General features: G+C 35.3%; 2 protein-coding genes across 26 annotated transcripts; both read left to right on the plus strand.

Moving 5' to 3' along the window:
- The first annotated feature begins 609 nt into the window (after nucleotides 1–609).
- LOC125866375 (protein SCARECROW) lies at nucleotides 610–5,116 on the plus strand. Its single transcript, XM_049546746.1, has 2 exons — nucleotides 610–3,039; nucleotides 4,433–5,116. The coding sequence occupies exons 1-2, from the start codon at nucleotides 1,040–1,042 to the stop codon at nucleotides 4,908–4,910; spliced, it is 2,478 nt and encodes an 825-aa protein (XP_049402703.1). The 5' UTR covers nucleotides 610–1,039; the 3' UTR covers nucleotides 4,911–5,116.
- Nucleotides 5,117–32,773: 27,657 nt separating this feature from the next.
- LOC125866376 (probable galacturonosyltransferase 7) lies at nucleotides 32,774–50,714 on the plus strand. 25 transcript variants are annotated; one of them, XM_049546755.1, is made up of 12 exons: nucleotides 32,774–33,190; nucleotides 33,633–33,664; nucleotides 33,750–33,806; nucleotides 34,015–34,074; nucleotides 38,723–38,771; nucleotides 39,509–39,555; nucleotides 39,681–39,795; nucleotides 39,832–39,903; nucleotides 39,940–40,267; nucleotides 40,942–41,299; nucleotides 41,391–41,924; nucleotides 49,778–50,714. In XM_049546755.1, exons 1-12 carry the CDS (start codon nucleotides 33,058–33,060, stop codon nucleotides 50,039–50,041), a joined length of 2,049 nt encoding a protein of 682 aa, XP_049402712.1. In that variant the 5' UTR covers nucleotides 32,774–33,057; the 3' UTR covers nucleotides 50,042–50,714. The 25 variants fall into 25 exon arrangements, with proteins under 25 accessions (XP_049402712.1, XP_049402718.1, XP_049402719.1 ...); XM_049546761.1 differs by having other exon boundaries at nucleotides 39,868–39,903; XM_049546762.1 differs by having other exon boundaries at nucleotides 39,681–39,759.
- Nucleotides 50,715–52,335: the final 1,621 nt, after the last annotated feature.

Consider the following 52,335-nt stretch of genomic DNA (forward strand, 5'->3'; position numbering starts at 1 on the left):
TTATCCACCCACCCGATATTTATTAAATATCATATTAACGGGTAAGATTGTGCCACGTATTCCTATTTAGTCTTCCGTTAGAATGAAGGGCATATATGCTCTAATTTTTTAACGACATGAACACCAATTTTCCAAAAAATATGACGGAGGATATCTGAATATTATTTATGATAATTTAGAGATATATTTATCCTTTTTCCCTATATTTTATCCCAAATTTGCTATTCTATATATCTTACAATGACCCTAAAGTTAAAAATTCATGTGGACCGGACATGTAAGTTGATGAAGAAGTAATAAGTAGCTAAAGTCAAACGGACGAAGACGACCCACTAATCGAGATGAGAAAGAAAGCAAAGAAGAAGAAAACAAAAGTTTCCATCATTTAAGCCAACACCTACCCTTAACTTGCCAGGGAAAGGTACCTATCTCCACTGAACCACTGCTCAGAAAAACTTGAAAACCCCTCGTGGACCCAACACTTTCTATCAACTCTCTTCATTCCATAACTATAAAATATTTTTTTTAAAAAAACTATACTATACTATATTCACAATATCAACATTGCAATATACATAGAAAAATCTAGTGTCATAGCACTAATAGCCGCAATAATAATTGAAAAGCAATGTTGGGGAAAAAGAGGAAAAGATAGCTCATGGATTACAATTTTTTTTTTTTAATATGATATGATTAATAAGTTTTCAACAACTTCGGTACTTTATGTCGTCAATAAATTTCATTTTTCTTAGCCTCTTTCTCATTGGCAATACTGAAATTGCATATAAATCCAAAATGCAACCAGTCAAGTGTTTATAAACAAGTATAGTAGAGTTGCCCTAGGTGAAGGACGTGTTGTGTTGCATTATGGTCTTTGATTGAGAAAAATTAAACCACAGAATCCCAATGCTTGCTGTCTAAATCCTTTCACCGCTATATGTTTGTATTCTGGTAACTGATTTTATTAACCCGGATCCCTCTCACAGTATATGATGGAGATGAAACATTTAATAGAGTTTGAGAATTTATTTCATATATCATGGCGAAGGCTTTACCTGTGAGTGGTGAGAACTGCACCGGTGTAAACGTTGTTGGTGATAGTAGTGGTGAGAAACTGCAGGCTACTACAAGCAAGGAGCTTTTTCACTGTGAAAACGGAAAAATGGTTAGGAAGAGAGCGGCGTCTGACATGGAGATCCAGACCGGCGCCGGTGAAGAGCATAGATATCTACGCCGGCCTGCTATAATAGGCGGGTCTCACTCTCAGGTTGGTGATTTAAGGGTTTGTGGCAATAGTAATTTTGGTCATGGTATGAACAGTAATACGACGACGATGACGACGACCCAGGTTTCTAACTACTCCACTATGCAAATGTTACCTTCTTCCACGAACTTGTGCGGTGTGACGTCAAGAGGAGGGCCTGGGATTGATACTGGATTTTCTAATTCAACCCCAAACCTAACTTACACAGACGCCATAACATCGCATCATCAGCCACCACAAGGTACTCAAACCCAGAACAACAACAGCAACAATCAATCCCCATCTGTTTGTGTTTTCTCCGGTTTGCCCCTTTTTCCTCCGGATAGAAACCGACAAAACAGCGGTTTACTACTGCAGCAACCTCCTGCTGCTGCAGCAGCTGTTGTATCTTCACCTCTTACAACTGGAAGAATCGATTCCATGGAGGATAGCACGTCGGCAACGGCATGGATTGACAGTATTATAAAGGATTTAATCAACAGCTCCGCTCAAGTATCGGTGCCCCAACTCATCCAGAATGTAAGGGAGATAATCCACCCTTGCAATCCGTATCTCGCATCCCTGCTGGAGTACCGGCTTCGCTCTCTCACTAGTAATAATAATGGTGGTGCTGATCAAAATGACCCCATGGAGTGCTGGAGAAGAAAAGAATCGCTGCCGCCACAGCTCGCTGGTTTACAACAGGCCCAAAATAATGCCAATTTATTACAGCACAATATTTTATCCCTTCCTGATTCCTCAAATAATCAATACTTAAACTGGGAAATAGCTAACGCTCCGGTGGCGCCTTCTCTGAACCAGCACCAGCAGCTTGGCGGCAATAATCCTACTGCAACAGATCTTTCATTTGTTACACTTTCTCCTCAAGTGCAGCAACAGCAACAACAAGAATCTCCTCATTCTCGTTCTCATTCTCAGCAACAGGCAGCAGTAGACTTAGAGCAACAACAGAAGCAGCAGCAATCTTCTAGTTCTCTATCTCCAACGTCTGTAGCTGACAATAGTGCCAAAACAAAAACTTCAACACCAGCTCCACCAGTCCCGATCAACACATACCGAGAAAAAAAGGAAGAAGAGCGACAACAGAAGAGGGATGAAGAAGGATTACACCTTCTGACCTTGCTATTGCAGTGTGCAGAAGCCGTATCCGCTGATAATTTAGAAGAGGCAAATAAAATGCTATTAGAAGTATCCGAACTCTCCACGCCGTTTGGCACATCTGCACAGCGTGTTGCTGCATATTTCTCAGAGGCCATGTCAGCAAGGCTGTTGAATTCATGCTTAGGAATATACGCAGCCCTACCAATGACTAGCGTCCCCATGCTTTACACACAGAAAATGGCATCCGCTTTCCAGGTGTTTAACGGAATCAGCCCCTTCATTAAATTCTCACATTTCACCGCCAATCAAGCTATACAAGAAGCTTTCGAGAGAGAAGACCGGGTACACATAATCGACCTTGATATAATGCAAGGTCTTCAATGGCCCGGTCTTTTCCACATCTTGGCTTCCAGGCCCGGTGGACCTCCTTTTGTTCGGCTCACCGGGCTTGGAACATCCATGGATGCTCTTGAAGCAACCGGCAAACGACTATCCGATTTTGCCGAGAGATTAGGCCTTCCTTTCGAGTTTTTACCAGTTGCTGATAAAGTTGGAAACTTAGACCCTGAGAAATTGAATGTGAGCAAGAGAGAAGCTGTAGCGGTTCATTGGTTGCAACATTCCCTTTACGATGTTACTGGCAGCGACTCTAATACACTCTCCCTCTTGCAAAGGTACACAATTTCTATGTTTGGATTTTTTTTTTTGAATTCAAATTTTATTCTTTTTTTAGTACTTTATAAATATACTTTTGTAGCTCCAAAAAAAATGGCTTTTAAGATATTTGAAATCACCAAATTCAAAAATACTGTTGCTGCTATTTTCCATGCGTTTTCATTCCATGTCGTCTAGTCAAATACGTATACCTTCAGTTATCACTTTCCATGACTAACTATCTGCACTTGAAATTAAAGAACCAACATGCAGCTTTAACGTAAGGAAAAAAGAATCTCTTCATGATATGAATATTGTGTTGTAGATGATACAATTGCTAATAACAATATTGTAAAAAAAAATATGTGATATATATTTAATTAATTACAAATAAAATGATTCGTACTAGTATAGATATTTATCTTTCCTTTATTACACGGCGCTTCTCTTTGACCAGCGGTGATTCTCTTTTTCAGTAAACCTGAAAAAAGGAGGAGAAAAAGGCCAATCACTTTTTGAAGCAAAAGCTGTCTTCTCTTTGAATTACTGAGTCCTTCCTGCCTAATTAATTTTCCGTGAATTCTCTTCTTTTTAAAAAAGAAGTTCAAATATGTCAAATTTCTGGGGAGCACGCCCCAAAAGGATAGAAAGGCTAGAGAGAAAAACTAGTTTCCAGTTGGTGTGAATTTTGTAATATAAAAGTAAATAATGTTAAAGGGTGAAATAAGAAGAAAAGAAAATTCTCTTGATATACATAATATCATAGTATTAGTTAATGTCTAATATCTTTTCGGTTCATTTTTATTTTCCTTCATGTTTTATTATTAGCATTATTTATTCTCCTAAATAATTTTTTTCAAAACCTAATACTTCCTTCCTCTTTTATTAATTGATCACTTTTCATTTTACATGATAACTAAAAATATTAATTAAAATGGTTAATTTTACTAATTTATCTTTTATCTATATTGATGAACATCAAGATAGAATATGAAAAATACGTTTAATAGTATAGGAATAGAAATAATTGAAATAGATAGAAAGTAACTTGTCTTTCTCAAAAAAAGATAGAAAGTAACTTGTGAACTCTAGGAAAAATAAAATTTTGGAACTTTTAAATTTTTTTAGGCTTCCATATTACCTATAGAGATAAAATGAGAATTTTAATTAATTTATTTGATTTAGTAAGTGAACAAATAATTTGGGACATTATTTTTAGTAAGGTGATCAGTTAATATAAAACGAAGGGTACAATCAGTGTCTTTCAAGGGGAGTCCAAAATTCAAAATGGACAAGTATCATGAATAGAGAAATATGAAGTATTTGTTGTAATTTTACCTCATCACTTGTGCTCTACATCCTACCACTGTATCTGTATCTGTATGTAAGTTTGATTAATTTGCTTTACTTCAGGTTGGCTCCGAAGGTGGTGACGGTTGTGGAGCAGGATCTGAGCCACGCGGGTTCATTCCTGGGGAGGTTTGTAGAGGCAATACATTACTACTCAGCTCTATTTGACTCACTGGGCGCATGCTACGGGGAGGAGAGTGAAGAAAGGCATGTGGTGGAGCAACAACTATTGTCTAAGGAGATACGTAATGTACTAGCAGTAGGAGGTCCATCAAGGAGCGGGGACGCGAAATTCAACAACTGGAGAGAGAAGCTTCAACAGTCTGGATTTCGATGCTTGTCTCTTGCAGGTAATGCTGCTGCACAAGCTACTCTTTTACTCGGAATGTTCCCGTCTCATGGATACACTTTGGTTGAGGATAATGGAACTCTTAAGCTTGGATGGAAAGATCTTTGCTTGTTTACTGCTTCTGCATGGAGGCCTAATTCATTGCATGCTGCACCAGGTTCTCGTCACTTCTCTCGTCCTAATATGGATTAGAAGGTCTTTATGCAGTCAAGTCAGTAAATTTCGAATATTGAATGATTAAAAAAAATGGAATGCACGGTCCGAAAATGCGTCTGATATCTTTCTTCCCTTCATTTGGTAATGTTGTTTACACGATCATCTTTTCTTGTCATGTATGTCTACATCGCAAAGGTGGTTTTGTTAACTCCCTTTTCTTTAACTAGTCATTAATTTTTGTTGCTTCTTTTTCTCTAATTTATTCTTCAATGCATCTGATAATGTTGTCCCATTCTATTTATATGGCTCATTGAAACATCAAAAAAAATTATGAGAATTCTTGAAAAGTTCAACATGTCTGAAGCATATAAAGGCTCTCGGAGTACTTGTTCAATAAATCTTTATGAAAATTGAAACAATCAGGATGAATGTGGTACCATCTTTTTAAAGAAAATTTGCTAAAGGATTGTTACAAAAACTATCCGATTTATCGCACTTTTATAAGGAAGCTTGAAGCTAAATTCGTCATAATAACTGTAAGAACTTCCAAAGGCAATATAATATTTTTAAAAATAAATTGAAATAAAGGATTTTGAGAAGATAAAATTTTATCTTGGATTATAAATTGAGCATTTGATAAATGAAATATTTATATAAATTGAAAAGATTCTAAAACGATGTTTACCTGAATGAACTATGTTGAGCACCTAATGGTTATAAGAATGCTTGATATAACTAAAAGTTCATTCCGGCCTAAAATAAATGATGAAGATCTCCTTAGTAATGACTAATGAGACTCCATATCTTGTGCAATTGGAACATTAATGTACTTGTTAATAATGCCATATCAGATGGAATTTTTGCAGTAATAGATTATTTGGGAGTTGGTTAGAGTTATATATGTATTAATAATGTACTTTAGGAATGAATTACGAGTGAATCGATGTATTATTTTATGTGTATATTACTTATGGATGAATTAATTATTCATTTACTAGTTATTTCATATTCTATCTTATATATACATAAATCTTACATATAATACATATAGATTTCTTCATTATGTATATATGTATTAGTTATACAGGCTCTTGCATTGTCAATCAAATGTTATATTAATTTTATACACAAATAACTTATTTTCTATTGGAAAAATTACGCGGTTAAGCAAACTTATACTACTTAATTACTCATCATAGCTATAGTTTGCTATAATTACCACTCGCGACTAACATTATACATTAATTACGCGGGTTGACTTCGAGTTTGTATAATTAACCACGTTTGTATATGTATAATTCGCCAGAATATACAAATACATAAGTATAATATACATATACAATTCATCTCTCTCCCACTCTCTACCCTCTCTCGCTCGCCTCTCTCCTCCCTCTCCCAATCTCGCTCGCCTTTCTCGTATCTCTCCCATTCTTGCTTGCCATATATAAAAATGCATATGTATAATATACAATTATCTAACCGATATACATATACAATTCACCTCTCTCCACTCTCTGCCCTCTCTCGCTCGCTGTAACACCTCACTAATTGAAAGAACTACAAAGAGCTAGAATTATAAAGAGTCATTTTCAGAAAGAATGAAAATCTGGAAATTTGACAAAATTAAGTTAAGTTTGAGTTTTGGGTCAACTTCAAATGACTATAACTCCCAGCTCAGGATGAGTTAGGTGTGCTACAAGATACCGTAGGAAAAATCTTTGAATTATCTTTCCAACGCCGCCAAGTTTTCTCAATTCCAAGTTAGTATGAATGAGATATGCCCATTCGAAGTTGGGCTGTCTAGATAAGAAAAGTCAAAACCGAATTTTGGAAGGGTATTTTGGTCTTTTCCTTACCCAATTGTTTTATTTCGTTTTTAGCAGTTTAATTGGAGTCTAAACTAAACTTGGTTAGTTTACGCTTTTGAAAACTAAGTTAGGGTTTTGAGAGAAGAGAAAAAAAGAGGAGAAGAAGCAAGGAAATTGCCAAATCTCGAAGCTAAGAAATGTGGTTTTCGTCAAGGGGTGATCCCTACGAGGTATGTGAGATCATATAGCGTTGAGTTAGTTCACTCACGCTCCAATCATGATTCAATTCAGCGAAGTTGTGTTGTTTTGAAAGCAAATATTATGAGTTCTTGATAATAATTCGTTTGAAATCTTATGGGTTATTGTTGTTGAAGTTTCTTGAGATTGATTCATGAATTTAAGTGTGATTTCGAGTAGAATCTTTCGTATATATAGATGATATGGTCGATTCTAAGTGTTTGGGGAAAGAACCAATTGAATTTAGAGGGTTTAGAGTTGAAAAACGAAAAATAAATTTCATCAAAAATCTGGGGAAGGGGTTGGGGTGTCGCACCTCTCAGCGCGCCCCAAAAGCAGTCTCTGAAATTTGACCTCTGGGGCGCAGCGCTAGCCAGAGCGCCCCAAGTCAGCCTCTAAAATTTCAGGGCTGGCGACCCGCGCCTCTCAAAGCGCCAGGAACGCCAGTTCTTCCACCTTTTTCCACTTCTTTCCGTATTAGTTCCCTAGCAATGTACCTATGTTTTCTAGTTGATTTCTACACTCTAAGGTACATCTAAACATCATGAAATCATCCATAAACATGAGATCATAAACCTTGAATCCATAATTCAATTCAAGGAAAGTTAAGAGTCAAGTTAAGAAGTTAAGAGTTGAGTCAAGAGAAGTTCATAGAGTCTTCCAAAAGTTACAAACGTTTTAACTTTGTTTTAAGACTTAAGTTTTGAATTGAGTAAAGAGTAAAAGTAAAGTTCCTTTCTTCAAAGATTAGACGAGGACTAAGTATTCCCAAGAGTTAAAATGTTTTCACATTTGAACAAGAAAGGAAACATCGATTTCTAAGAGTCTTTGAGCTAGTTTTTGAGTAATTATCTCAAATCACATAAAAAGTTTTGTTTTAAAACATATGAGCTGAGTATATTTTGGGAGTAGTATTGAGCACCGATATGGGGACACGAGTTCATAATAACTCAAGTCTCCATAAACAATGTAGCCATCATGGGTAGAAATGATTATACTTTTTAGATGATTCCTTAGTGTTTTTTAGCATAGACTAGTGAATCCGCTTAGTTGAGGCGTTCTATATGACGGCAAAGTATATGACAATTCTGACAGCGTGAGCGAGATGTTGTATCATCACTTAGGTTTATAGTGGTGGTTGTCGGTTAGAGAAACTCCCACAATATTATATTACTTTATATGTAAACTGAGTTGTTATTGCATTTCTTTAACAAATTGATCTGCTATCTAGGGGTGTGCAAAAACCGAAACGACCGATAAATCGAACTGAAAAAATGTTATTGGGTTAACAGTTATTTAATGGTTTTATAAAAAAAAATTATTGGGTTATTAGTTCGATATTGATTTTTTAATATTAGATTATTGGATTAACCGATAACCCATTAATAATATAATAATTTACTATTTTAATTTGTAGTCATACATTAGTATCAAACAAAAAAGATTAATATAATCATTATATTAAACTTTAACTATAAGGGGTCGTTTGGTGTGAAGGATAGTACCAAATAGTCTCGGGATTAAATTATAGTACCGCTTATTTTGTTGTTTGGTTGGCAAGTTCGGGATAACTTATCCCGGGATTAATAATTAGTACCGGGATAAGTTATCCCTCTCCTTGGGTGGTATAGTAATCCCGGGATAACTTATCCCGGGATAAAATAGGTAAATGACAAAAATGTCTCTTTCAACCCTTTTGTTCTATCACTTTTTACATTAATGAGGGACATTTTTGTAAACAAATAAATTATTCTTAAACTTTATTATTTTGAATACAAACCAAACACTCAATAAAAAATAATCTCAACACAACTTATTCCATCATAACTAATCCCAACATAACTTATCCCAACATAACTTATCCCATCATAACTCATTTTCAAACCAAACGACCCCTAAGGATCCTACACAATTAACATTACTTAATTAACTCTGCTCTTTGCATTTATTCTTTAGATTTTAGTATTACTTTAGTCTTTTAGGCAACGACTAGGGTTGTGAATTATGAGTATTTGCTATACTTTTACTACACTAAATTTTTGCACTCAATGAGTAATTAGATTTCTCTCTTTCTTATTTCGCGTTAAATTGTTAGACAAGTCATATATTTGTTTTGAAATCATTTTCTTATTGGTTAAATCGAAAATCAAATTGTTAAAGACTAAAAACGATAAACTGAAAATCGATAACAAATATCTTATTGGTTTGGTTATCGGTTTAGCATATCTAAAAATCGAAAACCGATAAATTGAATCGATAATACTTAAAATCGAACCAAATCGACCGATACACACCTCTATTGCTATCTACTGTTTTAAATGCTTTGTATAAACTGCACCCTTATTGTTGTTTTTACTTTGCATTTGAGTTGAGTATTCATGAGTTGAGTAAAGCCAATGTAATTGTTCCTTTCTTTTCAAGCTTATGTCATGTTTAGTTTTCCCTCGCATACTCGTACATTCAATGTACTAACGTCATTTGGTCTGCATCGTTTTATGATGTAGACACAGGTAACCAGGATCAGGATCAAGTGCCTCGTTGTCCAGTTGAGCACTCAGAGTCAGTTGGTGAGCTTCCTTGCTATTTAGAGGACCCCTTTATCATTTGATTTAGTACTTTAGTTGTTAGGATGATTGAGGGTCTTGTGCCGACATCCCTCTTTGTTTTAAAGGCTTCATAGGCAGTAGTTGATGTTAGTTCTTGAGTCTTTCCATTCATGTTTTGATGATTGAGACTTGAGTGCCATTTTGGCTAGTGAATGTTCTTTATACATTCTAAGTTTTATTGAGATTTCAATTGGCTTTTAAAGTATTTTATCATGAGTATGTCTTCCGCAGAGTAGTAGGTCAGGTCAAGGGTTCGCTTGAGGCCAACAATGGTTCTCGAGTGCTAGTCCCTCCCAGAATGTAGGCTCGGGGAGTGACACTTGCATCTCTCCTCCCTCTCCCAATCTTGCTTGCCATATATACAAATACATATGTATAATATACAATTATCTAACCGATACACATATACAATTCACCTCTCTCCCACTCATTGCCCTCTATCGCTTGCCTCTTTCCTTTCTCTCCCAGTCTCGCTCGCCTCTCTCCTCCCTATAACATGTAACTACGAATTGTAATTATCAAACTATAACTATGAAGAGTAATTAAGCTTTTTTTGAGTGGCTATATGTGAAAATTCCTCTTTTCTATTTGTCTACAATTGTCGTTATATGAAAATTAATACATAAATAACTTATTTCTTATCTAACTATCAAACAATCACTAAGTATATTAGAAAAATTCAATTCCTCTCCGGCAAAAGTAATTAGAAAAATGTTAATCATATAGTTACCTTCAAGTACCATTGATATAAGTTAATTTATTGTAAAGCAATTCACAAATGATTGATTATGTTATTGTGGGTTATTTGTTTGGTCCATATAAAATTTGTTCCAAACTATCTATTTATAAGTACTTTCATGACATTAAACACAATTAAATATTAGGGAAACTTACATAAATATACTATAATAAAAAATATTTACGTAATAACATTTTTTTCACTTGATCACTTTTAATATATTTATAATACAATTTTAATACATATTACAAAGAACAATTTATTATTCACATATAATACAAGTTTTATTGATGGATAAAATATTTATTACACATTTAATACACTTATAATACAATGTGCCAATTTTTTATCAAACAACCATAATATATTTTTTAAAAAACAGTTGTAATACATATATATTGCATACATAATTCACTTTTAATACATATTGCAGATTTAACATAGTATTGTTATATATTACTATAAATGGTAATAAATAAAAAGTATTGCTAAAATCAGTAATTATTTATTAAAAGGCACTCATCCAAATAATTTTTCCTAATTATAACTGCTACAAATTATCCAGAAATAATACTCATTCTTAAATATAACTGAGTACTCATATAGTTGAGGGTAGCGACTCAACACATTTTGAAAACGTGTAATACTTCTTTGAAAAGAATATTCCAAAAATATTGTATAAACAAGATGGTACTTATATTTCTAGAGGGAAAGATACATTAGAAGAAAAAAAGATATGGAGCAATAAATTTGTGTCATTTCAAGTTTTTTTTTTACTAATAATTTTTAACATGTGTTTTTTACCAATAATTTTCAACATATTTTAACAAATCACTCTCAGAAACGGATGATTTACATTCACGTCAAGTTGCCGACTTCAACTCCATTCCGACTTCGTCTCCGTCTTGCGCTATTGCTAAATTGATAAGTAGCAGACATTTTAGTGATAATAATATAAGTTCTGCTTGTGCTTGTGCTTCCACTTCCACTTATGGTGAGATTGCCGATTCTGTTGTAGCAAAATTAGATACTTTAGTCGGGGCTCAAAGAGACTCGGACACCCGGTGCAAATCAAAAAAAAAAAAAAATTAGATACTTTGCAATCCCAAACTACACAAGGCTACTATCATTTGGCTCCATGACCTTGGAGATAATAGCTCAAACTTGACCCGCGCTTTGCCAGCATGAATTGTGTTGGTGTTAAATGGATCTGTCCAACTGCCCCTCTCTCACCAGTAGAGTTGTTGAAAGACTCACCTTCCACTGCTTGGTATAATATTACAAAACCTTTCTGAAGATGCACTTGTTAAGGAATTGGATAAGATAGCAGAATATATGGCCAGTATTCTTGTTGGCAAGCCCTTCCGACATCAAACTTGGGATAAGAGACTTCAACATGGTTGCAAGTGTCGCTCTGTATTCTGCAAATTGCTATGCACGTGGGAGTTTCGGAAATGGCAAGGACTACCTTGTCAAATTAAGCGCAATAGTTGGATATAGTGGCTGACTACCCTGTTCAAAGCTTCTGGAGGGGACAGAAAAGGCTGCAGGTCCTTCTCGATCATTGCCCATTTTCCTTTCCATGCCAAAGATGATGGTCTCGTTCCAGATAGATATACTAAGGAGACTCGTCAGAAGTTGAAAGAATTCGGATTTCAGGATCTGACTGTTAAACTCTACAATCACTCTGGGCACTTCCCATATGTGGGGCTACAGCAAGCACAGACCATTTGGAAATGGATAACTGATAAGATGGAGATTGGCTCCATATGGGTAATACGGAATTTAGAGGAAACACCAGAAGATGAAACATATGTAGAAGAAGATTTCCTACCATAACTTTCCATTTTTAGCAATTTCTTGATGGGAGGCATGGTTCGCGTGGAAACCTTTTTTGGGTTGAAATTGAATGTTGTTAGGAGTTGAAGTCAAGAACTCCCTCCGTTTAAATTTATTTTACCTACTTTCTTTTTTAGTTCAACAAAGAAAGAATTATCCTTTTTTTTAGTAACTCTTTAATTTAAAAAAAAATTAAAAAAATATGTATATATTATAAAAAATTCTTCAAGTGACAATTCACATATTTGTTTACTAAAGCATTGACAACATTAATAATTGAGAAGGTGATATATAGATTTGAATGTGTTGCTTTTGAGGATATCATGAAAAAGTTTTTCATCGAGAGAAGTAAATGTGTCAGTACTTTTTTTTCTTAATTAAGATTGTCATATTTATAGTTTTTTAGTAAGGTTTTTAATGAGATAAATTTCAGACATATTACAAAATATGTATATTCTTTTCTTTTTAGATATTTTTTCTAAAAATATTTTAATAAGATACATTATTTGTGAATATTAAAAAGAAAATATTATAAATTCAATGAAGTTAGAAGTTTCTTTCTTAATTATTTTTACAAACTCATGTACCAATTGAATAAGGCAACATAATGTATAAACAAGATCCTTAACTATGACCTTTTGTAACACCTCGCTATTTGAAAGAACTAGAAAGAGCTAGAATTAGAAAGAGTCGTTTTTGGAAAGAATGAAAAACTGGAAAATTGGTTATGTTAAGTTTGAGTTTTTGGTCAACTTCAAACGATCATAAATCCTAGCTCAGGATGAGTTAGGTGTGCTTCCAGGTACCGTAGGAAAGATCTTGGAATTGTCTTTCCAACGCCTCTGAGTTTGCTCAATTCCGAGTTTGTATGACTGAGATATGCTTATTTGAAGTTGGGTTATCTAGATAAGGAAAGTCTAATCCAGATTTTTGAAGGGTATTGTGGTCTTTTCACCACCCCATGATTAAATTTCGTTTTTTGGTAATTAGTTGGGGTCTCAACTGAATTGCTTCAGTGAACGCTTTACAATATTGAGTTAAGGTTTTTAGAGAAGAGAAAATAAGAGGAGAAAATAGGAGAAGGAGAAAGAATCGTCAAATTCTCGAAGGTAAGATCGTGGTTTTCGTCAAGGGGTGATCCCTATGAGGTATGTGAGATCACATAGCATTGGGTTAGTTCACCACGCGCCAATCATGATTCAATTCAGCGAAGTTGTGTTGTTTTGAAAGCAAATAGTATGAGTTCTTGATGATAATTCGTTTGAAATCTGGTGGGTTCTTGTTGTTGAAGTTTCTTGAGATTGATTCATGAATTTAGGTTTGATTTTGAGTAGAATGTTTCATATATTGAGAGGATATAGTCGATTCTAAGTGTTTGGGGAAAGAACCAATTGAATTTAGAGGGTTTAGAGTTGAAAAACGAAAAAGAAATTTCGTCAAAAATCTGGGAAGGGGATTGGGTGCTGCGCCTCTCAGCACTCCCCAAAAGCAGTCTCTGAAATTTGACCTCTGGGGCGCCACACCAGCCAGAGCCCCTCAAGTCAGCCTCTGAAATTTCAGGGCTGGCCTCCGCACCTCTCAGAGCGCCACAGACGCTAGTTCTTCCACATTTTCCCATTTCTTTCCGTTCTAGTTCCCTAACAATGTACCTATGTTTTCTAGTTGATTTCTACACTCTAAGGTACGTCTAAACATCATTAAATCATCCATAAACACAAGATCATGAACCTTGAATACATAATTCAATTCAAGGAAAGTTAAGAGTCAAGTCAAGAAGTTAAGAGTTGAGTCAAGAGAAGTTCACAGAGTCTTTCAAAAGTATTTTACAAATGTTTTAACTTTGTTTTAAGACTTAAGCTTTGAGTTGAGTAAAGAGTAAGAGTAAAGTCATTTCTTCAAAGATTATACGGGAAATAAGTATTCCCAAGAGTTAAAATATTTTCACATTTGAACAAGAAAGGAAACATCGATTTCCAAGAGAGACTTTGAGCTAATTTTTGAGTAATTATCTCAAATCACAGAAAGAGTTTTGTTTTAAAACATGTGAGCTGAGTATATTTTGGGAGTAGTATTGAGCACCGATATGGGAACGCGAGTTCATAATAACTCAAGTCTCCATCAACCATGTAGCCATCATGGGTAGAAAAGATCATAATTTTTAGATGATTCCTTAGTGCTTTTTAGCATAGACTAGTGGATTCACTTAGTTGAGACATTCTATATGACGGCAAAGTATATGACAGTTCTAGCAGCGTGGGCGAGACGATGTATCATCACTTAGGCTCATAGTGGTGGCTGTCGGTTAGAGAAACTCCCACAGTATTATATTACTTTATAAGTAAACTGAGTTGTTATTGTATTTCTTTAATACATTGAGTTGTCATCCACTGTTTTAAATGCTTTGTATAAACTGCACCTTTATTATTTTTTACTTTGCATTTGAGTTGAGTATCCATGAGTTAAGTAAAGCCAAGGTAAGTGTTCCTTTCAAATTCTTTTCAAGCTTGTGACATGTTGAGTTTTCCCCTCGCATACTCGTACATTCAATGTACTGACGCCATTTGTCCTGCATCGTTTTATGATGCAGACTCAGGTAACCAGGATCATCATTCAGCGCCTCGTTGATCCAGTTGAGCACTCAGAGTCAGTTGGTGAGCCTCATTGCTATCCGTAGGACCTCTTTATCATTTGATTTAGTACTTTAGTTGTTAGGATGATCGGGGGTCTTGTCCCAACATCCCTTTTTGTTTTAGAGGCTTCATAAACGAGTAGTTATAGTTCTTTAGTCTTTCCGTTTTCAGTTGTATACATTATGACTTGAGTTGCCATCTCGGCTAAGTTTAATACCTCTTTAAGTTATTGTATGAGTTATATCTTGAGACTATTTTCTTGTTGTTAAGTCTTCCGCTATAAGTTAAGCTAGGCCAAGGGTTCGCTTGGGGCCAGCAATGGTTCTCGAGTGCCAGTCCCGCCCAAGGTGTAGGCTCGGGGCGTGACACCTTTAACTTTGGGTTTGCACAAGTAGACACTTAAAATTGTATAAAATTGAACAAATAGACACATTCGTCCTACATGACACCCTACATGACAATTCTGTATCCTACGTGTATTATGCCATGTAAGACACGTGCGTCTACTTGTTCAATTTTATACAAATTCAAGTGTGTATTTATGCACACTCAAAGTTGGAGGACATAATTATCCGTTGAAGTCAAGTTAAGGATCATGATTATATATCAATAATTAGCTCATTAAACTTTGTGATGATATTTTGTACTGTATAGATAGGATGTCATAGACTTATGAAAGACACAATGGAGAACAGAGAAATAAAATCTTTATACTTCTCTCTCAATTTGTATATTCTCTTTTGGAGCTTTACGTTATAATTACAATATTTATATAAAATAAAAATAATAAAAAATAATAAAAAATATATATATATATTATTATTATTATTTTAAGAATGAGCCCTTTCACGTAGTTTCTTGATCGCCTCAAGGAGGGACTTGCTAGTGTAACCTTTTCTCTTGGTGTATGTGAAAAAGAGTGACAAACTCATTTTTGTTCGGTTATAGATTGGTCCAAAGAACGAGAGTCGGCTTCCAACATTAAGTTCGTTGTTTCTCTGTAGCTCAGTGGTAGAGCGGTTGGCTGTTAACCGATTGGTCGTGACACGTTGCATAAATATGATAAACATTTATTCGTATTTTGTGTTATTATCAAATTAAATTATTTTAATTAAGCGATTTAATAAAATAAAATTCATATCAACTAATTATAATTAAATGAAATAAATATATTTACAAACACAAGAGTCATGCATTTAAATCGTCTAGCTAGTTTACACACATAATCGAAGTATACACAACTTATATACTTTGGTTATATATGTTGTGTGTATATATATATATATAACGTATATACTATTTATATATTGTGTATATAGTTTTTAAACTAGATGTACAAGTTAGCAATATATGATAACTATCACTAATAAAAAAAAATGGGACATGGATCTCTAGATGTGCTTAAACGCAAACCTACTTTTGCAGGGACAAAATTAGACTAACATGATCACAGCCATGTGAAAAAAAGGAAGTTCATCATTTTATTCTTCGAATTAATAATTAACCTTTTGATAATTTGAGAAATGATAGCAACTAGGCAATTTCATAATGTGATTTACTATACTTTATTTAAATCATGAAGAAATTGGAAAAGTGAAAAGAAAAACGAAAAAAAAAAAAAGGAAAAGGAAAAGGAAAACCCTACAAAAAGAAAAAGAAAAAGAAAAAGGAGAAAAGGTTATTTATATTTAATTAAATTTGGTTTTATACATTTAGCATATTGATATAATTAGTATAATTAGTTGAATAAAATCAATTCAAACAGAATCAAGAACACTACAATTATAGGTCCTATGAATTTCAGTTGGTTGACATTTTCAAACATTAATAAGACGGTTGAACAATATTTGGTTGAAGTTGATAAAAGAATTAAAATAAAATATTTGTTAACACATAAGATTAGTGTGGAAGTAAAGCTTAATGTACAAACAATCCTAAAATAGAGATTTCAAGTATCTTGCAGTCCTATTATCTAAGGAAATAAAGGAGATTGATAATGATGCCATACACTGTAATAATGTTGGATTGATAAAATGAATATTTGTTATAAAATATTATAGTATGGATATCTACTGCATCAAAAAGTTACTTTCACCCATTATCTCTATTACTTTCCTCCATTATGAAAATAACCATAACCTCCATAACCTCCACCTTTATAACCATTATTCTTGTAACCTTTCACTTCCATAACCTCCCCCCATTATATTCATGTTTATGACTATCATTTTGTATGCTTCTATGTTACACTATAAATAGAGGCATAAATGTTCATATTGTATACACTTGAAGACAGAGGCGGATCTAGGATTTGGAGGTAGTGAGTGTCACGTCGTCCAAGTAAGATAAACGGGTCGGTTCCTCCATTTTTAGATTATAATTTGGGTTATTTATCTTTTTCAATTAAACAAATTGATCAAACATGTATGTTACTTCTTAATAATATTTTCTTTTAGATATTCTGAGGTTAGAGATTACTAAACAATTCAATTTTTTATTTTAAGGAATTAGAGGCCTTATTCTCTAAAACTTTGCGGTAAAAAGGATTTTCCACATTAAAAATTTGAACTTTTATAAGTTGTTGAAATATGGTAGAGAAAGAATAAAAATTATAGTTTCAATCCCGTCATCTTACCTAGCAAGAAAGTCGATGAAGATCGAAAGAACCTATAAATTAAAAGAACTCTAACATAATAATATTCATCTTTTTTAAAACTTAAAAAAGATACTATTTAAATATAATCTTAGTAATATTTATGTGACATTTATAATTCAGTTGTCATTAATTGATAAAGAATACACATGTAATACTCACATCAAGAGATTAATAATTAGTGAAAGAGAAAGTATAACAAATTAAGAATTAGTTAAAGCAAAAAGGAGTCGATTTGAATTATTAAAGAATAGCATATAAATAAGAACCAATGGAAGAAAAAAATAAATACTAAAACCCTTCCCACATTAATAGGGAAAAAAAAGATCTGAAAAGCTCTTCGAGAAAGGCAAAAAAATTAATGCCCAAAGCAAGGTTCGAACCCGCATTGCGAGTGTGGTAGACCATATCTTCTGCCAGCAACACCTTTCACATCTTTATTTACTGGGTGGCAAAGTTAATAAATATTGATATCTTATATGTATATACATATATATACAAAGTTTTAACCGAAATCTCTGGGTGCCGTGGCACCCCCATCGTTACACGTAGATCCGCCCCTGCTTGAAGATTTGGTGAACACTTGAAAGAAGGTTATCTTATATTGTTCCTCTTGTCTTATATTTTTCTTGTCTTCATCTTTATATTATTCTTTTATTCTTAAGTTTTACAACACGTTATCAACACGAATGTTCTATCATTACAGGATTGAAACAAAGTAAACAAAAGAAGGTAAAATAATTGTGTTTATTTTTCTCGGGAACAAGGTAATTAAATTATTGTGGAATCTATTCTATATTTTATTTGTGAACAAGGTGAATGATTAATATTGTTGTTATTGTGCATTTTTTTCACTTATGACTATATATACTTTCTTTTGTATGTGAAACTTATTTTATATTTTACTTATGATTATGCTCACTGTTTTGGTTATTACATAAGCTTTTAATTTATTTTGTTTTGTGAGTGAAATATTTTGGGTTCACATGGAAATTGAAAAAAGGGTGGTGGTAGTAGGCAATTTTACTTTAGTGTAATTGGAATTATTATTTTCTTAGTGTGCAATTGATTCTTTGATTTATAACGGTAATTCACTACCTTAAAAATTATGCACCAAACATAATATAATATAATGTTATATGTAACTCTCTGTTTTGACAAGTTTAAAATATTAGTACATACTTTGTTGAGAATATTTTTATTGTGTTTTTTTTTTTCTATATTTTATTATGCATGTTAATCACAAAGTGACAATTTGCTCTATATTTTATTGTGCATGTTAATCACAAAGTGACAATATTTTTTTAAGGCTCAATGGTGAGTCCTATTATATTTGGCTTATTATGTCATTGATTGAGGGTAAGACGAAGGATTCAAGTCCTATTGCACCAAGAGGGCAATACATCAGGTGAGAGTCCTGATGCATCAAGATAATAAAATGTTGGGTTGGGTCCCAACAAATAATGACCTAAAATGTCTTCTTATGGGTAAGACGTTGGGTTCAAGTCCCAACGTAAAATAATGACGATGTAATGATGACTGAGCAAATTGATATGCTCTTGATAAAAGTCATGAAATTTGTCCAATTGATTTGTTTCATTCTCTTATGTGAATGTGGTAGTAGGACATAATGTGTCTGAAAATGACAAGTGGTTAAATGTATGAATATGAGTGTGGTAAAATGTTAATGGTCATCATTGTGGTAATTAAAAGGAAGAACATTATGAGTTCTTAAGATGGTTCTTCAAATATGAAGGTAATTTTTCTCCATCAAAGTGGTATGAAAAGTTATTGGGCACATTATTGTTGATGCAACCCAATTTGAAAGTTCTGTAAATCCTCCATCAAAATAAAGAAATACAAAGTGGTAATACATTTAGTACTTTTAAAGTGATGTTAAGGTGGGCCAATAAATTTGATAATGTCAAAGTATGATTAATAGAAAACTTATGGAGCATGTACAAATGATTATGGTCATTTCTTGAAGAGAATGTGACTTATGTTTGTATGGTTAAAGACATGTTCATGTATGGTTGGATAAATGTCACATAGAGGTCTCACCTCCATGTGAGGTTTGAGATATTGAAAAAAAATATTTTGACATAAATGGTCATTTTGGTCATATACTTTGAGTACATCACAAATATTGTGGTATGTTCTATCATGAACTACTGTAGGACAAAAGAAAGAAATAATTCTTTCCTATAAAGGTTGTGGCCATGACCAAAATAAATATTATTGTGTGGCAACACAAATTTGTCATTGGTTGTCAATAAATAAGCCTTGCAGTAATAATTTTAACCATGACAATAATAATAATCTTCTCCTTGAAGGAGATGGCCACCATAAGAATGATGTTGTGAAATTTGTGGTAGTACACAAAATTAATTGAAAGTTTCGAAAGAACTAATTTGTTACTATCTAGAAAATGAAATATTTCATAATATTGAGGTTGTAGTAAGTCTCAAAAGAAACTTTTTAAGTTTCGAAGGAATTGAAAAGAAAAATTATTATATTGAGACTTTAAATTATTGAAAGATTAAATATCTTCAAATTACTACAATCAAAGCGGGTTATGAATATTTACATAAAAGGTTACCCGTCTTTCTATTGTTTGTTGTATAAAGATATGGGCATGATGAAGGAATCACATGAAAAAGTAAACTAGAAGTTTACTAGAATAAATATCAGTTAGCATAACCTGTTGACCATTCTGGTTCAGATGTGATGCAAAAAAAATTGAGAATTCACGTGATTATGTTTGAAGAAATAAAAGATTCTTCAAGAATTCTCTTGTGTTGCTTGTTCTCATGATAAAATGATCATTGTACCAGCTAAGGTTGAGATTGTATCCCCTGAAATTAATTGGAACATATAAAAAGGTGAATATGGGCCTGTTCACCTGCAATGCAGATCGCTTACTATTATGATTTTATAGATGCATCTATGGTATGGTCACATGTGCATTTGTATCAACTTACAAATTGATTTTTGTAAGGTTGTTTGCTCGAATTGTTAAATTAAGAGCACAGTTCCAAATTATAAAATTATGTTGATAATGTTGGTTGGTTTAGCAGAAATTGTATGCCTCCAATTATAGCTAGAGCAATGATTATGAGAACAAATCTCTCAAATAAAATTTGGTATGAGATGAGTTTATTTAACATGTATGCATCAAGCTAGCAAAGTTCTCCCATCACAATTGGTTTAGGGTCAGGAACCAAATAATTTCCATCTAAAAATTTGATGTGTGCACATATGATTTTATTGCTCCACCATGCACAAAGATGGATCTCCAAGTGAGGTTGGGGGTAAATGTTAGATTTTCTAACATTAAGGGGAGATATGATTAGCAGCTGGAAATTATGTGTGGGGTGAATTATCTAGATCCTCGTTAAAAAAATGTGAACTTGAAATTCAAGATATAATTTATTTGCAAAATGTTGCAAATAATTTGCCAAATATATTTGCTGACCCAATATTTTAATAAAGCTGCAAATGCTCCAATAAATAGTCTTTGAAAGACAGAGTCTATGGTACGCCAGAAGTGTGATAGACCAATCGATTCCAAACGTAAAACTTCTTGAGGAAGGATAGGAGCAAATTATCAAAATGGTCATGATAATGAGGTAAGTGCTTTGAAAGAGCACTATGACATAACACTTCATAAAACTTTGGCAAAGGTTCAGGTACCTAAAAATGATGAAAAATGAAGAGATCTCGATAAGTATTGTCGTATTGGAATCGAGTCAAATGACCGTCGACAGTATCTTTGATATGAAGTAGCACTCAATGCTATAAGTGGTTACGAGGATCTTAAATTTGAATATGTCAGATAATGTGGATAGATAAATGATTGGCCAAATAAAACGCATTATTCAAGTATATTTTGTTTCACTTAGAAAAGTGATGTTTTTGAACTTGTAGTTCATATATCAAAATATATGTCAGTGAGGTACAAATGAATCATTGTGCGAAAGTATAACCGTAAAATATAAAGTACGGTTTGTGCCTCAGGGCATAAAGGGTTTTCGCAGAAGTCCTGACATTATTAAATGGATATATGTTCTCCAGTGGTGGATGCAATGAGACTTATTTCAGTATGACAATAGATGAAATACTTGAATATGTATAACGACTGATTATCTTTCTAACTAGACGATGACAGTTATATGAAAATTCTTGAATGATTTAAAAGGTCTTAAAACAATTTCATTGAATACCCAATGGTTCTTAGATTGCTTAACACATAGCAAGAATCTTTTCAATCTCATGAAAATGATTAAAAATGTCATGTATTAGTGCAATTGGTGCACTTACAGATTGTTGTTTATGGAAATGATAGAAGATTATTTGAAAAAAATAAAAAAAAATAATTTTAAATATATATATATATATATATATATATATATATATAAAGTTATGTGAGGGATTTTCATATTATCATTCAAGTTATGCCAAGAAACTAACAAAGCAAGTGACTCAACACATAGAAGATGTGTGATTTTCTTTGAGAAGAAAAGACGAGCTTCAATAAAATTGAATTGATCAATCTCTAAGTAAAAAATGATTTGATTATGTAGATGCAGAATATTTATTTGATCTGCATAAAGCTCGATCGCAAATGAGCTATTTGTTTACATATAGAGGCACAACAATATCTTGGCATTCATAGAATCAAACATTGGTAACCACTTCTTCAAATCATGCAGAAATAATATTTATCTATGAAGTAAGTCAGGAATGTGTTTGGTTGGAATCATGATCAATCATATTGAGAAAATATATGATTTTCCTTTGGCAGAGGATATTCCAGCCACCATATACCAAAATAACATATAGCTCATTTGAAGGAAGGATACAATCAAAGGAAATCGGACAAAACATATTTCACCAAAAGTCTTTTTTCACACATGATCTTCAACAAAATGGTGAGATAGACGTCAAAAACCCATTCAAGTGATAATCTTGTAAAGTAATTCACTAAGGATTGCCAACATCAATATTTGAGAAGTTGTGATATAAGATTGGATTGGTCAAGACCCAACCCACAGGGCCGTGCGGGCATCCATTCTAACATCTAAGTAGGAGAACCCTCATATCCGAATAGTATAAACATGAAGAAATTTTTGGGAAAACAGAAATAAATATAACACTATGATTTCTAAATAAAATCTTTGGTCACACTATTAATTAAACTCGAACGGTAATTTACACAACTCACATGGATCTAGTCTAAACTGGTACAAAAGCTACTAAGAGTACAATCTGGACAATTAAATAAAGACACAGTTTCCGCCATGCGAAAAGAAGAATGAAGCTGCTGGAGATTTTCTTCGTCTTCACCTAATGCAACGTCACCAATTCTGCATCCAGACTATGTCAAAAACATAGCAAGAGTAGTATCAGTACAAAACACACGTACTGGTAGGCATCATCGGTCAATCCGACCCCCACCACATAACATAAGAAACCAACAATTAAGATCATGAAATAAACCACTCGCTTCTCCACCTTTACTCTCTCTTGGAGACACCTCCAATATACACTAGTATTCTAACTACTAATCCCTTTTAATCTACCCACTTATCGGATTCTAGGGAAGGTCTTAACCAATCTAAACTCATAGTCAACCCCCAAGTACCACCACTGCCAATTCCACTAACCACTCACGTCATACCCTTGCTTCCTCGTCACATTACCCACCATAGTCACATAATACAATAGTTCAAGCTTCCTTAGCACTAACCCAATCTCCCCTCCCCGCCAAGGTGAAATCCATCCAATAATTTCCTTCACCTACACTATATCTACTCTCGCCATTACAACCCACGACAGCCCACTATAAATCGTTATGACATGAGTCCACTAAGTACAACATATACAAACCAATATAATACTTTACTTACAAACGTATATCAATCATATACAATATTGTCAACAAGAGTAATCAACTACGCATTACTCATATATATATCACATCATTGGTCCTCTCACGGAACCCAAACCCAAACAGTTAGCATGCCAGAACGTGGCAATCGATCCCAAGTTAATGTGCCGGAACGTGGCAGCCGATCCCATGTTTATGCAGAAATGTGGCAACCGATCCCATACTTATGCTGAAATGTGGCAATCCGATCCGAGTTAGTTATGCTGGAACATGACAATCTGATCCCATTCACACACCACAGTCACAAACAAAAGTACATCATCAAGATCATACATTTAAGTCATGATTTCATGGAAATGATATTCTTCTATCTCATTTACAACAAGTGTGATCAACATTTCAACAGTCATACATACACAAGTATCACAATGAAGCAAGAACAAGCATACATCCCACAAAAATAGAATCACAACCATCACCTAAGAATTACTCCTTAATCCCTAACACATATGTAATAATTGACCATACTCAGCCCTGGCTTGTCGGTAAGATTTCTCATTAGGTTTTAATCATCATTCATCATAATTTCACAATTTCATCACTTTAATTATCGAATGTAACATACATTCATAAATATAGTTCCACTCTTGATTTCATGTCCTCATTCTTGACCCAATTCTATCCATGATAGCAATTCTAGATTTTTCTAACAACTCATCAATTCCTCCTCACAAGGCATAAACCTGCATACTCTGAATTCTAAGGATTATTTATGTAATTTACTCGGTGCACGAAGGTCTACACACAACCCTACCATTGATTTACATATATCACATAGTAGGCACAAATTTAAAACTACTCAACTGTAAAACTTAGCCTACGTGGGCACCAAACAGTTGTACGAAGTTTTGGACTTTGATTCGAGTTTTTGGGACTCATGACGGTGAATTTAGCCAGAATTCGTAAGATTTTGCTATCCCCATGCTAGAAATCTCTTTATCCTTCATTCCCAAGCTTAAAACAGCTTTATTAGGGTATTTTACGACTTATTTATGTATTTTAGGAAGATGGAGAAAATATGATTTCTCATAATTTATGTTATGTCTCGCTTATCCCGCTCTGGTGCCAACTTACCCCGCCCTGGCGGCGGGGCCCCAGCGGCACCTGGCCCTCCCTGGCAGTCATTGGTCCAGATTTTCTCGAATCTTTGCTTTTCCTAATTAATGACGGTTCAGATCATTACCATAGATACCTATTTACTCTTCATTCATCCTCGAATGACTAGGCTACAGACATCACACGCTCTAGTTTCGAGACACTTCCAACTACCAAATTGATCAAACACGAAAACCATTATGAATCGTGACTTTTCAGTTAATTAACACATGAAAAGGTACTTTAACCCAAGACTAGAAGGAACTCTGTTGCAACAAACGAAGATCGACATGTTTTTAAAATTACCCAGCCTGGCCTGCTAGGGCGGCATCCCTCCCGCTGAGGCGGGCTGCTGTGGTGATAGATCTCCCGCTAGAGCAGGAGATCGGGAACTAGTACATGGGGGCAAGAAAAGAATGAAACTTCCCCCATTTCCTCCTATTCTCCCAAAATTCTTCCCCAAAAACCCTCTCAACCCATTGCTCAGAATGTCAAATTAAGGTAAAAAATCTCGTTCTCCCTTCACTCCTTAGTTCATTACTCGATTAACGATAATTGCATGACGATTAATTGATCAAAAATAGATGATGTTTGGGGTAGTTTTTAAAATTGAACTAGGTTGCTAGATTTATTAGAAAAACGTAGGATGGTCACTTACCTTACGTCCCCAACGTTTGCACAACGTCCTGGGCGTAAGGATTTCATAGAAATACGGATAAATCGATGCAAAAACGAGTGGGGGAAGTTGAAAAGTTCCTTTACTTAAAACTCGAATTTGAGGGGTATTTAAAAGTTATTCCACTAATATAATTGCATATATAGGTTCTAAGGTAGTTGATATACTCTGATCTGCTGAAATTCTAACGAAACAGGGATTTTAGGACGATAATACGCCATTGTCGCGCTGGTGTTTGTCACAAATGCCGGCCGCTCATCCCGCTGTGGCGGGATTTTGGCCACTGTGGCGGGATTTGCCAGACCAGTGGCCTGTACCCTTAACACCAACTTTTATCTCTTTTTGTTTTAACCCCATCCAATTATCCCATAATGTTCTAACTAGTTTTCAGCCTATTATAGGCTTCTAAATGGCAGGACAAAATGATGAACACTCGCCTTTCATCCGGTTTCCCGATGCTGCGTCGGGAAAGGCATCATGACCACTGTAACACGGGGTACTATTGCGAGAGTGGTTTTGTGCTGCACATATTAGAGGAGAAGGAGCCTGCTTTCTATGCTTGTCTCGTAGAGTTCGGATGGGTCCCACTGACTGAGGCTCCCCAGATGCACGCTCCACCTGGGTGAGAGAGTTTTANTTTAGGACGATAATACGCCATTGTCGCGCTGGTGTTTGTCACAAATGCCGGCCGCTCATCCCGCTGTGGCGGGATTTTGGCCACTGTGGCGGGATTTGCCAGACCAGTGGCATGTACCCTTAACACCAACTTTTATCTCTTTTTGTTTTAACCCCATCCAACTATCCCATAATGTTCTAACTAGTTTTCAGTCTATTGTAGACTTCTAAATGGCAGGACAAAATGATGAACATTTGCCTTTCATCTGGTTTCCCGATGCTGAGTCGGGAATGGCATCATGACCACTGTAACACGAGGTTCTATTGCGAGAGGGGTTTTGTGCAGCACATGTTAGAGGAGAAGGAGCCTGCTTTCTATGCTTGTCTCGGAGAGTTCGGATGGGTCCCACTGACTGAGGCTCCCTAGATGCACACTCCACCTGGGTGAGGGAGTTTTATGCTATCATCCCCACCGTCCGCTGGGATGTTCCTTACCCCGTTATCCGGGTTCGGGGAGTCGATATTCCTTTGAATGCCACCACCATAAATGAGGTACTAGAGGTACATGAGGTCTCAAATGATGATTACGAGGCAAGACTAAGAGAGATGGATCTAAAGTGGCTGAGGGACACACTGGTTGAACCCACACACAGGGACCAGGTTTACTAGGCTACTGCACAGGGCATTACTAGCACGGACTGGTCACCTGATGCTAAGAGGTGGCTACACTTGGTGTGACTAGGAGGATCCGCCCGTCGGGCAACCGTACCGACGTGACCTTTCCCCGGGCCTTGGTAGTGGCGTGCACTATACAGGGCATCCAGTTAAATGTGGGGGCACAAATCATCTCAGAGTGGAAGATGTTCTACCGGGGTAACAAGAAGGCTTTCTTCCTTCCAGGACTCATCACTGCGTTGTGCAAGCGAGCGGGAGTGCCGCTCATCAATGCTAATGAAGTATTTCCCATGGATCCCCCCTTCACCCTCTTTTGGTCAGGTCAGGTTCCACGTCTAGGGGAAAGATGAGGAGAACAAGCAAGGCTAGCAGCAACAAGGCGACCGTGGATTTGGACAACGAGGACCCACTCTCAGGTGCACGGATTGAGGAAGACTTAGAGGTTGTCCGGGAGAGAATGGGGAATGCCTATACTGAATTTACTTCGGTTCCACCCAACGCTGCCCTCGAGATCGAAATGCTCCGTCGCCAGCTGCGCAAAGAGAAGAGAAAGGGTGTGGTTAGGAATCGTCTGATGCTTCGGATGTGGAAGACTATCAAGACCATATTTACTTGTGTGGCTCCCGGCAAGGAACTTCCCCGACTCGAGCCGCCGGACTTCAAGGATTTATCTATGCTGAATGAGGCTTGGAATGGCGTGACATCTCAGAGAACCTTGATTCAGACATCGACACCACCCAGTCCGAGAGTCCTTGATCAACTTTCCCTTTGCCCCTCTTGGGTTTGTAATTTAAGACAACCTGTTTTTATCTTGAGACTTTTTATGTTTTGGTAGCACATGGATGCTTGTTTTGTTGACTGATGCAGTCTTTTATTTAATCCTTACGATTTTTTCTAATCTATAACTCATGTTGTTAAACACTGATAGGCTGGTAAGGATTTGTGAGGATCTCATTCAGGGTTGATAAATGAAATTAGGAAAAATAGAGGAGGCTGGGTTGAGGTTATGCCTCGCCCTGTCCCGCTCTAGCGGGAGTATCCTGTTTTGGCTACCTCGTTATGGCGGGATTAATCCCGCCCCAGTGGCTCAGACGGAACCAGAGCCCAAGCTTATAATTTATTGGTTGTTTCTCACTCTTCTATGTTTTTCCCGATGTTCTCATTTTATCAAGCCATCAAATTTAAAACTCCAACTACGATATACGAACTAGCTTAATCAACAAGCTAGGAAAATCATTAACTAATCCGAATCAGTCTTAACGACATAGTACCCTACTAGTTCTCATTAATTCAACGTTACACCCACACATCCTCAGAATACACCTAGACATTACAACTTGCATAATTTACACTCATTAGTTAATTTGTTTCAAGATGACCATTATTAGTCGTCCATGCTCATTTTTCAGCCCATACGGGTAGTTACCAATTGGAACCTTCTTCGTTCCAATTAACCTATTGGTGTACCTTTGTTGAGATACCAATTGGAATCGGGAGACCAATTGGACTCAACTCATACCTCAAGCGACACTTCACACGAAAGGAGAGAATAAGTGGAACGACTTCTTAGAATGCTTCCTAGCCTCTTGTAGATTAAATGTGGACGTCAACACACCAATCAACAAGAGTCTAGTTCACATTTTGCTCTTGCACGGGGAGACCGATAACCTAAGCTCTGATACAAATTAGTCACGACTCAACCCACCGGGCCGTGTGGGCATCTGCTCTAACACCTAAGTAGGAGAACCCTCATATCCGAATAGCAAAAACATGCAGAAATTTTTGGGAAAACAGAAATAAAATAACACTATGATTTCTAAATATAATCCTTGGTCACACTATTAAATAAACTCGAAAGGTAATTTAAACAACTCACATTAATCTAATATAAACAGGTACAAGAGCTACTAAGAGTACAATCTGGACAATTAAATAAAGACACAGCTTCCGCCATGAGGAAAGAAGAACATAAGCTGTTGGAGATTTTCTTCTTCTTCACCTAATGAAACGTCACCAATCCTGCATCCAGACTATGTCAAAAAGACATAGCAAGAGTAGTATCCGTACAAAACACACGTACTGGTATACATCATTGGTCAACCCAACGCCTACCACATAACATAAGAAACAAACTAGTAAGATCATGAAATAAACCACTCGTTTCTCCACCTTTACTCTCTCTTGGAGACACCTATAATAAACACTAGCATTCTAACTACTAACCCCTTTTAATCTACCCACTTACCGGATTCTAGGGAAGGGCTTAACCAATCTAAACTCATAGTCAACCCCCAAGTACCACCACTGCCAATTCAGCTAACCACTCACGTCATACCCTTACTTCCTCGTCACATTACCCACCATAGTCACATAATACAATAGTTCAAGTTTTCTTAGCACTAACCCAATCTTCCCCTCCCCCCAAGGTGAAATCTATCCAACAATTTCCTTCACCTACACTGTCTCTACTCTCGCCATTACAACCCACAACAACCCACTATAAATCGTCATGACACGAGTCCATTAAGTACAACATATACAAACCAATACAAATACTTTACTCACAAACGTATATCAAGCATATACAATATTGTCAACAATAGTAATCAACAACGTATTACTTATATTTATATCACATTATTGGTCCTCTCACGGAACCCAAACTCAAACAATTAGCATGCCGGAGCGTGGCAACCGATCCTAAGTTAGTGTGTCAAAACGTAGCTGTCGATCCCATCTTTATGCGGAAATGTGGCAACCGATCCCATACTTATGTCGGAACGTGACAATCCGATCCAAGCTAGTTATGCCGAAACGTGGCAATCGATCCCATTCACACACTACAATCACAAACACAAGTACATCATCAAGATCATACATTTAAGTCATGATTTCATGGCAATGATATTCATCTATCTCATTTACAACAAGTGTGATCAACATTTTAACATTTATACATACACAAGTATCACAATGAAGCAAGAACAAACATACATCCCACAAACATATAATCACAATCATCACCTATGAATTACTCTTCAATCCTTAACACATATGTAATAATTGACCATACTCAGCCCTGATTTGTCGATAGGATTTCTCATTAGTTTTTAATCACCATTCATCATAATTCATCAATTTCATCACTTCAATTATCGGATGTAACATACATTCATAAATATAGTTCCACTTTTGATTTCATGTCCTCATTCTTGACCCAATTCTATCCATGATAGCAATTCTAGGTTTTCTAACAACACATCAATTCCTCCTCACAAGGCATAAATCTGCATACTTTGAATTCGAAGGATTATTTATGTAATTTACTCGGTGCACGAAGGTCTACACACAACCTTACCATTGATTTACATATATCACATAGTAAGCACAAATTTAAAACTTCTCAATTGTAAAACCTAGCCTACTTAGGCGCCAAGCAGCTGTATGAAATTTTTGACTTCAATTCGATTTCAGACTCATGACGGTGAATTAAGCCAAGAATTCGTAAGATTTTGCCATCCCTACGCTAGAAATCTCCTTCTCCTCCATTCCCAAAAGCTTAGAGTAGCTTTTCTGAGGTTTCTAGGGTATTTTACGACTTATTTAGGTATTTTAGGAAGATGGAGAAAATATGATTTCTCGTAATTTATGTTCTGTCTCGCTTATCCCACTTTGGCGCCAACTTACCCCGCCCTGGCGGCGGCGCCCCAGCGGCACCTGGCCTGCCCTAGCGGGTCAGTGACCTAGATTTTCTCAAATCTTTGCTCTTCCTAATTAACGATGGTTTGGATCATTACAATGCATCGTTTCTGAGATATCAAGTAAAGTTTTTATCAGGAGAAGAAAAATACGTGTTGTACTCTTTTCCTTAACCATGGTTTTATCCCAATTGGATTTTCCTGGTAAGGTTTTTAACGAGCCAACATTCAAAGGATATTAAAAAATATGTGTACTCTTTTTCCTTCACTAGGATTTTTTCCCAAGGGGTTTTTTCCTAGTAAGGTTTTAATGAGGCATATTATCTATGGACATCCAAGGAAAAGTGTTATAAAATATTATAGTGTGGATGTCCACTACACCAAGAAGTTACTCTCACCCATTATCTCCATTACTTTCCTCCATTATGAAGATAACTATAACTTCCATAACCTCCACTTTTATAACCATTATCCTTGTAACCTTTCACTTCCATAACCTCCCCTATAATATTCATGTTTATGACTATCCTTTTGTATGTCTCTATGTTACACTATAAATAGAGGCATAATGGTTCATATTGTATACACTTGAAAGAAAGTTATCTTATATAGTTCCTTTTGTCTTATATTCTTCTTGTTTTCATCTTTATATTGTTCTTTTGTTCTTAAGTTTTACAACAATATTAAAATTTAAATATAAGTTTTACGTGGTGATAGTTAGACCTATTATGTTGTATGGGGTGAAGTGTTGGTCAGTCAAAAAATCTCATGTTTATGAAAATGTTGGTGGATGTGCGGCCTTACTAGAAAAATAAATTAGGAATAAAGATATGGATTAGGTGGGAGTGACCTCGACTGAAGGCAAGATACGAAAAACAAGATTGAGATGGTTCAAGTTGGATGTGTGAAAAAATAGTTTTGGATGGTTTCAAGAGAGGTAGAGGTAGACTCAAGAATTATTGGGAAGAGGTGATTAAACATGACATGACACAATTTCAATTTACTGAGAACATAACTTAGATAAGAGGTAGTCGAAAATACGGATTAGGGTGAAAGATTATTAGTATGTAGTATGTTAGTAGTATAGTAATACTCATTCTTGCACTTCAATTATCGTATTATTTTGTCGTGGTGACGTTTTCTCCCCCAACATGCTTTGACATGCTCTTTATATTATTTTGTCTTACTTTCTCTACTTGTGCTAATTTTTTCGGAAATAATTTCTTCATCTCCCAAGTAAGACTAAGCTTTACATACACTTTATTCTTCTCATACTCTATTTATAAAATTATATTATGTATGTTGTTGTAAAGTTAGTTTCAAAACAAAGTTTTCTTAACAAAACTTAAATTTTGTGAACTAGAGAGCTTTCACCAATATTGTGATTGTTTGCAAAAATTTTAAATATATGAAAATAAATCAACCACAAGCAAAATCTGAAGAAACCAAAATATTTTATTGGTAAATTAATGTGGGTACAATTTTGTCATATCTTGATCTCTTTATAAATATCCCATCCGATGAATTTGTGGAACATTCAAAATGTATTTTGAAGAGAATACTATATAATATTTCATTCGTCCAACAATAGTTGTCCATTATACTATTTTGGGATGTCCAACAATACTTGTCCATTGAAGGAGTTTAAGCTTCAAGAGATGGTGGGAGGTAGTGACTTCAAAAATGGAGAAGAAGAAGAAGAGAAAATAAAATAAAAAATAGCTACGTTGAGCCTTTCACGCTCTATTGTTGAGTGTATCACACTCACTTTGACATGTCAGGAAAAAGTGTCAAAATGACACAACAGGACCCTACATGAGGTGTCTAAAATGAACTTTGTTCAGTTAAAGTGTCTAAGTGAAATTTAGTGTCAACTTTAGGGGGTTATCGATGGATTTGACTTTAAGAAATCAATGGACAAAGTTAAACTTAGTTCCTAATTTACCCTTAACATTAATTACAATAACTTTTCCTATTACATTTTTCAAGACATTGTATTTATTATATTCAAAGGGTGATATAGTAAAATTACCCTTTTATTTATAGTTTCTTAAGGGATGTGCCAAGTCAATAGTGGACAACTATTGTTGGATAGAGAGTACCTTTTACATAGGCATGAGTTAGGGTTTAAAGTAAAGTAGTCTTCAAGAACCGTAACTGAAATAGAACTCCTCTGGTAGAGGCCTCCAAATTTTTGATATCTACAATGATGTTTCAAAATATTAAAACTCATATTTACAAATAGTGATAACCAGGGGCAGAGCCAGCCTTCAGTTAGGGGGTTTATCCGAACCCCCTTCGGGGACATATTACTATTAATATATGGTTAAAATTATTTTTTATGTATATTTAGTAAATGTCGAACCTCCCTGAATTAGTTCGTGTGTTTAATTCAAATTTTGAACACCCTTATTAAAAATCCTAGCTCCACCACTAATGATAACAGACAATTACTTGCAAATATTGAAATTAAAATATCTACAAATAATGAAATACTAGTAAGTTTGTAGGTTATTTAAATATTTTTCAGTTTTATGTTCTTTATAAGCAAAAGTTTATTTTTACACGTAACAAATTTAAAAAGAATAATTTTTTATTTATTTTTATGAAATTGGAGGAGTAATTTTTTTTCCTATTATATAAAGCCGGGGACTATTTTGGCATATCCAAAAAGCTTCCAAAATAGTTAGTGACCCTCAGATCTTTACGCTTTGTTATTTGTTTTTTACTTTTTCTAATCAGATCGATCTCTACTTCTCGGCTCCACCCACCGGGGCTCGGCCGGACGATTTTCCTTCGACGGCGCCGGAAAACAGGCTACCAGAAACAGACATTGTCGTGCTGTGTAGATTTGGAACAAACGCTGTTGGCAGTTGAGGAAAGGAGAGCAAATCAAAGCGAATTGCGAAGGTGGAGAAGGCAAACGAGGGAGAAGGAGGAGGATTAGGCAAGGGAGGAAGAGATGAAGGGTGGCATACTTCCGGCGAAGAGGCGATGGAAAGGTTTGGTAATTGCGGTGTTGGGTCTCGTTTTACTTTCATTACTCGTGCCTCTGGTGTTTCTGCTTGGCCTCCATAACGGGTTTCACTCTTCGGGTAATAGTAATGAACCCTGGTTCTTCGCTTGTTGAATGCTAAAAACTTTTGTTCATTGCAATTTGGATCCATGATTGTTGTTTCTAACCTGCTCTCTTCTAATGCAAATCTGTAGTGCAATTAGGCAATCTCTATTATTTTTGGGCAAATTTCAAGTTTAAATCCTTTTTTCCATATGTGGTAGGAAGAACATTCAAGTTTAGCCATCCAGACAATAGCATTTTTAGTAACTTTGATTGGTTTCCCAGATCAAAGAAAGGTTCCTGATCCTCCTCGGCCCTGCTGAAAAGAGAACACCAATATGTATAAAGAGAAAAGAAGAAGAGAGATAACAAAATGTCATTATGGATAGGAAGAAGACATATCTTCATGAAGCTTTTTAGTTCTAGCCATTTTTTTAGAAGGATTTGCTTTAACTTGATCTGGCATTTACTTTTTGCAGGATATACAACACCACAACACAGTTCAGCTTCAGTAAGTAACCTGCAGCATTTTAATGATATTGCTATTTAGTAATTACTTATTGATCTAATAACTGGGGAACTCCTGATGGAATCAGGTGGGACTTAGAATCTATGGTCGACATGGTACTCCTAAGATTGAGAATCAGTCGGAGGTAATTTCTTCTCTATAATCAACCTCATGAGCTGCCTTATCATTGGTCATTTTGAAATTTTTAGCCAGTAGAAGAAGTGGACTACCTTAATTCCCGATGCTAGGTCTCTAACTAGGCAACATATTTTTGTTCATTGTTGCATTTTGTGTGTACACAGAGAAAAAGGTGATCATGACTTTTCTAACAGTCATCCGGTATCTTGTTGCAGGATGATGAATCAACACATGTAGATGACCTAATGCAAAGATTGGAACCAACTTTTCCCAAGGTTCTTTTTTTCAATTTTTTTTCTGATTATGTTTGTTAAGAGTTTTAGTTTTGCAATTTGAATGGACTGTTACTTACTGGGTGAATTGCTATAATGGATGTTTTACCTTGAAAATGCCCATACACATACGTAAAACTTACTAGTTGGGCTATTCTGGAAAGTTCTCCTTAAAATTGATTTTAACGGTTAGCAGAACTTGTGATGTGTGTTATTACAACCTTTCATATTGTTAATGGTGTGCCCTTGCTTTCCTTTTCAAATTAAATTCATCCTCATATTTGTTGGTCTTATTGGCTGCTATTTTTTCTATGAACAAAATTTGTTGTTGCAAATAAAAAGTATTTAGGCTTGGAAAACTCTCTGTGATGTATGACTGAAGATCAAGCTGAGAAAGATAGGATAGTAGATGTATTGAAGCATAAGAAGCAATATTCAAATCTCAAATCATGATTTTCCAATATCCGTTGTTACCTCAATTGATAAAGTAATTTTAATGGTCATATGAACAAAATGCTGTAATCATTAACTTAGTGAATAAGAAGGATGGTTTTATGAGTATGTGACTGACTACTGAAAGTTGAATAAGGTGATGATCAAGAAGGTTTAGGATCTATACATATAGGACTGCAGACTGCTTGATTTGTGCTAATCCTTGTTTGTTAAACTACTTGAGATATGCTATTAAACCTTTCAACAGATGCATGCCATTTTTTTTCTTATTTCTCCCATTTTCTCAATATTATAACACTGATAATTAACTTAATTTTCAGACATTCAATGATAACTAATAACAAAACTTCATATGTTGTCAATTAGTTGTACTTAACATGGCAACTGTAACTATCATACTAATGCAAATGCAACTTCCATGATTTAAGAAAGTGGTCCTGCCACTATTTCTTTCCTTTTCCATTCCATATAGTTTGCTGTTTGCATGTAGGACTAGATCTAGAGCTAATATTGAATCAAGTAGCAACCACATTCCATTTGTCATTCCATGGTAAGAACTGATGATTAAAACTTGTGTGGTTTTGTCTAGTTTATAGTCGTTCCAGCACAAGTTAAAGACTAGTAATTATATATTTGTATCTGAAAAATGCATTGAGTAAAAAGTTCATGTTTGAGAGGATGCACCTAACTGCTCCTTGAAATACACAATTTTGCTGAAATCTCCATGGTACTTCCTAGGGAACCTAAAAGTATTCGCTACTAGTGTTGTGTCTTTCAGTTTTAGGTGTAATTGGATGTATTTGTTGGAATATGAATGGAACAAAAAGAAGACAAGGATAAGTTGAGGGGAAAGAAAGATATGTCATGTCACATCTTGGTTGGAGAAAAAAGATTTTGAAAGGACTGAAAATAATATGTCTCATTTGGAGAACAAGATTTTTTCCACCATTCACCTAACCAATCAACTTGCTGATGACCCGAGAGAGTTAATGCAATAACTTTTCATGTTATGAGTCTCCATATAGCATATATTGATATCTTTTGTCATGAATCTTCTATTGGAATATCATTTTATTGATTGAAGCTTGTTTGATTTGAAGACATCCGCTTTTCTTTTTTCTCTATGAAGAGATTTGAAGATGCCCCTCTTATTCCCTTTGATGCGGGGCACATATAGGAAGTGTCCAACCTTTTATTTCACTTGGAGCTAATTTTAAAGCAAAGCTTCTCAATATCACTCTTTTAGTACTACTTGACCCCTTGTATGAGCCGAAGATATTTTAATCTTCCAATTACCAGTTTTATCAAAAGCAAAAAGCACAAAAAAACTCCTAAGGTCTGTTGGTGCCTTTTTTTTTTTTTTTTTTTTTTTTTTTTTATGACAAGGGAAACCCGCAACCGCTACCCTTTGGGTGCGCACAGGGTAAAACCCCCGCTCCTATACAATAGCTCGCAAACCACATAGGAAAGGTAACCCGCACTAGGTAAGCCCGGTGTGACGAGCTCGACCCAGAAGGCAAACCCCTTGCTTTCGCTGGCAAGGGGTTTCAAACTTGAGACCTCCAACATGGAAGTCCCAAGCCCAAACCACTGGGCCACCCCGAAGGGTTGGTCTGTTGGTGCCTTAAGCGCAAATAAAGTGTGGGCTTTAATGAAAAAAAGGTGCAAAAGGAGAAAAAAATACAAATATATATTATTAGTCAAATTATAAGCAGTAATGACAAATACATGAAAAAGGAAATTGAATTTTTTTACAATAAAATGTAATATCAATTGCTTCATGTTGCCTCTTCAGAAGAGGCTCATTGGCAAGGGAAAGCATGCCCTTGATGATGACACTGAAGCGCACATCAAGTGAGGTGAAACGCTCAACACGTTTTGAGTCTCGCTTCAGGGCTTAAGCACCTTTGACAACCCAGCTAATTACTGTCGGATATGGTTAGTGTCTGAAATCTTTGGGTCCTAGATGTTGGCAGTTTAAATGATAGATCATGAGCATACATGTAAAGACGATAGATGTACAAATTTAATGTTTCATAATGATGGCCCCCAAGGCCTAGCTCGAGTGACAAAAGGTGGAGGATTTGTGGCTTAGATCGCAGGTTCAAGCCCCACACCATGCAAAACGAAAGCCGGTATTTTAAGTGGAGAAGGGTAGATGGGCGGGTCCATTATCCACCGAGTTTAGAAGACTGTGATTGGTCCAAAGGGTGGATCACAGATGGATTTCTCGGTTATCAAAAAAAAAAGTTTCATAATGACGTGATTTTGAACAATGTAGAGGCTCCTTTCTATCTCAATGTTCCCCTTTAGTTTGTTTTTTCTCCTTAATAAATGTTGAAATTTTCAAGTAGTACCTGAAAATTTCAGACATGCAAGCTTTCCCTACATTTACATTCCCTTGTTCCACCATTGACATCAATCCTGATACCTTCAAATTTTAAGTCACGGGCAATGGAGTATTCTTGTCATTTCATGAACATATGAAAAGTAACACCACTAGGATCTTTTATTTGGTTCTACTTAGTTTCATTGTCTCTTGTTGTGCGGATTTTGTGCCCAGTGTATTGCAACAATAGTCTATATTATAGGAAACCTATTTCCAGTTACCTGTCTATCTGTTTTAACACTTCTCTAGAATGATTTCAAAGGTAACATTTCTGTATGTAATTTTCAATCGGGATAAAAGATACTCTAAAAGTTTCTTTTTGGCTTGACTGTTGTGATAATTCATTTACATATTTTGAACTTTGAAATACTAGGCTATAATTTACCTTATAGAGTTGAAACTACTTCACAAGCAATTTAAGACAATAAGACATAAGATAAGCAATTATGGAGGAATCAGGAATGAGAGGTTGCCAATGTGCTTATTATAGTAGCAAATAATGGAAAACTTAAAAGTATAATGTTACAACCAATTCAGGCAACCATGCAAGTGAATGCTCTAGATTTATTGATGCTTTGTGTGGATAGATATTATGAGTTTTAGTATCCTCTCGTTGAACTTGCATGTGATTTACCTATATAACACAATTGTGGACTCATGCATAGGTACTAATCTAACTAAGAAGCATGCAGTTTCACATGAATAGACATTTGTAACACTATCATTTTCGTCAATCAGCATTCAGCAGTAGCTCGTTTGGGTCTTCTTACTCTAATTAGTTTGCTGTAGATGTTTGATCTTGTTTATCACCCATTTTGCTTTCTTATTCTACTTTTTTGATGACAAGGGAAACCCGCAGCCGCTACCCTTTGGGTGCGCACAGGGTAAAACCCCCGCTCCTATGCAATAGCTCGCAAACCACATAGGAGAGGTAACCCGCACTAGGCAAGCCCAGTGCGACGAGCTCGACCCAGAAGGCAAACCCCTTGCTTTTGCTGGCAAGGGATTTCGAACTTGAGACCTCCAACATGGAAGTCCCAAGCCCAAACCACTGGGCCACCCCGAAGGGTCTTTCTTATTCTACTTCATGATACCAATTCTTCACTTAGAAGTTCTAAAGTACCACACCCAAGGGTGTGGCATAGTGGTCAATGAAGTGGGTTAAGAACCATGAGATCTCAAGCTCGAAATCTAGCAGAGACAAAAATACTATGTGATTTTTTCCCATCTGTCTTGGTGTCTTGGCCTTGGTGGACTGAGTTATATCTGGTACCTAACTCTAGTACTTGTTGTTGGTTAGAGGTGGTTGATATCCAGTGGAATTAGTCGAGGTACACCGCAAGCTGCCTAGACACCACGGTTATGAAAAAAATAAAAGATACTGATTTGACCATACTATCAGATGAGGAAGGAGAAAAAGAAGATGAGTTTTATGCTTTATAAAAAAAGAAGAGAGAGAATGAAGCTTGATGTTAAAAATATCTATTATTGAGAAGCTTGAGACATGTGGACTACATTAGTTGTTCAATGTTCAAACTTCTGTTGCCTGTCTCAATAATTTTAGCTTCTTTTTGAAAGAAAACTGACATTATTGAGACACGCAAAGGTAGTTTGAACATTGAACAATTAAGTTAGTCCACATGTCTCAAGCTTGTCAATAATTTCGGGCTTTCTTTTGTCATTTGTGTTTTTGATCTTGGAAGAAATCACATCTTACAGTTAAAATGGGTATAGGATACGTCCTCCAAAGTTTCAGTCTGTACTTCACATATAAGTTATTTGACTGATTTTTCTTCACCATTTTCTCAGGATTTTGGGGAAAATATTGTTGTCGGTAAAGCGGAGAACAAGACTGCTGGTAGGATATTCCAACTTAATTCTCTAAAGAGGAACATGTCTCTCACTTTATAATGAGTAACTATGTCTATGCATGCTACATATTCAAACAATTTTTGTCAATAGAAATAGACAAATTCCTATGAATATGCACATTCACGTAGCAATTACGGTGTGTTTGATATCACCAAAAATACTTCCCAGTTTTCCCATGTTTGGTTGGTAAAATTTTTGGAAAACAAGTTCCTTAAAAAATGAGGAAAATGACTTTCCTAGTGTAAATAGAGTTGACAAGTTCCATAAGTGGCATTCCACATTAATTGTCTCTTCTCCACCCTCCAACACACTCCACCTCCAACCCACCCATAGCTCTCGCTCCCACCATCCCCACATTCCTACCCTTCACTACCACCCCCATAGTGCTTGCCGATCATATAAAATGTGTTTAGGACAATACATTCTTCTTACTCGGCAAACACCAAAAATAAATAAGAAATTCATTTATCTTCCATGGAGAACATTTTCTTTCATACTAAACACACCCTTGGATGTTAAGCTTTCTCTTTTTATATGATCCTGTCTCTTCCCTTTTTAGTGGATGGAGCTAATAATTTTAGAGATTTGCTCAGACTAAAAACAAACACATGTAATTTTGGAACAGAGGAAATAGTTGATTAGTTTTGCATCAACCATGATTAACTAATCGTTAGATCTATTTAGATTTTTAAGCTATTCCTCTTTGCAATATTGTTTTTCCAGGATTTCCTTTGTTGGATGGATTGCCCAAAGAGCGCTTAGGAGTAAATGTATGTAGATCTGCAACCTTATGTTTTTACATGTTCTCATCACAAAAATGAATTTTTACACGTTTTTTAATTCTTTTTGTCTCCATCTGATACAAAATAAGATTAACCTTTGATATGTGTAACAGAGCACAGGTGTTGGCGACTTAACAAAAAAAAGACAGAGCACAGGTGTTGGTGACTTGGCAACAACAAAGCAGAGCACAGGTGTTGGTGACTTGGCAAAAGCAAAGCAGAGCACTGGTGTTGGTGACTTGGAAAAAACAAAGCAGAGCACAGATGTTGGTGACTTGGGAAAAACAAAGCAGAGCACAGGTGTTGGTGACTTGGCAAAAGCAAAGCAGAGCACAGGTGTTGGTGACTTGGCACAAACAAAGCAGAGCACAGGTGTTGGTGACTTGGGAAAAAAAAAGCAGAGCACCGATGTTGGTTCTACGCCTGGTGCCACTGAGAATATCAGAGACATTGATGAGGGTGAGAAATTATGTGAGCTAAAATTTGGGAGCTACTGTTTATGGCGTCGCAATCATAAGGAAAAAGTGAATGATTTCACTGTTAGAAAGATGAAAGACTTGTTGTATGTGGCTCGGGCATATTATCCTAGCATCGCGAAGCTTCCGGCTCTTGACAAGCTGTCGCATGAAATGAAGCAAAACATTCAAGACTTTGAGCGGGTGCTTAGTGTAACTACGGTGGACAAAGATCTTCCTCCTCTGTATGTACAAATAGATTCCTTGCAACTATGCAACAAAACAAATGTTTGGACTCAGTCTTATTTTTTAAATGATCATGTAATGTCAAAATGTTTAATCTTATCTTTTTGTGATTAAGATTGTGAAATGTGTGTAGCTTTTATATGTTTTGGAAAGAGTCTTTGACCTCTGTTGTTGGTTAGTGCTGTCTAGATGTTATGCCTTCATGCAATTTAGACTTAACTTCAGCTCAACTCAAATAGACCAGGAGTGAATGTTTGATACTAGATGCAGAGTTCAACATTCCTCAGTATCCACTTCTCAGGCTTGATTGTCTCCTTTCCATCTTCTCCCATCTCTCTCCCTCTCTGTTATTCTCTTCCTTTAGTGATGCTAATAGAAGTATAGAGGTAACATACGAAGATCCCTAACATTCACCTCTTTGAATCAAATTACTTTTAGCCTGGCCTAGCTCGAACTCCAGTAGTTGAGCTTCGCTTTTAATCTGCCTTCTAGTCTAATTACTTTTGTTGCATTTGTTTGTTAGCTTTAATCAGGCATAGAAGTATCTCAACTACTTGTTTCTTGTCTTTTACTTGTTCCTTTGCCTGTAGCTAGAAGAAATTTGTAATTGCATCTTTTCATTATATTCCGTAAACCTTTTACGGAAAAATTCATGCTTTTGCTTGTTCACCAGGATTGATCAGAAGCTACCTAAGATGGAAGCTGTAATTGCTCAAGCAAAGGCATGCCGCGTAGATTGCAGTAATGTAGACAAGAAATTCAGACAACTAGTAGATCTTACTGAAGATGAGGCTACTTTCCATATGAGACAGAGTGCCTTCCTCTACCAACTAGCAGTTCAAACCATGCCCAAGAGTCATCATTGCCTGTCAATGCGATTAACTGTAGAGTATTTTAGAGGCCCTCCTCCTGATATTGATCAGTCATTGGCAGAGAGACATTTGAATCCAGATCTGCACCACTTCATTATATTCTCCAGCAATGTGCTAGCATCGTCTGCTGTAATTAACTCCACCGTAACACATGCAAAAGTATGGTTTGTATATTCTCTCTTCAATTGCAATTTTTTTCTGCTGTTAACGCTTAATCAGTTTTTCTGATCGTGTTTTCTTCTATATGCAGGAAAGTGAGAATCAAGTATTTCATGTGGTAACAGATAGACAGAATTACTTTGCCATGAAGCTATGGTTCTCGAGAAATAAGTATATGGAGGCCACAGTTGAGGTGTTGAATATTGAAGATCATAAGCTGGAAAATAATAAGGCATCAACGTCAATTCATCTTTCCCTACCTGAAGAATATCGTGTCTCCTTCCACAAGGTTGATGGACCGCCAACAACAGAATACCTATCTGTTTTTTCGCATTCCCATTATCTTCTTCCTGAGATATTCCCTAGTTTGAAGAAAGTCGTTGTCTTGGATGATGACATTATTGTGCAAAGAGACCTGTCAGTCTTATGGGGCATCAATATGGACGGGAAAGTGAATGGTGCAGTTCAGTGCTGCTCAGTTAGACTGATTCAACTGCAGAAACTTTTTGCTGACAAGAGATTGGATGAAACATCTTGTGCTTGGATGTCTGGATTAAATGTTATTGATCTAGTGAGGTGGAGGGAACAAGATATTTCTGGAAGATACCTGAAGTTGGTAACAGAGGTCAGTGACACTATCTTTTGACATACATTTGTTGTTTTCAACAACTTTTGCCTGCAAGATGTAAGGCAAAGGCTAGTAAAATATTTCCTTCTTTATTTTCATCTGTTGAGGCTAATACGGTTTGAAAATTAGCTTGTCATTGTTCTATTGCTCTATGTCTACTTTGAAATAATACCACAACATGACAAATCATTTTTTTGTAAGTAAAAGTGATTTCTATTGTACTTGCCCAAAAATGATCAACAATTTGTTACTTTCTAGAGTGCTTCTCCATATTTTTAAGTTTTGGTTGATTCCCTCACACAATGTAGTCTGGACTCTTAGTAAATTCATGTCCACAATCCCATTGACAATCATAATTTCTAATATATCCACTCTAGGGTGTGCCTGTAGCTTACACTAGGTGATTAAGGATACCTAAAAGGGTCATGTTTGCCCTTGTACTCTCAGAAAAAGATTATATTTACCCTCCTCATACTTTTTTGACATATTTGCCCTTACCATCTAACTTTGGGCACATATTTACCCTTGAATTGTTAACTCTCATGCCCCCACCTTATGATCTTACTTGGCGCTATGTGGCACCTCAGTGGTTATATTTTTATCCCAATTAAAATTTTCTCCCAGTATATTTCTTCTACCCGACCCAACTAATCCAATAAACTTATTTCCTAATATATATACACAGTTAACTTTTCCTCTTTCTATCGGCAAAGTCAAGTTATCCTTTGACTTAGCTGGAAAATCCAATAATTACAGAAGAGATTCTTTGAAACCAGAAAAATAAAAATTGACTTTTAATAACAAGTTCTAGTCAAAAAAATCGGGTTTAATTCACAAAAATGACTTCTTAAACCACCAAATAGGATAATTGCTCTACATATGCAACTTCACTAACAACCCAAATCAAATTTTAAAAAAAAACTTTTTTTTTAAAAAGTCAACTTTGATAGCTCAATAAAAGAACAAATTGCATTGTAGCTTCACAGGAACCAAAAAAGGGGAAAGCTTGAAGCTTTAGGGAATGCCAAACCAATAGCCATTCAAAAAAATTCCATAGAGCTTCTTATGCTAATTATATGATCTTTAGAAGGAAACGGGACATAATTGCAGGACTTTAAAGTTAAAGAACAAAACATTTTTTTAAAGTTTTTCCCATAATTTATCCAAGCCAAAACAACATACTTGCTTCATGACCCCTAAAAAAAACTACATCAAATACAAAAACCTACTAGTTCTTTAAAGATTTTTTCCCATAATCTATCCTAGTCAAAACAATATCTTTCTTCATGAATCCAAAACAAACTTTTTTTAAAAAAAGGAAGCTACATCAAATACAAAAAAACTACTAGATTTTTTTTGGGGCTCTTGAAGAGGTATATTGTTTGGCTTGGATAAATTATGAGAAAAATCTAGTAGAGGTGAGTTTTTTATTTCATCCAATAAGAAAATGACCCATAATAAATATTTAAAAAAACAAAAGAAAGAAAGGGTTGTTAGTTTCAAGGGTATACATGAGCCAAAAAGGTGAATGAAAGGGTATTTTTAGACCAAAAAGATGGGTAGAAGGGTATTTTTAGACCTTTTCCTATGTTTCAGGGGTAATGATGTGGAGTATCAAGGGATCAACAACCCTAAAAAAAGAATGTTGTGAAAAGGGTGATCAAGAAGTGCAAGTGCCTCGCCTCAGGGATTGCACTAAAAACAAATATGCTATGGTTAGGGAACAAATGGTCAAAATATATCGGGTAACCGTTAAGTAGGGTTGTCTTCAATAAAAGAAATTAAGTTGGTGCAAAGCCTAACGCTTTAAATATATGGAGATAGGACTTTGTCTGGCAATTGATATGGACTGCCCAACATACAATCACTTTGTTATGAGCTTGTGGATGTGTGTCAAAGATGGGGATAGCAAGAGACTTATCACTTAAGGGGGCGTTTGGTACAAAGATTGAGAACGCAACTAAAGATTAGTAAGGCAAGGTTTAGTTTTATCAAGTGTTTGGTTCATTGTTTCCCACCTCATCTTGTGTTTGGATTAAAACTTTATAAAAAGCTTCTTTCCAATTACACCCTTGTATTATCATGTAATTGGGTCAAGGTAGATGATTGTTGAACAATATTATTTTTATGACCTTCTAACTAGCTAGGAGAAGAACAATTTTGTTGTCATGTTTGCTATTTTTTCACTTGAATTTGAGGATAAATAATTGTCATCTAATAAACTGATCACTCATAAAATGTCAATTTTCTACTTTAAAAAGATAAACCATCTACTTTTAAAACCGAAAAGACTGTAAATAATAGTAAAATTGAGTAAACCATCTACATTTACACATAAAAATTGCAAGTTGTAGTTTTAACATGTATGCAATTTTATAAATTGTTCAAAATACAAATAATTAGAAATTTACACAACATATATATATGTGTGTGTGTGTGTGTATATATATATATATATATATCTTTTAGTAAATGTTAAACAACTCACATTTCAAATATTGTATTGATTTCTATTGGATTTATTTAGTAACAAACACCTCTCTCTAAATAATTTGTGAGCTAATTTTTTTAAATAAATTTACTAGTACGAATATAAAACATAAAATCAAGAAAATAAACAAAATGATTAAAATGATTTGAGGGATAATTTTGTCTTTCCAATCTCAAAAAAAAAATGTTTGTCTTTACATAACTGATCCCATGGTATTAAATCATATGTATTACTAATACCTCCAAATGGAAGGTATTAGTAATACATCCTCTAATACCATGTAGGGTGTATAGCTAATCCATAGATTAGTTATACATAGGCCCAAATTCTTACCAAACATAGTACTAAATAATATCATACATAATACATAGACTATTTCTCCTAATACTTCCTACCAAACGACCCCCAAGTGTTATAAGGTTTATGAAAGAAGGTAGTCCCGCAACAATTCCTGGGAGGTGGAGGTTGTAGCAAATAACTTTTATTGGATCTTTTGGTAATATGCGATATCATTGATGTTACACTTATGGAGGCAAACTTGACTTGAAGAAATAAGAGGTACACTTTGTGGATAGACAAGATCTTGATCTCTCATGACTAGGAATAAAAGTTTCAACTTATTGCTACATGCATTGCCGAGACTAGTCATTGATCATTTCACACTACTATTGGATAGTAACTATATCAATGCCTAAAATTAAACCTAGTAAATTGATCACAAGAGACCTGCAAAAAGGAAACCTTTTTAATATGGACAACCCAACTACACACAATAAGATGATCAACACAACAAAAATCCATATTTAGCAAAACAGGAGATGATTAACATATGAAACCCTTTAGGGTGGCCTGATGGTTTGGGCTTAGAACTTCCATGTTGGAGGTCTCAAGTTCGAAAGCCCTTGCCAGTGAAAGCAAGGGGCTTACCTTCTGGGTTGAGCTCGTTGTACCGGGCTTGCCTTGTGCGGGTTACCTCTCTTGTGTGGTTTGCGAGCTATTGCATATGAGCAGGGGTTTTACCCTGTGCGCACCCAAAGTGTAGCGGCTGCGAGTTTACCTTGTCACAAAAATAACATATGAAATATGCAACCACATACATATTAACAATATGATATGATCAACATAAAAAACTCAACTACACAATGAGATAACTCAACAATATCAAGAAATCCAACTATATAACTACTTAGAAACATGAGATTCTCATGATTAACATCTAAAGAGCTCAACTACATAACTATTAATCAATAAGAGATGATCAAGATCAACATATATATATTTGATAACTCTGGTGTTCGAACCAGCTTGCACAGACCGCGACTTACTACACATGATACCTCCCACCTCCCATCAGTAACATGTATTGGGTAACTCTGACTAGAATAGATGAAGGCTAGAACAAATGGGAACAAATCAAGATGAACATATCAAAAAGTCCAACTGCCTATCCTAGAGATTCAATTGCAATCATCCCTCAACTCTACCTGCAATATAGATAATTCAAAGATCAAAGAACCTAACTTTGATTGATGGAAATGAACCAGCTTAACAAAGTGCCTGTTTGGATTGACTTATTTTAGGTGCTTTTAAGCTAAAATAGCTTTTAAGCAGTTTTGAAGTGTTTGGGTAAAGTTAGAAAATGCTTATAAGCACTTATTTTTAAGTCAAAATAACAAAATAAGCCAAAAGCCATAAGTTAGAAATCCTAACTTATGGCTTTTGGCTTATAAGTCATAAGCCAAAAGCCAATCCAAAAAGGCCCTAAAACTGCACATACATGCCAGTCCAAGTTTAACAAAGTTTGAAAAACCCAACTAAAGTTCCAAAATTTCAGCTGAAAAGGACTATTTTAACTATAATAGAGATGATCCAAGGATTAAAATCCAAACTTTGATTGAATAATGCCAAACAACTCACAACTCACAACCCAAAAACCAGAAAGAGAGATCTGTTAAAACTTAAAACCCAGAAATTTCTATAAACAACTTCAACAACCCAGAAAGTTAAAGGCATCTAATCAACCCAAAAACTAAGGAAAAATAAATAAATAGCAATACGACTCAACCAGCAAGATGAAATTAAACTAAAAAGTGAAAATCACAGAGCTAAGGAAGAAATTATTTAAAACTGAAAAACAGAGGAAAGAATTAACCTTCAAAAAGGCTATGCTTAAGACAATTGAGGGCATCATATGGATGACATACACATGAGATCATCCTAGTCATACATATCTCATTTCTTGAGATGGATTTTCTCCCTCACAACATACTTCAATCCCATAATGTCTGGCTACACAACATATACTTCATTGGGTATCAGTTTTATTTGAGAGACAAGACTATAGTAAGTGCTCACTTAGTTTACGGGACAACATTCTCAACATTGTACTTATCTCAAATATGAACACGAAACACGAGTTGGCATTACACACAGTGCCATGCCAGCAGGCTGGCCTAGCCATTCGATACAACCAGTGGCAAATGTAGTACAACATAGGATGTGTAGAAGGACGTACGCCATGAGTTCGAGTCCTGCTGGTGGACCACACCTAATATTTAATTGGAGAAGGGTAGAGTGCGACCCCATTAATCATGAGTTTTAAAATTGGAAAAAAATTATTTTTCGATTATAAGGAAAAAGAAATGAGCAAAAATCGAACAAACTTTAGATGACTTGCGTTGAATTTGAATGAAGCTTGAAATCAGAAATATATTTGGGTAAAGTTGTTTTCACAAGCCAAACTGTGACCGATGAACCAAAGTAACACAAGAATTATTTCCTTAAGCTTCAGAGAGGTATTGAATATTGAATTATACCCATTGTTGGTAATATGTTGACTTTTAATATGAATGTTATTGTCAAAAATATAGGAAAAGAATATTATTGAATTGTTGTTGTGTCCACATTATTACATTGAGACCCTATTTATAGACCCTAGAATACAATCCTTTACCAAGTAGGATACTATTTAGTATTCCTATTTCTATTTCTATTTCTATTCCTATTCTAATAGGATTGTATAAACCTATTCCTATTCTTATAGGATTGTATAAACATATTCCTATTCTAATAGGATTGTATAAACCTATTCATATTCTAACACTCCCCCTCAAGCTAGTGCATACAATTCATGTACCTAGCTTGTTACAAATGTAATTAACACGAGGACCGATGAGGGGCTTGGTGAGATATCTGCAAGTTGATCACTCGACTTCACAAAATTGACAATAAATTTCAATGTGCTTGATCTTCTCATGAAATACTGAATTTGATGCATAATGCCGATAAAACACAGAGTGATAAAATTACAGTGTTGGAACTTCCCAAACCAAGCTTGCAAAGACTGTTTCAGACCATAGAGTGACTTACGTAATCAACATACAAGGCTACTAAACTCCCCCTGAGCAACAAAATTAGGTGGTTGCTCCATATAGACTTCTTCACAATGCAGCGAACATTGTAAGTGCTCAAAATCTAGTATAAAGTACATGGTTCATGTTGGAATCAATAGACAGTCGATATTAAACAAGTCACCGAAAAAACTGGCCAGAACATGCTCATATGCCGGAGTATTAGATTTGATGGCTAAAAGTAGTCACAATCTAAGAAATAAAATTATATGGGTAGGGTCAGAATGATGTCACAACCCAACTAGAAAATAGAAATAATATAGGATAGTTCGAATTGATGGAACGACCCTATTGAAAAAGAGAAATAATATGGGTAGGGTTGGAATGATGGCACAACCCTACGCAAATCAGATTTGAGGAGTCACCGGAAAGACGAATGGAACTATGCAAATCAAATCTGAGAAGTCACTGAAAAGACACATGATGCTATGCAACTCAGATATGAGAAAATAGTTCGGAAAAATCCACGGTACTACACAAATTAAATATGAAAAGTAGTCCGGATAGATGCACGGTGCTACGCAAATTAGATATGCAAAAAAAAAGGTAGTCACCGGAAGGATGTCACGATGCTACAAAATTATATATGAAAAAGTAGTCACTGGAATGATGACACAGTGCTACACAAAAAAGTAGACACCAGAATGATGGCACGGTGCTACAAAAATTAAATATGAAAAAGTAGTCACCGGAATGATGGCACGGTGCTACACAAATTAGATATAAGAAAGTAGTCACCGGAATGATGGCACAGTGCTACACAAATTAGATATAAGAAAGTAGTCACTAGAATGATGCATGGTGACCCAACTTTTGCTAACATAATCATTGGCCAGACGGGCAGCATATATGGGTGCCACCCGCCGGCAGCGGAAGCTCTTTGATTTTCTATCAAGATCGTAGAGGCTCTGATACCATGTGAGAAATATAGGAAAAGAATATTATTGAATTGTTGTTGTGTCTACATTATTACATTGAGACCCTATTTATAGACCCTAGAATACAATCCTTTACCAAGTAGGATACTATTTAGTATTCCTATTTCTATTTCTATTCCTATTCTAATAGGATTGTATAAACCTATTCCTATTCTTATAGGATTGTATAAACCTATTCCTATTCTAATAGGATTGTATAAACCTATTCATATTCTAACAGTTATAAACGTTTTTTTTTCCTTCAATATGAATGGTGAATAATAGTATACCCAATACAAAAGGGGACAAAGAAAAAGGTCATTTGCATGCGCTAGGAGACTGAAACAGAAAAGATGGAAAACTACTATTTGTGTTCATTATTGCTCTCTCAATACAAATATTCAAGATTGTTTCATGTTGCTTCTTGTATGTGGGTTTCTACCTGCCTAAATAATGTAGTGATGTCCTTTGATCCCCCGTTCATTTTATTTTGGAGTAGTTTTTTGATAGTCAGGGCTTAACGCGCCACAAAATATGAGAAGCATAAAAAGGTGGAAAGTTACTTAACACATTCTTTATTGTTCTCTCTATGTAAATATTAGGATTGTTTTTTGTTGGCATGTGAGCTGCTACCAACCTAGATAAAGACGTCCCATGTTTTGGGCCTCCGTTTCTTTTCATTTTGGTGTGGATTTTTCAAGTCCGTGGGTTAACCCTTCTGAGCCCCACAAACTATGGGCCATCAAAGTCTACTGCAAGTTAACGTAACCCATTGAGCATTTGTTTTACACACTCAACTTTTATGGTTAAGGAGTAGGGCTGTGGGGGGTTTTGGGTGGGGGGAGTTCTTGGGTAGTGGGACTATGCTAGGTAATTTTATCTATGTAAATACAAATGACTCACGGACAAGATTCTTGGTGTGGAGTCTCATGTTAGATTGTTTTAATGGACTAATACATTTTTCTTGTCTCCATTAATCTATGTGCTATTTTTATATTGACTTACACTGTCACCTTTTTAATTAACTTGCAGATGAATTCAGAAGAGGCTGTTGCATTGCGTGCAAGCTTGCTTACTTTTCAGGGTGAGCTTTATGCTCTTGATGATAAGTGGGTATTATCAGGACTGGGTTATAACTACGGAGTTGATATTGAAACTGTGAAAAATGCGAGAGTACTGCATTATAATGGTAACATGAAACCTTGGCTTGAGTTGGGCATCCGCGATTATACAGTTTCCTGGCGGAAGTTCCTAAACCAGGAAAATCAGTTTTTAAGTGATTGCAATATTAACTAGTACAGTATGGGCTAATACCTGCATTTGCTGCTGAAGTTTCATGAAGGTATGGGTGACAAAGTTTGCACAAGTTTCCTGTTTGTGATCTTGTGTAGAACTGTATCTGAGGTAGGGGGACTGAGTATAATTTGGTGTGTATATCTCTATTGTTTGGTTAATGAAGGAAATTTGTTTAACCTCAAGGCAATGCTAGAATGATGCATAATACTTGTCAATGATGGATTGGTAGTAAGGCATGGACAACTTTTCCTGGGTTAGGCATACACCTTCATCGGCTATTTTTTGTTGGAGCTGTTAGCGTATGAGGAGATTGCCCGAAACTATCTCTGAAGAGCTGGATATCAACTTTGCCTCCTATGAATCTTGTATACATGCATACCTTGGGTTAAATATAGTTCTACTGAAATCAGGTGACGACTACTTGGACCCTTGCTTCACCTGTGATGACCATCTTGGATCCGCTGTGATGTGTGATATTGCCATTGACACGTTCAGTGAATTCTTCCTTGTAGAATTGGGTCTTTTTGAAATACATTCTTTTTTAGCATTGATCAGGCATCTCATTGTTTTTAACCTTTGCACTAGCTACTGGAGAACTGCCGTTGCTGCTAAAATATATTCAGTGTTAAACATAATACAATATTGTTTACCTTATAATTTTCCTTTTGACAAACAGGTTGACGTTTGTGGTTTTGCGATTAATAGTTTTAAGTTATATGCACTAATCATCTATCAGGTTATCTATAAAGGTAATTACAGATAAATCTCATTGTTAACTATTGTAACTAACATCCAATCACCAAGTTAAAAGTACATTGATTATGCTTTGTTAAGTTCAGGTACTTATGATGCTTGTAGCTGTAGCCTACTGTTTGCCTTATAGGTAAATTGAGTCATAAAAGATAGGTTGAACTGGATTTATGTTCTTTTTTTCTTCTTCTGTCCTCGAGTTTTCCTGGCCGTGCTTGTGGAAGATAAAAGATACCTTGTAGAATTATTTCTGGGCAATACTCTACAATAGATCACTTGGTTCATCCAATTAATAATTGTACTATTACTCAGAAAAATAAAAGCTCACGGAACAGGCTTATCACCAATTCTTGACTTGGTTCCATGCACCTAATAATTGTAATACTCCATTATTACTAACTCGAGTCCGAAACCTAATTAAGCCACAAAAAGATAAAAGTGACCAAAATAAGCCACTATTCTAGTAAGTAACTAAAATAGGCTTAGTGAAAGAAAAAGTTATATTTTATGTAATATTCCAAATGTTTTCCGTTAGTCTCATAATGTGTATATTTTAATAAATAACGGAACTAGTTTTTACACTTTGTAAAGTGTAAGTTTTTCTTACACTTTGTAAAGTGGAAGTTTTTCTTACACTTTGTAAAGTGGAAGAAAAAAACATGGTTTACAAAGAGGAATATTTTTCAAGCATTGTTATAGGAGAACGTTGTTGACTAGTCTTAGGCTCCTTCCTAACATAGATTTCAAGTATTGTTAACTTGATTTGATCTATGTAGTCATTTTGAACCCTCAAAAAGTCGATCAAAGATTCGTCATTATAGATAATCCACTCTCCAAAATTTACTTGTCCTTGTGATAAAAATAAAGTGGGGTATTTTTCGACTATAATCAAATTATAATCATTACTATTTATACCCATTCTTTTATAAATTGATGAAAGAAATTTGTGATATCGGGCATTAATTTAATATTTTGCATTGTATTTGGGATGACATTTATAATAAACGGTATTTCCGTCATGTATAATTTTGTCATCCCAATAAATCGAAACTCTAACTTTTGGTTCAGAAGACATTTATTTGTGATTGAAATGAAGAAAAATAGAAGACTAAAGATGTTGAAGGGCAATGTTTGAACATCCTTAAATAGAGCTTGGAGGAGTTTTCAAAATAAAAAAAATAAAAATGCATAATGTAATAATTTTTTTCATTTTTATGATATGTCAAATCAATAGAATTGTATGACAAACACTGTAAAAGCTTCATAAAGAGATACAATTTAATGTAAAACGTGAAAAATATTCCTCTTTATAAAACATAATTTTTTTCTTCCACTTTATAAAAGTGTAAGAAAAACTTCCACTTTACAAAGTGTAAAAAATAGTTCCGTTATATATTAAAATATACACGTTATGAGACTAACGACAAACGTTTGGAATATTGCATAAAACGGAATTTTTTCTTCCACTAAGCCTATTTTAGTTATTTACTAGAATAGTGACTTATTTTGGTCATTTTTATTTTTTTGTGGCTTATTTAAGTTTC

Source organism: Solanum stenotomum, chromosome 5 (genome assembly GCF_019186545.1).
Source record: "Solanum stenotomum isolate F172 chromosome 5, ASM1918654v1, whole genome shotgun sequence".
In the NCBI taxonomy this organism is placed as follows: Eukaryota; Viridiplantae; Streptophyta; class Magnoliopsida; order Solanales; family Solanaceae; genus Solanum; species Solanum stenotomum.

Excerpts from the sequence above, each read along its gene's own strand:
- LOC125866375 (XM_049546746.1), top strand. The coding sequence starts at position 1,040 with ATGGCGAAGGCTTTACCTGTGAGTGGTGAGAACTGCACCGGTGTAAAC. Across the intron at positions 3,040-4,432 it reads ACACTCTCCCTCTTGCAAAG|GTTGGCTCCGAAGGTGGTGA; the intron begins GTACACAATTTC and ends GCTTTACTTCAG.
- LOC125866376 (XM_049546747.1), top strand. The coding sequence starts at position 33,058 with ATGAAGGGTGGCATACTTCCGGCGAAGAGGCGATGGAAAGGTTTGGTA. Across the intron at positions 33,665-33,749 it reads CACAACACAGTTCAGCTTCA|GTGGGACTTAGAATCTATGG; the intron begins GTAAGTAACCTG and ends TGATGGAATCAG. Across the intron at positions 41,925-49,777 it reads ACCTGAAGTTGGTAACAGAG|ATGAATTCAGAAGAGGCTGT; the intron begins GTCAGTGACACT and ends ATTAACTTGCAG.